Below are 72,089 nucleotides of genomic sequence, written 5' to 3'. Positions count from 1 at the left end.
CTTCAAGCCAAGTTAGCACCCAGGTAAGGGTGTTTGAACGAACACATGTGAGTGAGAACCGGCGATTTAAATAGCCATCTAGTCCGGCGCTGAGTGATGACAGTTTCAGTCTTAAAGGTGTATGCGCACCTTTCCAAAAGAGAATGGTGGGGCGCATACACTTGTGAAAAAGAGTAATTTAGGGTACCAAAGGTACCGGAACATTACACCCCCCCCTTCACCAACTCGTCCATGGAGTCCCCAAAAAGGCGATTTCCTGCATGAGGGATGTCAGACACCGTCTTCCTGGAAGTCTGGTCGCCGACCAGCTCTACAGCCACACAAGGCGACGGATTATCACTGTGACAGCAGATAAGCGCTAAGGCTAAAGGGGCCTCATCCAAGGCCGCATCACACAGGCATAAAACCGCCTGAACAATTTGGTCCACCATCCCCAAAGTAGCAGGAGGGGCGGAATCAGCCACAAGGGTGCATCTGAGCACCTTAGTCCACTCCACCACAGCCTGAGAAACCATTACTGAGGCGAACACGGCCTTCAGCAAGGAGCCTGCCACCACATAGGAGTGGCGGGCAAGAGATTCCACCCGCCTATCCGCCAGGTCTCTAAGCACCGGATAAGCCACCATGGGCATAAGAGTGGCCTTGTGCAATCTGGATACCGTGTGGTCCACCTTAGGGGCCAGAATCCAGTGCGAATCCGTTGGAGACGCAAAGGGACAACGGTACGGAAACCGCTTAGGTACCACAAAGGTGCGCTTTAAATTGCACCATTGTTCGGTCACCGTTTTGTGAAACTCAGTGGGGCAGGGAAATACCTGAGCCACTTTCTGGGTTCTGCGGGTTCCAAAAGATGACCGCTTACCCGGCTGATGGGGCTCATCCTCTAAGTGTAACGTATCCTTAACAGCACCAATAAGGGGCAGACATAGCAGCTCTTTCTTTGGCCGACCCAGCGGGGGAATCATCCCCCTCATCATCCTCCTCCACCTCCCCTTCTGAATGAGAGGACTGAGACCCTTCAGGGGGCACACAGTCCGTGGCAACCATATCTAGCTCAGAATCAGAAGACTGAGACAGTCTGGGCCGTGTTCTAGCGGTCCGCTCAGACATCAACAGATCCACTTAGACTCCAAAGTCGCAAGTGCACAGTAAAGGAGCCCATGGCAGAGGATTCAGGCGTACCTGAACCCTCCACCAGCACTGGGGGGAACATGCTGCCCTGGGACTCCAAAAACCTACTTAAAAGATTTTTTGGCGCTGGCCCTTTAAATCAGCATCAGCGGCGGATTCCGCCGCAAAGCGCCGCAAAGAGGACCAACATGTGCCACTAAATACAGAGTAATATAGCTGCCAGCAAGGCCTGACCCAGAAAAACAGCATACAAAGCCCCCCAGAAGTGAAGAAAGGAAGTGATGTCACGCCGCTAGAGGTCCAACAGTGGCCTGAGCTACCCAAAAATGGCCGCCAATAGAAAGTAATGGGGAGGCTTTGGGAAAATGGCCGCCGAGCCCTGTTTATAAAAACACACAGTGCCACACGCAAGATGGCGCCTGAAGGGCGCGATACTACACTTAGAAAATGGCTGCTGACTGCCCTTCACTGAAGCCAGAGCTGACTGCCCACATCCAAAATGGCGGCCCCATGAATCTTACATCGCGACAGCCCCCATTAACTAAGTCTGTACCCCAAAGTGACACACAGACTCCCAAGGGGCTCAGGGACCCCCCACAGTGCGGTATAACCGCAGATAGCGCCCCAGCAGGGACCGTGAGGGAGACACAGGGACCACACGGACAGAGATGAGGGGGATCACACAGACTCTACACAGACTGCCATCCCCAGGAGAGAAGGCCCCACACACACAGCCCCAGCATACAATGTCACAGACAGAAGGGTAGCATGGTACTCACCGATCCATGCAATTTTGTGGGTGCCACTCTGCGACGGGAAGCCTCCCACCCCGGGTGGTGGAGGTGCCGTCAGCCAAAACAGGATGTTTGCCACTCGCGGCGTATCCTAGCGAAGTGGCCACTTTGCGGGATTTGTCCCTGAGGACAGGGACAGGTCGTTTGCGAGGCCTGGGCGTACGCATAGCCTGCTAAACGCTCGATGGCGGGCTGGGATTCCACAAGGCTCTACTACAACCAATCCGACTCCCAGCTCCGCAAACGCTGTAGTCTTCCGAAGTCTGACTAACTAAGCGCAGGAACAAATAAAAAGCTATCAGTGCAAAGAAAAAACACTTAGCAGAAATAAAATGTAAGAAAAGGCTGAGACTGTAGCCCCAGCACAGGGAAGCCTATCTTACTCCTAACTAGGAAAAAAACAAACAGAATTGGGAATGAGGCTAGCCGGGGGTATTGGACCAGTGGGACAGCCCCCTGTAGGTGTGTCTATGCAAAGTTTTGTGTTTTTAGCAAAATCTTCTGCCTAGCTTACTCCTGTGGATAAGAGGTCAATACCCATAAGTGAAGACTGTATGAGTGGGCGGCGACTGTCAGAGGACGTAAGAGAAATAAAAAACACATCACGGTGTGAAACACAGTAAGAAACTAACTCATGCATGCTTCGTAAACTGAATGAAATATCTTTGGGAGTTTATACATTTACTTGTCACTTTCCAAAATCCCATACTAACTCCTTGTTCTGTGCTGGGTAGATACCCTCCATTGCTTATACATATCTTTATCTCTGCTCATTTGCAGCTCCAATGCAAACTGTTACTACCACAAAGGAACTAGCAATTATTGGTAATAACTAGAATTGTCAACAAACTTCTTAGTATTCTACTGGGGCACAGAAATTAGGCCTGGCAAATGACTACTCTTCTACTGAGCACTGTACTAAAGGAAGTCTAGTGGCATGCCATACCTGGAAGTACCAGGATTTATACAGATCAGTGGCATGGCGATAAATGTAAGTATAAATGCTGAGGGGTGTCTAACAAAAGGTGAAGGTTTGCTTTTGGAAATTTATTAAAGTGACTGATTTTTTTTAATCTAGTAAAGCATAGGCCTTTTTTTGTTTTGGGCGGAGTGTGGATCAGTTACAAAATTTGTCAGGTTTTTATTGCTGTTATGGAAAGTGGGAAAATAGCACTGGACCCATAGAGTTGTCTCTTTGGTGTTGCTATCTTAAAGTATTTATGGCTTGTAGTGTAAAGTAATAAAAATGGTAATTGAAGCACTACTTCAAGTTGCGTTTCAATTTAAATTGTTACATGTTTTATTTTTAATTTTATTTTTTTTTTTATTTAAAAATTTTCATTAAACAAAGAAAACATAAAACCGACATATATAACCATTATAGGCATGTAATTTTAGAATGTAAGGAAAGACACAATGGGGGAGGGACCAGAGGGGGGGTGAGGGATAGTGAGGTCAGAACTCGATGACCTCTTAGTGAGTGGGGGTCCTCAAAGTGGTGTCCTTCCTGGTTCCTGGAATAAGAATGTCGTAGCGTCAGTAGACTAGTCCGAGTCCTTCAAGATGGAGGAGAGAAAACTTGACCATTTTTATGGTAGAATAATGCTCAGGAGGAAAGTGATTTAAAGTCTGTGTTGATGCGGTCGATGGTTAGAAGAGTGGTAAGCTCTGTCCGTACTCGGGATACTGAGGGGGGAGTTGTAGAGATCCATTGAGCCAGGATTACTCCCCTCGCCACTAATAAACAGGTAAGGATCGAGGTGAAGGGAGTGCCTGAGCATTTTTGCTATCGTTTATCCCAATAACCAAAAATAAGAAGCAAAGGGTCTTTAGGTATATTGGAGTGTGTGATATCAGCGATGAAAGTTGATCCCAGAACAAGGAGATAAAGGGGCAGGACCAAAACTTATGACATAGAGAGGGTCTCTCAGCAGAGCAAAGAGGACATTTGCTAGCAGTAGAATTTGTTTTGTCGGAGAGAAACGGGATATGAGCTCGGTGAAAATTTTTTAGCTGAGTCTCTTTCCAGATCGCATTCGGAATGAGGCTAAGAGTGGTGCACAAACCTTGGATTATGTTAGGTAGGACGCTGTCTCCAGGGAAGTCTTTCAGCCAATTAGAGGTAGTAGACGTGAATAGTGCTGGAGGGCAGACAGCCAGCAGAGGTTTGTAGATGCTTGAGATGGTGAAGTTCCCCCGACTCCAGCAGGCTGTCAAATGAGGGATGTCCGAAATCTGGCCTCAGGGCTACTGGCTGTGGTTGCAATAAAGTGATAACCTTGAGCCAGGTAGAAATAGTCTGATCCCGGAAGGTCATATTTGGCCATAATGGTTTGATGAGGGTAGGGAGTTCCCTTCCATAGGTCACAAAGATCCGCAAAACCTATGAGACCCTTGTGTTCCCACATCTGAAATGCGGCGTTATCCAGCCCCAGTGGGAAATGAGGATTACCCCGGATCGGGAGAAATTTAGAAAACTGTGAAAGGAGTTTTAGAAGTTTGCACACTTCCCTCCATGCAATAACAGTACCTCTCAATAACAAGTTGTGACAAAGCTCTGGCCTCATCAGGGCCCATTTGGTATGGAGAAGAGCCGCCAGGGAGAAAGGGCTGGACATCTGGGACTCCAAAGCATAGCTGGAATAGTTTGAGGTCTGAGATATCCAGTCCAAGGCAACTCTAAGTAAACATGATAAATTGTACAATCTCAAATTCGGAAAATTAATGCCACCGTCGCGTCTGGGATGACTACGTTTCTTAATGGAAATGTGGGGTCTCTTCCCCTTCCAGAGAAATCGGGAGAAAGCACGGTAAATGGTTTGTGCATCCTTATGCTTAATCAGCAGGGGGAGGGTTTGCAGCAGGTACAGTAGTCGTGCAAAGCTGACCATTTTAATTTAGTGGCATCTTCCCAGAAGTGACAGCGGCAGTTCCATCCAGTTTTCCAGTTCCCGAGTTTTCTTGGAAAACAGAGGGGGGTAATTCAATGTGTATATGGTGGAGGGGGTCTTCCCTATTTTGATGCCGAGTCATGTGATATAGTTTTTTGCAATCATGAAGGGAGAATTGAGTTCCCACGGTCATTTTGTGTTTCCCCCCAATGGGAGTATCTCACTAGAGACAAGAGAAGTTAATCCACAAACCCGAACATTGTTTAAATTTATCTAAGGTAGAGACAATAACTGGTATATCAGCAGGGGGATTGGAGGTAAAAAGTAAGACATTTTCTGTGAATAGAGACACACGTAATTCTTGGGAGCCAATGCATATACCGTGAAGGGGGGCTTTTGTTAACAGGTATCGAGAAAGGGGTTCAATCGCTAGATTGAAGAGGAGTGGCGAGAGGGGGCAGCCTTGGCGAGTACCTTTTTTATAAAGGCGGAATTCTTCGGTAAGGGAACCCCCCACGCATAACCTAGCCGCCAGAGACGCATACATGGAGTTTACAAGGTTGACAAAAGGACCCTGAAAACCAAAAGTAGTCACAACTCTGCGAAGCCATGCAAAGTTCACGTTGTCGAAAGCCTTTTCGCCGTCTAAGGTCACTATGGCGGTGTCTTTTTCTGGGTGTAAGCGGACATGATCTAAGTCTAGAAGAACTTTCCTAATATTGACAGTGGCCGATCTACCTTTAGTGAAATCCGATTGAGCCGGATGGATTAAATGGGGCATGATAAGGGCTAGACGTGAGGCTGTTATTTTCAAGAGGATTTTTACGTCCAGATTTAGCAGCGAGATGGGATGGTACGAGCCCGGTTCGAGAGGGTCTTTACCCTTCTTCGCTAGTAATTTAATAATCGCTTGAATACCTGTAGGAAGATATGAACCACCTTCCCATATAGAGGTGTAGACATCGACCAGTGTATGAACTATACAAGGGGAAAGAGCCTTGTAGAACTCACCAGAGAGCCCATCGGGACCCAGGGCCTTATTGGAAGCCAAAGATTTGATGGTTGCAGAGACTTCCTCCGGCTATATGGGGGCGTTCAACATGTCTAGTTGTGTTTGGGAGAGTATGGGGAGTTCAGTATTAGGCAGGAAAATGTCCGCTATGGAGCTGTCTACAGTGTCGGGTTCGTACAATGATGAATAAAAGGCTTGCATAATGTGTTGGATACCCTGGGGGGTTGAATCAACCGACCCTGTGCAATCCTGCAAGGAGGTAATATGAGTCGAGGAAACTGGACCCTTGCATAGCCTCGCCAAAAGCTTGCCAGCCTTGTTCCCGAATCTGTGCAAAGTCGCAGAAAGATACGCCTTATTGATTAGTTCTAGCTTATCAGCCCAAGTGTCAAAATTAGTTTTGGCCTCCAACCAGTTTTCCCTACCCAAAGAGGTGTCAGTCAGTATAAGAGTACGCTGCGCCACCCGTAGTCACTCGCTGGCTATTTTGTAACTGCTATGGGCGTGTCGTTTAAAAGCCGCCGCGTACAAAATAATGCAAGCTCGCAAAAAGGCCTTACCAGCTTCCCAGAAGAGATGGGGGGAGGTACTATGAGCCGAGTTAGTCGATGAGTATTCCACTCTGGCACGTTCTAGGTATGAGATGAAGTTAGAATTATCTTTTAGATACGAGGGAAACCTCCAGATGAGGGGACAGGACGGGGCATCCAAAAGCTCTAAAGAGACAGATACTGGGGCGTGATCTGAGACTGCTATGTCGTGTATAGTGGCATCTTTTAGTCCTGGAAGGAGAGAATCAGTGCTAAATAGTCTATCATTGTAAAAAGTTTATGGGGATGGGAGTAGAATGAAAATTTTCTGTCGGTAGGGTGTGAGTGTCGCCATACATCAGTTAGGGACAGCGAATCGATTACCGACGCAAGGGGTGGGGCCAGGAGAATCACGGTGACGTAGGGTAGGTTTAGGAGAAGATTTGTCCAGGACAGGGTCCTTCATGGCATTAAAGTCGCCGTCGAGGAGGTGGGGAATGTGAGGATGGGCAAGGATGCGCGCCAAGATTGCCCGCGTAGAAAGAGTGCTCTGTGACGTTAGGGGCATAAACGTTAGAAACAATAAGTTCCTTGTTGTGAAGACGCAGATGAGCCGAGACAAAACTGCCATCGGTGTCCGCATCCGTGGAAAGGACTTCTACCGGAAGGTGTTTATGTAGCAGTATTAACACTCCAGCCTTGTGGCCTTCGGCCGCCGAGCCAATTACAGTTCCTTCCCATAATTTCTCCATACGTTTCATATCGTCCGCCTGAAGATGCGATTCCTGGATAAGAGCGATGTCTACCTTGAGACACTTGAGGTGTCGCAAAACTTTCATCCTCTTACCCGGGGATGGAAGACTCTTAATATTCCTTGTCACAACAGTCATTGGGGATGGAGTGTTGGTGTGTAGCAAGAGAAATGTGAAGAGAGCTTACCATTAAGGTCTAAACCGCTGGAAATAAAAGTGAGTACACCCCTAAGTGAAAATGTCCAAATTAGGCCCAATTAGCCATTTTTCCTCCCCGGTATCATGTGACTCGTTAGTGTTACAAGGTCTCAGGTGTGAATGGGGAGCAGGTGTGGGACATTTGATGTCATTGCTTTCTCATACTGGTCACTGGAAATTCAACATGGCACCTGATGGCAAAGACCTCTCTGAGGATCTGAAAAAAAGAATTGTTACTCTACATAAAGATGGCCTGGGCTGCAGCACGGTGGCCAAGACCATACAGCGGTTTAACAGGACAGGTTCCACTCAGAGCCCCAAAAGAGCACAACTCGACCAAAGAGGTTGAGTGCACGTGCTTAGCGACACATCCAGAGATTGTCTTTGGGAAATAGACGTATAAGTGCTACCAGCATTGCTGCAGAGGTTGAAGGGGTGGGGGGGTCAGCCTGTCAGTGCTCAGACCAAACGGTCTCAAATTGGTCTGCATCGCTGTCCTTCCAGAAGGAAGCCTCTTCCAAAGATAATGCACAAGAAAGCCCGCAAACAGTTTAAGCAGATTATGGACATGGATTACTGGACCCATGTCCTGTGATCTGATGAGACCAAGATAAACCTATTTGGTTCAGATGGTGTCAAACGTGTGTGGCAGCAACAAGGTGAGGAGTACAAAGACAAGTTTGTCTTGCCTACAGTCAAACATGGTGGTGGGAGTGTCATTGTCTGGAGCTGTATGAGTGCTGCCGGCTCTGGGGAGCTACAGTTCATTAAGGGAACAATGAATGGCAACATGTTCTGTGACATAGTGAAGCAGAACATGATCCCCCCCCCCCTCCCCTTCGGAGACTGGCTGCAGGGCAGTATTCCAACATGATAATGATTCCAAACACCTCTCCAAGACGACCACTGCCTTGCTAAAGAAGCTAAGGGTAAAGGTGATGGACTGGCCAAGCATGTCTCCAGACCTAAACCCTATTGAGCATCTGTGGGGCATCCTCAAACAAAAGGTGGAGGAGCGCAAGGTCTGTAACATCCACCAGCTCCGTGATGCCATCATGGAGGAGTGGAAGAGGACTCCAGTGGCAACCTGTGAAGTTCTGGTGAACTCCATGCCCAAGATGGTTAAGGCAGTGCTGGAAAATAATGGTAGCCACACAAAATATTGACACATTGGGCCCAATTTGGACATGTCCACTCAGGGGTGTACTCACTTTTGTTGCCAGCGGTTTAGACATTAATGGCTGAGTGTTGAGTTATTTTGAGGGGACAGCAAATTTACACTGTTATACAATCTGTACACTCACTACTTTACATTGTCGCAAAGTGTAATTTCTTCAGTGTTGTCACATGAAAAGATATAATAAAATATTTACAAAAAAGTGAGGGATGTACTTGCTTTTGTGAGATACTGTGTGTGTGTGCGTGTGTGTTTATATATATATATATATATATATATATATATATATATATAAATATAATTTTATTTTTATTTTTTTCTTAGCAGAGACCCTAGAGAATAAAATGGCGATCATTGCAATATTTTATGTCACACGGTATTTGTAAATGCAATTTTTTGGGGAAAAAATACACTTTTATGAATTAAAAAAACAAAACAGTAAAGTTAGCCCATTTTTTTGTATAATGTGAAAGATGATGTTACACCAAGTAACTAGATACCTAACATGTCATGCTTTAAAATTGTGCACACTCGTGGAATGGCGACATACATCGGTAATTAAAAATCTCCTTAGGCGATGCTTTAAAAATTTTAATAGGTCCCTGTTTAGAGTTACAGAGGAGGTCTTGTGCTAGAATTATTGCTCTCACTCTAACGATTGCGGTTCATGCATGGTTTGAACACTGTTTACATATGCGGGCGTGACTTGCATATGCATTCGCTTCTGCGCACAAGCGCAGGGGGACAGGGCGCCTTAAATGTATTTATTTTTTGTCCTTAATTATTTTATTTTGTTTTTTATATTTTTACACTATCCATTTAAAACTTTTTTAAGTCAAGTGTTGTGACGTAATGTGTAGGGCATCCCAGACCTGAAGTTAGGTCGGAGACTTGTATGTTGCTTAATGTTTTAAAATAACAAGACTTTTTTTTTATGGATTTCAATGTAAAAGTTACTATTTTTAATAAATATATTGATTTTAACTACTACACTATGGGAGGTCACTTTGCCTAAAGCTAACATGTGGATTATGCATGGTGGAAGGGGCTTTAAACAGACTACTACCAAGGATTATCTAAATACATCTGATAGACCTGGAACCAAGCTTTGATGATGATAGAGCCTCCAAAATCTCCAAGTTGTTCTAATCCTCAAGTCCAGCAGATATCTTATTTTCGGAAATTCACAGCTGAAGAACATTGATACTTGTGTTTTCAAATAGAGATGTCGCGAACATAAAATTTTCAGTTTGCAAAAAAGCGAACGCGAATTTCCGCAAATGTGCGGGAACGGGCGAACCGCCATAGACTTCAATAGGCAGACAAATTTTAAAACCCACAGGGACTCTTTCTGGCCACAATAGTGATGGAAAATTTGTTTCAAGGGGACTAACACTTGGACTGTGGCATGCCGGTGGGGGATCCATGGCAAAACTCCCATGGAAAATTACGTAGTTGAGGCAGAGTCAGGTTTTAATCTATAAAGGGCATAAATCACCTTACATTCCTAAATTGTTTGAAATAACATGCTTTAAAACATCCAGTGTGTGTATACAATCAGGTATGATGTTGTATCGATCAGGTAGTGTAAGGGTTACGCCCGCTTCACAGTGACAGACCAAACTCCCCGTTTAACGCACCGCAAACAACCGCAAACAACCGCAAACAGTCCATTTGCACAACTGCAAACTCCCCATTTGCACAAGGTTGGATACACATGTGCCATGCACGGCACATGTGTCAACTTGCCCAAATTCAATGCTGCCAACAAATTGCTTCTGTTGTCACACACCACTTTGCCGATCTCCAGTTGTTGCGGGGTCAGCCACTGATCCACCTGTACATTCAGGGTGGGCAGGAGTGCTGGTCCGGTGTGTGACTCTCTGCTTTCAGGCAAGTCAACCCCAATACGGCGTGACACTGTCGTATCTGGGATGTGGAATAGCCCCTGGGGTGCTGGGGGGGAGTGCAGTTGATGTGGAGCAAGACGCAGCAGCAGAAGAGGACTCGGCCGAGGAGGTTAGCGAAGAGGATGGAGTAGGAGGAGTAGAGGAGGTGGCAGCAGGCCTGCCTGCAAGTCGTGGCAGTGTCACCAACTCCTCTGCAGAGCCACACATTCCATGCTTGGCAGCCATCAGCAGGTGTACGTGATATACCTGCCTTGACCGTGCTTTGCAGACCATTTATTAGTGGTCAGATGGACCCTTGCCCAAACACTGTGTGCAAGACATGCCATGACTTCCTTTTCCACAATAGAGTACATTGGGATTGCCTTTTGTGAAAAAAAAATTTGGCCGGGTACCTTCCACTGCGGTGACCCAATAGCTACAAATTTTTTATGTTATCTACATCCTCTGGCAATAAGGGTTGCACATCACTCATTTCTTCCAACTGATGTGTAAATAACTCCTCTGACAGATCAAGTGAAGCGGCTGTGGTGCTAGTGTTGGTGGTGGCGGCGGGCGGGCGAGTGGTAACTTGAGAGGTGCCCGAAGCTGAGCTGGAGGAGGGTGGTGCTGAGTGGAAGCTGTAGAAGATTGGGTGTCCTGTGTAAGCCAGTCAACTATGTCCTCAGAATTTTTCGAGTTCAGGGTACGTGGCCTCTGAACACTGGGCATCATTCTAGGGCCAAAGGAAATCACCGCACCACGACCACGACGGCCCCTGCGGGGTGGCTTGCCTCTGTATGTAATTTTTTTTTTTAGATTAGTGGTACTATGCGTGCAAGGTACTGTGCCACCCTATATGAGTGGTGGGCAGTGGGCACAGTACAGTCTGTGGGCCTGACACTCACTGGCAGGCAACTGCAATTATTTAACAGAGAAAAAATGTAATTACTTTTTTTTATCTGCAAGGTGCTGTGCCGCCCTATATGAGTGGTGGGCAGTGGGAACAGTACAGTCTGTGGAGCTGACACTCACTGGCAGGCAACTGCAATTATATTACAGAGGAAAAATTAAATACATTTTTTATCTGCAAGGTGCTGTGCCACCCTATATGAGCGGTGGGCACAGTACAGTCTGTGGGCCTGACACTCATTGGCAGGCAACTGCAATTATATTACAGAGAAAAAAATAAATTACTTTTTTATCTGCAAGGTACTGTGCCACCCGATATGAGTGGGGTGCACACAGTATAGTCTGTGGGCCTGTGGCCTCTCACACACGGACAGGCAACTGCAATATATATATATATATATATATATATATATATATATATATATATATATATATATATATAAGAATAAAAGCAGACTGATGTACCAGCCCTAAAAAGGGCTTTTTGGGGTGCTGTCAGGATGCTGTCCTTACAGCAGATGAGTCTTTGAGGACTGGAGTGGACACAGAACACTGGCCTAGCTAACGATTTCCCTATTAATTCAGCAGCAGCAGCACTCTCCCTGCTCTAACTAACTCTGCAGCTTCAGAATGAATCTAAGATGGATGCTGTCCTTGCTTTTTTATAGGAGGTGGGAGGGTCTGGGAGGGAGGGTCTGCTGATTGGCTGGAATGTGTCTGCTGACTGTGAGGTACAGGGTCAAAGTTTGCTCAATGATGACGTATAGGGGGCAGACCAAACATCGCATACATTCGCCTGCCGCGGCAAACGCAAACAAGCGATGTTCACTGGGAACTGTTCGCAGGCGAATAGTTCGGGAGATCTCTATTTTCAAACCAGTTTATGAGTTGCTGTAGCACCTCATTCACAAAGCCTTGAAGCCTGGAGGATATTAAAGCAGCCCCAAGAGTATTATTGGTGAGACCCGATCTTAACGGCAAAAAACCTGATATACACAACACCAGATACAAGTTTGATTGACCCCTAGACTGAAAAGATGTGTGTCCATTCTCTCTGGTGAGTGGGGATATGAGAGGGGAGTGTGGCATACTTCAGCACCTTATTAATTGAATTTGGAGCACTTGAGCACTTTATATGGGAACTTTTGAAAGACTTTGTATATGTTTTTTAAATATACTTTTTTGAACACATTATGTTTATATGTTTTATTGGCAAGCGATGTATTCTTATAATTGTATTTTTTGATTTGTAGTAGCACTGGGTGGAGAGAAGCTGCAGATATTCTGGAATCACACATACTGTACATAGCGCAAGTATTTATATGCTTTCAAAAGTCATATTTGATTGTTCTTGAATCACAGAGCTGTCACAAGGAGGTGAAAGCACACCATTTTGTTTACACATACACAAGAAGCACTTAATTTAGAAACAAGTGATTATAGCTGTACTATTGACGTAAACACATGCACGCACCCTATAGGTTGGACTGGTGTTTTTTTTTGTTCAACCTCACCAACCATGTAAGTATGTAAGCCTTCACACCACTGCTGGAGAATGAACTGTTACTGCGGGGACCCTGCAAATCCACTGCGAGTTCCCCACATTGCACCCGACTCGCAGGCAGTTCACACTGCCATATGCGAACTGCTGGGAGTGTCAATACAAAGTTAATGACACCCCCAGATTAGTTTGCATATCGCAGTGCGAACTGTCAATTCGGACAGGAATCGGATCGCAAAGATGGGAATATCCATGCAATCCGATTCTGGTGCGGACCAAAAAAGGGTCCTGCACGACTTTGGTCCGAATGCGATGCAAATTCAGCCATACAATCTGTATGGCTGAATTCGCATCTCATAGATATTGCATGTGATTTGCACAGCAATGCAGTGCGAATCACATGCAATGTCTGACATCGCTATAATGTGAACCAGCACTTATACACTTTATTATACAGATGCACCTTTGAAATGGACTGCACTATTGTCATGCAATTTATATGTTATTTATGTTTATTATGATATATATCACAGGATATGAAATGGTGCACATATATATTCTAGAGTTTGAGCAACACCAGTCTTTGTAGACAAAATTGTCTATACTTGTGGGGACACAGTGTGTGGTTGCAGCAACACGTTCTCGTTCCTAATAATTGTATACTACTTTCGATTTGGCTTTAATTTCGTGTACACAATACTTCAATTATTACTTTGCACTTGGGTAGCGCAGAGGTACCCATTTGACCAATTTCACCAGATCTCTATCTATCTATCTATAATAATAAAAATAATAAAATATGTAATATAATAAAAAACAAATATCTGACTTTATAGATTGAAAGTTATAAACTGAATAGCAGAAGCAGATCAGGCACGCTGCTAAGAGTTTTTCTGTTGACTAGCTCATGTCTAGATAGATATATTTATTGGCATCAACAGAAGGCTTCTAGGTGTAACCAGCTTTGTGTTTTCATGCAGGTACAGCGTCAGTCAGATGACAAGATTAGAGGAATAAACTGGAGGCACTAGTGTTGACACTACATTGTTTGCAGAGTGCAAACAGACAGATGATTTGAGATTAAGAAAAATTGGGAAGCACCACCAGCTACCTGAGCACTGGTATTAATAAAGAAGAAACATGGTGGTTTATCAGAATAGATAATTGGCTGAATGATCAGACATAAAATAACTGTAACTTTAAGTTTACTAAACTGGTGAAAATTAGAGATACTGCTAAATAGGTTTAGGATAAAAAATTCATACATACGCAGAAAAATAATGAAAGCTGCACAAACACATGAAAGTAGCTGTGTGCTATTAGGCTCTGGTCTATCTGTCCGCGTGCCCATAAATACAGTACCAGCTGTCTGCCACTCATGAGACAAATCTCCACTTAGAAGAAATGTTTTAAAACAATCAGTTAATGATCCAGCACCCCCTGATGAAGCAGGTTCCACCATTGAAACATGTGGGGTTAAGGGAGTCTAATATTGATGTTATCTGACAGCAGAGACAAATAACCCTTTGATTACTGTGAATAGAAATCAGCCCCTAGTGAGTGACCAACAGTGGGAACTGTCCTAATACCGTGCTTGAGTAACTTGTTTTTATGTGTTATGATGATGATTTATGAGTGCCAACATCTTTGGTTTTGAACCAAACTTTTTTATACTGCACCAGCACAAGGAAGTGTTTTCTCTGCTTCCATTTTTATTAGAACGCATAGTGGAGCTATTCCACAGCCATCCTGTAGGTGTCTTCCAACACTTACTCAGGATCAGACCTGAAAGTGAGACATGATTAGGGAAGTGAATGTGGATAAAGACTGGTCTGCACAATCAGCTTCTTGCTGCAGGAAAAAGAACTGTGAGGATCTTGATTGTTCTTGGCTATATGGATTAGCAGTAGGGCATTACCCAATAAACTGTCTAAAGACTCCTGCTGAAATGCCAGAGGTATTGGGAAAGCTATACTTCCCAACAAGAATAAAAGTGCAAATTGTTAAGAACAGCCATTGATCTGGGAAGAGCATGAACCTCAAATATTTGTTACGCATCAGGATTTAAATAAACATATTTTTACTGTAGTTCTTCTTTAAGGAAGGAACCGTGGCTGCACTTTAGGGGCCAGCATTAGCAATTACTACAAGAAAACCTGAGCTATCTACTACCTATAGCTTAGTAGCAGATTTGTTTTTTTTTTTTTTACAAAAAGGTGACAGTTTCTATTTTCATTTTATATTTAAAGGGTAACTCCACTTTCGTGGGAAGAAAATCAGCAAATAAAGAAAAAATAATATAGCATATACAATTGCGACACAAATCACATTGTAATTGAATGTTATTAAAAATGACCTTTCCTTTTCAATCTGCAGCTGTTGTAATGTTCTGAAAATGAAATGCAATATGGCTACCTGGAGATATTCTGTAGAAAGGAAGACGCTGCTCCAGGTGTATAGTGTGTGGTAATTGCCAGGAGATAGGATATACCATAGAGCGCTTACCCCGGCCCGCCCCTGTGGGAACACTTGTAGAAAAAGAAATAGCCGCACATTAATCATTAGCAATGATTAAGCACAAGATTTATGTGTGAAACGCGTCTAAGAGACTTCATGTTGGTGTCTTTGGTGTCATCACTTGCAACATTTTGGAATTAAAGGTATTTGAAACTTATTAGAATCCCTGGATGTGTGGCTATTTCTTTTTCTACATGGAGATATTCTGTACACAGAATGTGTACTGGCCACACCCTGGAAACATCATTTCCTGCTTGTGTGATTGGCTCATCAATTTTCCCAAAACTCTGCCTTAGATACAAGTCAGATTTCTGGCATCCCCTGCAACAAAAATGTAATTTTGGTGAGATACGCCCAATAGGAACACAGCTAAAGGGATGCAGGCCCAGCAGCTTTCATCATTAGTGCTGATAGATAATTATGAAACCACACCTTTGCACAGAGGAACAAACAATGATGAATTCAGAATAACAAAAGGTAGGAATCTGCAACAGAGATTGTTAAAAATCCACTCAATGGGGAATGTTTTTTTCTCAACAAACGTGGAGTTACACTTTAAAGTGGAACTTAATACTTCCAATCAACATTGATTATTTTTAATCCTTATGCTGCTAGCATTCGTAAATAGAAAAGTATATCATATTTACTTGTTTTAAACTTTTTTTTTTTTTAGATTTCTTTAGTTACTTCTTGGTTTCTAGCCTAGGCAAATGATGTCATACATCCCAGGAGTCTTCAGAAGGAGAGGAGAGGAGGAGGGGTGTTCTCAGCTAAGCACACTCCCCTGCATGCATGTTTAAGCTAAGGGCAGTTGGATTCCAGGAAGTAAATGCTACATGAATCATTTGCTCTTACTCAAGATGGTCACAGCCAGTAAAGCTTTGGGATTGTTTTTTAACCACTTCCGAACTGCCTGCCGCATATATACTGCAGTAGGATTCTAATCCAGGGGGTGTCAGATTCGACTTAAAGGCCCTTTTCCTGTGATGGGACATGTGAAGTGATGTTCCGCTTTGACGTGGAGCATCTGTAACTCTCTATCCCATGGTTTTGTGAGTCATAAATTCCTTTTTGTTTCTCCTAAATTTGACTGGTGCCCATCTGTTCATATTTCTCTCTATTACTTATGAGATCTACACCCTGTCTGAGGTGAAATGTCAGCCAACCCTGTCTTTGCAGGTACCGCCACGCCTCCACAAGGCAGGGAGTGCTACAAATATATAACAATAGCATTAATAAAATATATAACATTAACACACATAAAAATTTTAAATGTATGGCATAAATTTAAAGGCACATAAAATAATAGTGTGGTGAAATAACTATAAAAATACATTTGTACCTTTTTTTTTTTTTTTTTTTTTAATTTATTGCATTTACAAAAATACAAGATGCAGTGCATCTGGAAAGTATTCACAGCGCTTCACTTTTTCCACATTTTGTTATGTCAAAGCCTTATTCCAAAATAGATTAAATTCATAATTTTCCTAAAAATTCTACAAACAATACATGTACATAAGTATTCAAATTCTTTGCACAATACTTTGTTGAAACACCTTTGGCACCAATTACAACCTTAAGTCTTTTTAAATATGCTGCTACAAGCTTGGCACACCTATTTTGGGCAGATTCTCCAATTCTTCTTTGCAGGACATCTCAAGCTCCATCAGGTTGGATGGGTGCATCTGTGCACAGCCATTTTCAGATCTCTCCAGAGATGTTCAATCAGGTTCAAGTCTGGGCTCTGGCTGGGCCACTCAAGGACATTCACAGAGTTGTCATGTAGCCACCTCTTTGTTATCTTGGCTGTGTGCTTAGGATCGTTGTCCTGGTGGAAGATGATCCTTTGCCCCAATCTGAGGTCCATAGCACTCTGGAGCAGGTTTTAATCAAGCATGTCTCTGTACATTGCTGCATTCATCTTTCCCTCCATCCTGACTAGTCTCTCAGTTCCTGCCACTAAAAAACATCCCCACAGCATGATGCTGCCACCACCATGCTTCACTATAGGGATGGTAATGGCCAGGTGATGACCAGTGCCTGGTTTTCTCCAGACATGTGGCTTGCCATTCAGGCCAAAGAGTTCAATCTTTGTTTTAGCAGACCAGAGAATTTTGTTTACCATGGTCTGAGAGTCCTTCAGGTGCCTTTTGGCAAACTCCATGGGGGCTGTCATGTGCCTTTTACTGAGGTGTGGCTTCCGCCTGGCCACTCTACCATACAGGCCTGATTGAAGGAGTGCTGCAGAGATGGTTGTTCTTCTGGAAGGTTCTCCTTCCGCCACAGAGAAATGCTGGAGCTCTGTCAGAGTGATCATCGTGTTCTTGGTCACCTCCCTGACTAAGGTCCTTCTCCCCTGATCGCTCAGTTTGGCCGGGCGGTCCGCTTTAGGAAGAGTTCTGGTGGTTCCAAATTTCTTCCATTTACAGATGATGGAGGCCACTGTGCTCATTGGGACTTTCAGTGCTGCAGAAATTGTTATGTACCCTTCCCCAGATCTGTGCCTCCATACAATCCTGTCTCGGAAGTCAACAGTCAATTCCTTGGACTTCCTGGCTTGATTTGTGCTCTGACATGCACTGTTAACTGCGGGACCTTATAAAGACAGGTCTGTGCCTTTCCAAATCATGTCAAATCAACTGAATTTACCACAGGCTGACTCCAATCAAGTTGTAGAAACATCGCAAGGATGATTAGTGGAAACAGGATGCACCTGAGCTCAATTTTGAGTGTCATGGCAAAGGCTGTTAATTCCCTATGCACATGTGATTTTTTTTTTTGTTTTGTTTTTTTCTTTTTAATACATTTTGAAAATATTTCAAGCAAACTTCTTTCATATTGTCATTGTGGGGTATTGTTTGTAGAATTTTTAGGAAAATAGTGAATGAAATCTGTTTTGGAATAAGGTTGTAACATTACAAAATGTAAAAAAATGTAAGACCCTGTGAATACTTTCCGGATGCACTCTATATGAACACATTTACATGACTATAGCACACAAGATACACAGAAATCGAATCATCCCAAATTACTCTAGGAAATATCAAACACAAATCTATAATCACGTATAGTAAAACAGTTCATACAGTCAAGTTGTTCAGAACATCTAATGGACTCATCATGTTCTTCCAACCACAAGTCACTGTAATCTTTGGCCTTCAGCCAACTAAAACATTTTTGGCGGTCACAGACTGCTTAAATTGAATATAGACTAATCTAGCCTTTTTACTGGTTTCCATATATTTAGTGAGAGCTTTTTTACATTGAGTAGAGATATATATGCCATAATTCTGTCATTATAGCCTTAGCCATCTCCCAGTAAAGAATCAGGTCATCTTTATGTTGACAATTGCTTTAATCATAGTCCGACCACCATGACTGGAGTTTTTCTTTAAATCTGTCATTATCATATAGATAGGAGTGAAACTTCCATAAAGGCTGGTACACATGGGCAGAATATCGGCTGGCATTGGCTGGTTCAACAGAAACCGGTTGACATGCGGCCCATGTGTACAGCAGCCTGTCCGACTGAAGTCTTCTTCAGCTGGGTTTTATTGAACGGGCATGCTGGAAAACCAGCATCCAATGGCTGTGAACGCTGATCCGTGTGTTCTGGTGGGGCGGTAGTCAGAACACAAAGCTCAGTGGGGGATATCATTGCACTAACATCATTTAATTAGTACAGCAACTTCTCAGTTCTTTCATTTAGCCTGCTGGGTTGAACAAAAAAAAAACTCCCCTTGTGTACTTAACATTAGACTTTACTAGTTTTAATCACATACAGCAATACATTTTCCCTGACCAGTATAATATCAAGCCTAGATAGTGACCTATGAGCCATGGAACATTGTGTATAATCCTTTTCCGTCAGGTCATATATCCCCAGGTGTCCATAAGTGCAGTTGATGACAAGAGGCCCCAAAACTGATGATCTCAGGAGAGCTTCCATAGACAAAATCTATAGGATTAATTACTGCATTGAAATCCCCACCCACTACAATTTTTGACTGTACATTTGACACCAATTTTTTGGGGAATTAATTCTCATCCTTTATTTTGAGCCATTCACTATAACTAATAATATAATTATTAGGTGTTTGAATGGTAGCATTTGCAGACCTCACCTCCATATCCATATTATCCATTCTTTCAATACCACCTGACAGCGGATATGTTTATGATGCAAAATAAGCGTGCCAGTTTTGTTGCCTTTAGCAGGGGTCCCCCATACCATGACCACCCAAGATTTCTGAAGAACAAGAAACTCATATTGACCTAGATGAGTCTCTAGTAATAAGGCAATATCCGCACGTAATTTCTTAAGGTGGAGTGTAATCATAGGACACATATTTGGAGACCGAAGTCCTTTAACATTCCATGAGATATTCATGGAAGGTCATACAAAGTATTTGTGCCATCTAGTGTGAATAAGCTAGCCTAGATAATGTGAATAATCAGTTGGGAGGTATCTCTAAACTGCTCTCTCCCAATCTCTCACTGCACCCCCGCTGACAACATCCCACCTATCGCAGTTCTCCGACAGCCTGCAACTCTCAGACGTTTGGAGGATATCACACCCAACTGAGAGGGAATACACTTTTTTCTCCCCACCACACAATTCCCTATCTAGGATCAACTATACCTTCTTAAATCCCCTTCTCCTGACCAAAGCCTCTGACTCCTGTATCCACGCCATGGCCATTTTGGACCATTCACCAATCTCAGTTACACTCCTGGGTCTAATGCCCCAGAATCCTATGAGGCCATGGCAGTTCTCTTCGTACTTAGCACAAGAAGAAATGCTCAGACTGAGTATCAAGGACACTTGGGACTTATACACGATCACAAACCTCGAACACATCAGCAACCCCAACCTCTTTTGGGAAACCGGGAAGGTGGTATTGAGGGGTAAAATTATCTCTTATGCCTCTAACCATAAAAAGAAAATCCAAAAAGAATATTTGGAGACGAGTAAAACTCTGCGCTGGCTCAGGCTTCTCTGGCCATACACAACTCACACACTAACAGGGAAGATTGGCGAAAAGCCAAAGAACGTTTCAACTTATGGGCAGAGGCACAGGAGAGAATTAACCGGTCTTTTTTAGACCTTAAATACCATAAATTTGGCAATAAACCAGGCAAATTACTGGTGTGCCTTTGCAAAGGACCACACACCCTTGCCCACATAACTAAATTGAGGGACAAGCAGGGTAACTCTGCCACTACCCCTAAAGAAATCAACTTAATTTTGGAACAATTCTATGCCACGCTATATGGGAAAGATCCGATTAACGAACCCCTCACTAAGAAATTCCTAGACAAAGTCTCACGCCCAGTTATCGACAACTCGCTATTATCAACCCTAAACGCCCCGTCCACAGATTAAATCTGCACAACAGTCAAAGCCTTGTCCTCAGGTAAAGCTCTGGGCCCCGACGGCTACACTCCTGACTTCTACAAATTAACTCTTGATAACCTTAGCCCCGACTCTTCAGTCTTTATTCCAAAACATTCTGGACAGTCACCCCTACCTACCTGCTGGTCTTCAAGCACACATTAAACTTATCCCCAAGAAGGGCAAAGACCCGTCAGACCCAGGGTCCTACCGACCTATCTCCCTTCTTAATTTAGATTCCAAACTGCGCTCCAAAATCATTGCAAACAGACTGGCACCCATCATGCCTTCTCTTATTCACCCAACTCAGGCAGGATTCACACAGGGCAGAGCTACATCTTCTAATATCAGAAAAGTGCTAATTGTATTTGAAATGGCTAGAACAAAGCCAAATAGGGACATGGCGATTATCTCATTAGATGCCGAAAAAACCTTCGATAACATAAGCTTTCAGTGGCTTGACCTGGTCTTCTCGAAGTTTGGCTTTTCGGGTCCTTTCATCCACCTTATCAAAACAATGTACTCTGCCCCTTCAGCTAAGATAGTGGCAGCCCGCTACGTCTCTAACATGATACGGTCGTACAAAGGTACTAGACAAGGCTGTCCCCTTTCCCCTTTGCTATTCAATCTGGCCACAGAACCCCTCTCCAGATTTTTACTCTCCCACCAGGACCCTCATGGTGTCAGTATGGGATCTCAGGAACTTCGCACTGCACTATTTGCAGATGACATATTGATTTTTACGTCTAATCCCTCGGAAGATATGTTACACATCCAAAATATTTTTGACACTTTTTGCTAACGCTCAGGTCTAAAAATCAATTATGCCATGAGCGAAATTATCCCGCTTTTTCGATCGCGTACCCCAGGTCGGGCTGCATCATTGGTCTTCTCTGTGGCCAAACAATATATAACATACCTGGGAATAAAAGTAGGAAAATCTCCCACCTCACTTTATCAACTTAACTTCCCTCCCATCATACACAAAATTACTTCCGAATTGGAAAAATGGTCAGAGCTCCCACTGTATCCATTCGGCAGGAATCCTCTTTAAAAGATGGTTGGTTTTTCAAAACTTTTGTATCCCCTTTAAACCATCCCCCTTCTGCTGAAACACAAAGACACACAAAAATTACACAAGGCTCTGTCGACCTTCTTGTGGAAAGGTTGCAAACCCCATATAGCCCTACAAAAAGTAGAACTACCCAAACACGCAGGGGGGCGGGGGGGGGGGGTCAATCTTCCCAACATTAGGCTTTACAATCTAGCGTGCCTTTTGAGAGTGGGGGTTGGACTGGATTAACAAAACCTCTAGACACGAAGCAAAAAAAGAATGATCCAATGTATTAAAAGCAAGAAGCTTTCATCCCTAAATACAGTACAGCAGAAAATACATAGGTCATAGGACTTTAGATGAGGCAACGCACAGGATAAATGTATGGATAACTTTTAATACATGATAGCAAAAACACATTTTAATGGTATAATCATTTGACAGGCATAAAAGGCATTGTATATAATGAGCTGATCCACATTTAATAAATAAATATAAAAATATATCATTTGATATTGATAACAATGTTGACATTCCTAATATAGCATGTAGAGAGAAAGATAAAAAATGTTGCATTGTATATTGACCGAATAGATTCGTGTCATCCTAACACTCTATGCGTTTTGTGGAGCTGGTCCACTCATCAGGAGTAGATGCAAGAGTTAAATCTAAAAAATAATTAAAAATGCAGTGGTAGTAAGGTCATATAATAAATGAACAAAAAAAGAGAAGAGAAAAAGAATGAGGACACGGGGATAATTGAATTAGGTGTGTAGCCTCAATACTTTCAGATCGGCTTGAAAAGGAAAAAAGCAAAAACAGAAGGAAAAATAAAAATAAAAACAGCAGCCATGGAGCAGATCATGGAAAAGCGCCTGTCCCAGGAACTGTGGCAGAATGACCCAACCAAACCCTCGGGCACATGGGTGAAGAGTATGAAAATGTACAATAGCGCTTCCAGGCAATATCAATCTGTAAAAGAATATATATATATATATATATATGTATGTATGTATCCGGATACACAAAGACACAAAGAAAATAAAAAGAGTGTAAAAAAGATTATAGAAAAGAATAGGGGTATCTGGTATATTGACCCTAAAAAGATAAATAAAATGAAAACACCTGAGGACTGAAAGATGTGAAAGTATCAAAAAAGAGAGTACTGATGGTGAAAGGAGCAACCAAAATGATAGTGAGTGAAGTCTATGGAAAAATGCTGGTGAAAAAAACCTGAAAAAAGCAAGTGATTAAAAACATCAAATGAAGTGTGTGTTGAGATTGGCTGAAATGTGAACTGAAAATAAAATGAAAAAGTGAGAGTAGAAATGGATAGAATACAACATGAACAAAGTGCTAAAAATGTGTAACCAACATGAGGTTGATCGTGCTGTGGGTGTAAATAAGGAAGCCATCCCCACAGGGAGGTCAATGGATGCCCCAATAACCTAGTAAGTCTCACCCAATGGTGCCGGGGGCTGTGGATGGGTAACCGCCAAACACCATGCGATAGCTGGATGAAGTGGAGCACAGAGTCAGCCATACCCTGCTGAGCAGAATCCAAAAAGCCAACTAGCCCCATGTGGCAGTGGAGGGTGGGGATCGTGCACATATAATAATGATGATAAATCGCGCACACCAAAATGAGTGAATATAAATGCAACTGAAAATATGTATACAGTAGCGACCCTGTATTCAATGATATAAAGTGCTGAATGTGCAGAAGTAAACACAATAAGATATAACTGTATAGAACCAAGTGAAAATATAGCGATTATGACTAAGCAGATATAAAAAATAATCCCTTAATAAAGTGCTGATGGCATTTTCCCGTTATCAGAGAAATATTGCACTCTCCAGAGATGCACTCTAACAAGTCCACTATGAGTGATCCAATGGTATCCTTTGTGGTGACAAGTGCCTTCACCTCTCCACCCTATGTGATTGGGTCCTCATCTCCATTCCTGCGAACTAGCGGCTATATATATACACCTACATATTCTTTTACAGATTGATATTGCCTGGAGGCGATATTGTTCATTTTCATACTCTTCACTCATGTCATATGGCCCGCCCCTTTTGTGCCCGAGGGTTCAGATGTGTCATTCCGCCAGAGTCCCCGGGACAGGCGTTTTTCCTTGATCCCCTGCTCCATGGCTGCTGTTTTTATTTGTATTTTTCCTTCTGTTTTTGCTTTTTTCTTTTTTGAACAAGTATTGAGGCTACACGTCTAATTCAATTATCCCCGTGTCATCATTCTTTTTCCCTTCTCTTTGATGGGTTAATTTATTATATGACCTTACTACCACGGCATTTTTATTTTTTTTTTTTATTTAACTCTTGCCTCTACTCCTGATGGGTGGACCAGCTCCACGCGTAGAGTGTTAGGATGACAAGAATCTATTCGGTTAATATACAATGCAACATTTTTTATCTTTCTCTCTATGTGCTATATTAGGAATGCCAACACTGTTATCAATATCAAATTATATATTTTTATATGTATTTATTGATTGTGGATCAGCTCATTATATACAATGTTTATGCCTGTCAATTGATTGTACCATTAAAATGTGTTTTTGCTATAATGTATTAAAAATCATCTATATGTTTACCCTGTGAGTTGCCTCATCTAAAGTCCCATGACCAATGTATTTTCTGCAAAACCTCTGGACACTCAAACTATGATATTGAATCCCAGTCTATTCCTCATGGGTTATGATCATTGCTGCATTGCAGGGTCAGAGATGTGCACGCACACTTAAAACATAACCTCCTTATTCGAGACACTATTTTAGCTTGGAGAGAGATTGCGAAAAAGTTGAGGATTTCCCCTCACTTGCCTAACCATCTTTTAATTTGTGCTCATCCTCTGTTTCCGCAAGCTCAACAATACCCATCTTTTGTCACATGGGCGCAACAGGGCCTTTCAAGATTCGGCTAGCTGTTTGATACTTCATCAGGGAGACCTTCCCCCCCCCCCCCCGCACACATTCTATCCACGTTTGGTCTACCTAGTTCACACCTATTCTACATTCTCCGAACAACGAGCTTCGCTTCAGCTATGTGCCCACCCAGAGACTCATGCTACAAATGCTCAATATTAGACACCTTCTTGCACAGGGGTCTCCATAAATTCTCAGTCCTCTTCAAATGCCTATCCAACACCTTTCTATCCGCCAGTGACTACACCTTCCTTTCTACTTGGATGAAGGACCTACAACTTCCAGATACCCACAAGTTGATCCTCTCAGGCTATAACGCCACCTGCGCTTTTTTATCCAAAGAATTCTGGCGAGAGCAGCATTTTAAAATCCTTCACCGAAGCTACATACCTTATTTGCGTTCTAAGAGTCCCCTGAATTTTCGCTTTGTCAGCTGTGTGAAACTTCCAAACCGTCCCTTCTACATAAACTCTGGTCTTGCTCACACATTCCAAAATATTGGAAACAAGTGGAGATTTTTGTCACGTCAGTCACTGGTTTCGAACCCCAAGGTGACCTATATTTTCTTCTGTTGTTGTGCTCCTTTGACACTGTGAAACATAACCTTCCGGCCCACAGTTCAGAACTGTCCATCACCATAAAGCATGGATTGTCACATGTTACATGACAGCCAGAAGGGCTATCCTCAAGAAATTGACCTCCCAGGACCCTCCCACCACACATGATTTAAAAATGGATGTCACAAACCTCCTCAGATTGGAGAAATTGGACTTGCTCTTCTCCGACAGGCGTAAGCGTTTCAGATTCCAGCATAAATGGTCTCCATTCTTGGGTAATTTCCCACTTGCAGCTATCCTACAAGCCACACCATAACATTTTAAGTGCTATGAAGGCTCAATGTTGGCAAAATTTGTCTGGGGTTTTTCTTCTTCCCCTCCTCCATATACATTTCCCTCCCTCCTCTCTTGTCTCCTCACCCTCCCTCTCTCCTTCCCTTCCTTCTCCCACTTCTTCCCTATTTCCATCTGCTCTTTCTCTTCCTCCTTCCCTCCTTCCCCTGGTTTCTTCCTTCTTTCCCTTCCCTCCCTATAATTTAAAATTTCATGTATTTGTTTTTTTTTTTTCGCTTGCACTTCAGGCATGTTTAACCATTTATTGTATTTACACCTGCAAAACCAAATAAAATGTATTGAAAAAAATAAAAATGGCAGTTTCGTGTTGAAATGGATACATGGAGCTGCAGCTCGGCTCAGGTGCCCCCATAGCCCCCATAGCTGTGAGGGCACTAAACAGGAGGGAGGGGCCAGGAGCTCAAACCAGGGACCCGAGAAGAGGAGGATCTTATTTATTTGGTATTTGTTCTTTTAATAGACAAAAAATGAGACTTTACAATCACTTTAACTGTAAAAGGACCCAACTAAGCCAGGGTCTCGTATCAAAATACATATGTTTTTAAACTCTTCAGCTTTCAACCAGTATATCTTAGCTGCAGAGTAAGTGATACTTTAATAAGACAATCTTAAATAAGCAATGCATTAAAACATATCCCCCTAACAACCAACCTCTGTTATTGAGAAAGAATGGAGGAGGAATAAAAACTCTTTCTCTCCTTATCTTTTCTATTGCTAATCGTTGGCTCAAAATATTCATCTTAGTTGATAAAGCGCTGCGCAAACTGTTGGCGCTATATAAATCCTGTATAATAATAAATCCTGTATAATTATAATGGACTAGAGAATTAGGCCAGCCATAGCCAGGGACAGGCTGAGATTCAAACCATGTATGGACAGGCTGATTGTACCTAAGTCAATCCAACAATCAACTTGGGTACAACCAGCATGTTGAATTATTATGATGTGATTATTGCCAGTGGCTATAGTTGCTAGTAATAATGGGGGAATCCCTCCCACGGAGCTATTGTGTTCTCCCGCAGGGGCAGGTTCCCGTGCCCTTCCCCCCTGCCAGGAGAACACAATAGCTCTGCGGGAGGGATTCCCCCATCAACATTGTCTGAGTTGATGGGGAAATCAAGCAATTTTCTTTCCTGCAACCTGTGGATGCAGGAAAGAAAATTATATTATCTATAGCCAGATTTAATCCTGATCAAGATTTCCATCCAAAGATTGACAGAATCATGTAACTTCATCCAGGTCCGTAAAAGATTTATATTCATTGTTAGAAAAATAAATCTTTAAATTAGCCAGAAACATTAAAACAAACTTGATTTTTCTGTCAACAAAAAAAAATTGTACAGCGATGTAAACTCTTTGTGGAGTTTTGAAACTTAAACTGAGAAATTAAAAAGCAGTATATTGCATCCATTAGTAAGAAGCTGCTTCTGAGATCTGTAAGCTCCATTAGACATGTACAATTTGTTTCAGTCCAAATCTAAATTGAATTGGTTATTCTGAGATTTGGATGTATCTGAATTTCCGAGTAACAATAGTAACAAATTTAGTTCAAATTCATTTTGTTTATTTGTTTTATTCCAAACTTTCTAACAAAGACTGCCCCTTTACAGCTGTACACAGAGACCTTTACCTATTGTTAATGCTAAGAGGAACCTCCTATTGGATATTGCACCATATCCTAGCCCTTAGAGTACATTCTAGACTAGTCAAAATAATATTATACATATTGCAGGTAATGCTTATATGCACTGTTTATTGCTGACTTTGCTGATTACTGACTTAATCCCGGTCTAGTGGTACAGAACTCTATTCTAAGTAACCTTGGCATAGTAGTAGTTATACTTTCTAGCGGACTGTGTCTGTACCTATCTTCTTAGTCATGCTCAAACTATCATTTCTTTTAAGCTGTACCAATACATTGAGTTAATTTACTACTAAACAGTCTTGTGTCTATTTCCTGGTGCTAATTCACAACCGAGTTAAAGGTATCTATACTCGTGTTCTTATAAGTGCTTGCTGCAACTTTCATTCAACCAGGTATGTCAGAAGAGTTGAGGTTGTTATTGGAGTCAAGGCGCAGAACAGAGAACCAAATTACGAAGTAGCTCTTTCGGGGGTAGTGCTATTGTAGGTAACGGGCCAGCACTGGATGAGGATTTCCATGATATTTTCAAGGGGAACCAATCCTAAGTGCTCACCAGAGGCGGCTCTAGACTTTTTGAGGCCTTAGGCGAAATTAAAATATGAGGCCCCCCTTTCGCGGCAAAACCCCAGGCGCCAGGTCGCTAATTCTAGTGGCCAGTGTGACCTGGCGCCCGGGGTTTGTCGAGCCCTATGTTAATATTAATATATTAACAATATATGAATATATATTATAATAATTAATATAATAATTAATATAATAAAAATAATATATCCACCATCCTAAAGTCTGTTTCTGATAGTTTAGTCAGACATTCACATCAGTGACCTGCTGGAGGACATTTTGTAGGGCTCTGGCAGTGCTCATCCTGTTCCTCCTTGCATAAAGGAGCAGATACCAGTCCTGCTGAAGGGTTAAGGACCTTCTATGGCTCTGTCAGCTTTTCTAAAATAACCACCTGTCTCCTGGTATCTCCTCCATGCTCTTGAGAAAACCAAAGGACTCACAGAACTTCTGCTGAAGATAAGACCGTGGCATAAACATGGCTCTCGAGTCCTTGGGTCACAATGCCTCTTACATAGCTCCCCCCATGGGTATAAAAAAGGAGATCTCCATAGTGAGGTACCTTCCAGTTATTTTATTCAAAGATCAGCTAGCTTCCCCTCTGCTCTAGCACATGGGTGCTTGCGCTCCTGCAAAGCGACATATGGGCACATCATTTTGCAGGAATCTGCCAACCTGCAGTTGTTTTGGATGGCTGGTCAGCAAGTGGTAAAAGATAGGGGGGGGGGGGAATATAGATACACCATTCATCTGGCACCTTATTAAGGCTGTGACAGGTGAGGTGTCATTCCCTTGAATTGTCCGGTGAGTGGGGGATTGAGAGGGGAGCACTGAGTGGATGCACTGCCTGGAAATAAAATAAATTGTGAGGAATCTATCTGAGCACAGAGCACTTATATAAGGAAACCATACCATTTGGTTGTCATAAGAAGCATGAAGCAGCTGCAGAAGCACTGAACACTTTATTATTTTTTCATCTCATTTTTTCAATTGAATAGAGCGTTTCCCCTCCCATATTAATTAACAGACTTTTCAAGGAATGGTATATTACATAAATATTCAGGACTCAGTCGTCACTGCTGGCGGCGGGCTGGCTGCCTCTTGGACAGGACAGGCCTTGGTGTTTTGTGGTCAGTCACTCGCTCTCCTCCAGCTCCAGTCCTGACTTACCTTTCTATCGTCTTCTTGGTCTGCTCTTCTCTTCTTCTCCTCATGGTACCGAAGCCGGGAGAATGCAGGGGAGGAGTTACGTGACATCGCGTTGTGACGTCAGCGCTATCCAGGACCATGATTGGTCGAATGCAGGAGCAAGAGGTGGTGACTGAGTGCAGCAGCAGCCAGCAGCGCAGAAGAAACTGATGTGAATGCTGTGCGGGGCCTGGCTGGAGTAATCATGCTATACAGTGAGTCTAGGTAGCACGTAGCGCCGCTGCGCCGGCAATGTTGTGGAGTCGGTCTTGCGGATGCGGCCGCCGCCGACCTGGCATAGTAATTCATGATCTCATCATTAAAAAATAAAAAATTATTGGGAAGGATGCGATGCCCCTTTAAGTGCGAGGCCTTCGGCGGCCGCCTTACCCGCCTAATTAGAGAACCGCCTCTGGTGCTCACTCTACCTTTGCTGGCCCTGGGATACTCAATGCTTCTGGGCATAGGCGTGTGCCTAGACACACCCTAATCAACCCATGGCTGACAACTGCAGAGTCCAAGTAGCGGAACATGCTCGATGTTGGAGAACTCGACTCCAGAAAAACACTGCTCATTCTCCTATTTTCTGGTCCAGTAGGCGGGGCTATGAGTAGCTGTAATTTAGCTCCACCTACAAGACCAGAAATTAAAAGAAGGGTGAGAAGAGCCGGAGCTGCATGACCCTGAGTACTATAAAGTGTCCAGGGAGAAGGAGAACACAGGTAAGCAGTGCAGAAATTAGAGAGAGAGAGGGTGACTTACTACTGCACTCTGTACTCTGTAGTAAGTGACGCAGAGCTCAGAAGTGACTTAGGGGTCAGTAGTAAGGGATGTTGAGTTCAGAGGTCAGAAGTAAGTGAACCAGAGTTCAGGTATCACTAGTATGTGATCCAGAGTTTAGGGGTCAGTAATAAGTGGGGAAGAATTCAGGGGTCAGTAGTAAGTGAGGCAGAGGTCAATAGTAAGTAAACCAGAGTTCAGAGATCAGTAGTAAGTGAATCAGAGTTCAGGGGTCAGTAGTAGGTGAGGTGGAGATCAGAGTTCAGTAGTAAGTGAACCAGAGTTCAGGGGTCAGTAGTAAGTGAGGAGGAGTTCAGGGTTCAGTAGTAAGTGAGGCAGAGTTCAGGGGTCAGTAGTAAATGAGGCAGAGTTCAGAAGTCAGTAGTAAGTAAGCAAGCCAGAGTTTAGGGGTCGGTATTAATTAACAGAGAGAGCAGTGGTCATTAATAATAAAGGATCAGCTTGGCTTTCAGACTAATGCTGTGCAGTTTTCCCACACTATGGGTGCAGCACAGTGTTCCCACAGTTTTTGTGTGGGTAAAGCAAAAGGCTGCACACACCTATGCCTGGGAGCAAACTTGTTTTTCTCTTTGTTCTCTCATCTTTACAATTTTTTGCTAAATTACTACTGTGTGTATTGGTCAACAACACAGACTTCTCACTCTGCGGTAAGATATCCTTGATTTATCCTTCAAGAATCCTTTAAGGTCCCTATCTTGTGTTAAGATGGGTCAATATTTCTGAAATATACCATAAATACTGCTTTATTGTGCCAAGTATTCTTTTATTACTCTAATAAATTTTTTGTTGGCCCCATCACTTGCATTCATCAATAGTTGTTTTTTGCTCTTTAATACCCTTTCTTAGATTTTTTTCTGGATTTCTTTCTTCTCAATCCTTATCTTAAATTAATGCTATAGTAGGTTGCATTCATCCTCAAAAAATGTTTTTGTTGAGCAGGTTTTTTTTACTGGAACAAACTGCCCAACTGGGATCCCACTTTTTAATGCAGTTGGATGATGACTGTTTCAATGCAAAAAAGTGTTGGTAGCAGCGAGTTTCCTAGAAATTTTTGTTTGCAAAGTATCATTACCATCCCTATTAAGTGCTAAAGCCAAAAAGTTAAATTTCTCTTTTTGATTCTCACTGAAGAAATACATCCTTATCTGGTTATTATTTAGGATCTTTACAAATTCCCTAGTGTTGGATGAACGGTTTCAGGCCGAATTTGCAGGGCGCTTGGCGGGGTGTTTGTCCACCGAGCACCCCACAATAAACTGCAGGCTTCAAAGTGAATTCTAGGGCCCTAATTGGATGAAGCCTTGCACTTAACTGCTGGTCAGGTGCAATGCTTCACCAATTACCTGCCTAGCTTTGTGGGTGTTGATTTTAAAATGAAGTCATTTTTTAGAATAGGTTTCATGGTCACAATCAACACCCAAGGACCAATTTTTCCACACTATTTGACAGGTGCATCAAATTTAATTTTTTTAAAGCATGGCCAATTCTTGCTTTTATCAGGAGTACCTCTAGTAGGTTTTGGGGTGAAGGCACCTCCAACACCCAAACACCAATTTTTCTTGCAGCTGTTTGACAGGGGCATCAAATATAACTTTTTTTACAGCAAGGTCAATTCTTGCTGTCATAAAGAGTACTTCTATAGTGTTACGGTATGAAGACACCACCAACACCCAAAGTCCAATTTTTCCACACCTACTACTTCTATCCAAAGTCTGCAAAAGAGACACCAGATTTATCTAAAAAAAAATGTTGATCTTAGCCTGTACTATTTTTTTGGTTTGTTCACATAAGGCTTGTTCACTGTGGTGCAAAACTTTATTTCCATCCAAATTCTGCAAAAGAGACACTAGAATTTATCCAAAATATCTCTAATCGTGTTCCAAGTGCACGTTGTTTACAAAATAAAGAAAGCTTGCAGGGAAAATCAATTTAAATGTCTTTTTTGTTTCTTTATAAATGTCAGTTTTGCTGCAGCAGGTTCTATACACGGTACAGATACACCACTTTACAGGCAGATTAAGGAGACCCACCAAGCACTATATATAAAATCATTTTTAATTTCTTTGTTTTACTTTAAGCATCAATAAAATCACTTCTCCTTTAAAACCTCTTTTTTTGCATTGGTACATGTCGCCCAGAGCAGTAGCTGACCCCCACACTCTTTTAATGGGCAATAACTTGCAAATAAGCCTTCAAAATGGGGACTGATTTTTCAAGTTCAGGTCCCATAAACTCGTTCAAGTCCAAATGTTTGCAAAGTTTGAGACTTCTGGCACAAACTGAACAGCGGGGGTGTTTGGCCCATCTCTAAAATTCACTAAATTTTGCATCTGGGCCCTGTCATAGTTTGAATAAATCATTTATTAATCAGACCCATAGGGATACATCAGATGTGAATGCCATTTTCTTTAAGAAGGAAGCACAGGCTTTGAGGCCCATACTATGATTAATATTAGTATTTAGAGCCTTCACTGGCCCAAAAGGGTATCCGTACTTATCAGAAAATCACTCTTCAAAGTCTCTTAGCAAAATCCCTTGTATCTTTCATATAGAACAGCAATGTTTTCACAAATGGTCTGAGGATTGTATCTACATACCTGCTCATATTATCTGTCAAATTCTAGTTTACTTTATGTAATTTTGGTAGCACATAAAATATTACTATTGTTGATTTTCTTTTAGACAAAAACTTAAATTCCACTTTTGATATCAATTTTATGTCAAATGCCCTTTTAAGAATACTTTCCATACTTCTCTGTGGGGTCCTTGCCCAAATGTCATAATTTATAGCATTCTGTAGAAGGGTTAGACACATGAACAGGTATTCATCCCTGTCTATTAATACCAAATTACCCCCATTATCCTCAGGTTTTATTATCAGGTGTTCATTTTGTTCATAATGCTTTCCTCTCTTTTCCTGTAAGGTTTAAATTTGTCCTTTTTTTAACACTCCTTGGCAAATTATGCAGTTGCATTTCAACCATTTCAACAAATAAATACAATTTAAAAAAAAAACCTGCACTTATCAACAAAAATCACAAACTATTTCTATAAAATAAATACAGAAAGCACAATATAAAAAGTAAAATATATAGGATCCCACAAAAGTGAGTACACCCCTCACATTTTTGTAAATAAAAAAATAAAAATATTATTTTATTATGGGACAACACAAAAAAATGACACTTTGCTGGAATGTAAAGTAGTGAGTGTACAGCTTGTATAACAGTGTAAATTTGCTGTCCCCTCAAAATAACTCAACACACTGCCATTAATGTCTAAACGTCTGGCAACAAAAGTGAATACACCCCTAAGTGGAAATGTCCAAATTGGGCCCAAAGTATCAATATTTTGTGTGGCCACCATTATTTTACAGCACTGCCTTAACCCTCTTGGGCATGGAGTTCACCAGAGCTTTACAGGTTGCCCCTGGAGGCATCTTCCACTCATCCATGATGACATCACAGAGCTGGTGGATGTTAGAGAGCTTGCGCTCCTCCACCTTTTGTTTGAGGATGCCCCACAGATGCTCAATAGGGTTTAGGTATGGAGACATGCTTGGCCAGTCCATTACCTTTACCCTCAGCTTCTTTAGCAAGGCCGTGGTTGTCTTTGAGGTGTGTTTGGGGTCATTATCATGTTGGAATACTTCCCTGCGACCCAGTCTCCAAAGGGAAGGGAACATGCTCTGCTTCAGTATGTCACAGTACAGGTTGGCATTCATGGTTCCCTCAAACTGTAGCACCCCAGTGCCGGGCCATGACACTCCCACCACTATGCTTGATTGTAGGCAAGACACACTTGTCTTTGTACTCCTCACTTGGTTGCCACCACACACGCTTGACACCATTTGAACCAATTAAGTTTATCTTGGTCTCATCAGACCACAGGACATGGTTCCAGTAATTCATGTCATTAGTCTGCTTGTCTTCAGTAAAACTTTTTGCGGGCTTTCTTGTGCATCATCTTTAGAAGAGGCTTCCTTCTGGGACATCAGCCATGCATACCAATTTGATGCAGTGTGCGGTGTATGGTCTGATCACTGACAGGCTGACCCCCCACCCCTTCAACCTCTGTAGCAATGCTAGCAGCACTCATACGTCTATTTCCCAAAGACAACCTCTGGATATGATGCTGAACACATGCACTTAACTTCTTTGGTCAACCATGGTGAGGCCTGTTCTGAGTGGAACCTGTTCTGTTAAACCACTGTATGCTCTTAGTCACCATGCTGCAGCTCAGTTTCAAGGTCTTGACAATCTTCTTATAGCCTAGGCCATTTTTCTGTAGAGCAATAAATCTTTTATTCAGATCCTCAGAGATCCTCAGAGTTCTTTGCCATTAAGTGCCATGTTGAACTTCCAGTGACCAGTATGAGAGAGCGAGAGCGAGAAAACCAAATTTAACACACCTGCTCCCCATTCACACCTGAGAACTTGTAACATTAACAAGCCACATGACACTGGGAGTGAAAATGGCTAATTGGGCCCAACTTAGACATGTTCATTTAGGGGTGTACTCACTTTTGTTGCCAGTGATTTAGACATAAATGGTTGTGTGTTGCGTTATTTTGAGGGGACAGCAAATTGACACTGTTATACAAGCTGTACACTCACTACTTTACATTGTAGCAAAGTGTAATTTCTTTGGTGTCGTCACATGAAAAGATATAATAAAATATTTACAAAAATGTGAGGGGTGTACTCACTTTTGTGAGATCCTGTATATTCATGATCCACAGATTTCTGGAAAAAAATCTAATAGCTTGTACAAGTCATTTACATTGTGGTTTTGATGTGTGACATTTTAGGTTGGGTGCTTTTCACAGTCATATGCAGAGACACTTAACTGTAAAAGGAAGATCCGTAAGGCTGTGCTCAAATTAAATACCATTAACAAAAGAGACTGGCTGGTGTCAGTAAGGGCTTAACTTTGTGTCCTTTAAATAAACATGTTTTCACAGAAAACCTCTACAAACTTCTTATTTATACTGTCAGTCTATTTAAAACCTCTTTTGAAACAGAAGAAACAGGTTCCTACATTTCCATGAACATGTATTTGTGTTACCAAGGTATTTGAAGATAATTTGCACTTGTCAAACACAAGGAACAGGTTCCTGTACTTCCCCGTTGTTCATTCCTGTGACTACAGATAAGAAAGGCAAGTTAAAGACCAACTCCGGGCACAATTAACTTACTTGTGTTATAAAAGCAGTTGAATGCTCTGCTTACTCAAAAGCTACAGTATACTTCTGGCCCATTTGGAGGCTAATTCTGCAGGTTCTCATAGACCTCACCACTATGGTCACATCTCCTGCTCCTCCTGGCCATTGACAAAACACACAGCACCAGGCTTCATTTTGTGAATGGGCAGAAAAAGGGGAATGGGGGGGGAGATGGAACCATAGCACTGAGGTCTATGAGACTTACATCTCCAGCATCTGGGAGCTCTACCTCCCTCCACATGTAAGCAAGAAGACCTCTCATCTGCAGCCTTCACCATCTGAACTTCTAGGCACTCGTGCCACCCCAGGTTTCTGTTTACTTTATCAGGGGTACCAGGCTGGAGGTGTAAGAGATCGTCTTCCTCTCCACATCAGGCTCCATCTCCAGGTATGTGACAACTGGGTTCTAGCAACCTTGTCTTATGTTAAACCTGTGAAAGGTCCAATGCCACACTAGGCCACCAGTCTTGAACAGCATCTCCCCAAGTGAAGGCTACGAGTGAACTACTTAAGATCCCACAAAGTCATATGGGCAGCAAATGCTGATCTAGGCCAAGATAAGCATGCATCACACATCCAGCGATAGCTTTAACAGGAAGAAAATAGACCTCCCGCTTAGCATCAAGGGATTCCTTGACTCCATTATACCCTGTCTCAGAATCTGAGCTTCAATCATCAAGCTGTCAAATGCAGCTTGAAGCTGGATGGCAAAACACATTCCTTGGGAACAGATAATCCTGACCCAGTAGATTACTCGGAGCAACTGTCCAGTGTTTAGGTTGGTGTACCACATCTGCCTGGAACAACGAGGAACACCTGAATGCTTTCCATTCTGAACATGCGAGACAAATAAGGGAAGGAGGTACTTACAGTCACAGGAGCATCCTACCAGAGGACCACTGCACCTGAGTCAAAATTGTCCAGCCTTTAGTTTGACCTCAGGGACCCGGTATTCGACCTCTGAAATTGCCTACCTGGGACACCCCTCCAGGAATAGCTCCAGGGGTAGAAATCACTCTCACAGGTTTAGGCGCTGCTGACAGATGCAGTCTACCTGCCACTGTGTACACCTGGAATGGTCATGCCTGAAATTTTGAAAAGGATACCAACCTATCTTTTGCTACTGCAAAACTCTGGATTCACCTAAAATTGAAGTATGATGTAAAGATATGTAACTGAAAATTACAATAGTGCGCTGATTACTAAATAATCAAACAGACAAAATTGTTCATAGATAACTAAATTGATTGAAGAGGAGTCTATTCCATCTGGAAAAAGGTGTTCCCAAACAAATATGTGCTGAACGAACTCTTGTGAAGTGATAGGTGAATTAACCTCTTACCAAACAAAAGTCCAATAAAGCATGGTATAGTGCAACAACTGTGAATGGAAGTGACACCCAGTGATATGAATGGACCCTTACCACATAGGAGAGAAAACGAAGCATATGCTGTGGAACAAGGGAATCCAAACAAACGGCCACACTAGATGAAAAATCCAGAGGGATGGATGGACGGACAGATGCAGCTTCCCAAGATCTCTATGGGCTTTCACGGGTAGAGGTGCCAGCAGAAGGACCACAATAGAAGAGAGGAAGGGACTGATGGTGCATTACCCACGATTTTTGCTCCCGCAAGCTGCGCTGCTATTGGTCCCGGATCGCACTGCAGGCGACCACGACTTTTTGGGCATATCGCTGTAAACACACAGGATGCTTATAAGTGTTTTCTTGTCATTTTTATAATAAAAATCGTGGGTAATGCACCATCAGTCCCTTCCTCTCTTCTATTGTGGTCCTCCTGCTGGCACCTCTACCCGTGGAAGCCCATAGAGATCTTGGGAAGCTGCATCCGTCCATCCATCCATCCCTCTGGATTTTTCATCTTGTGTGGCCGTTTGTTTGGATTCCCTTGTTCCACAGCATATGCTTCGTTTTCTCTCCTATGTGGTAAGGGTCCATTCATATCACTGGGTGTCACTTCCATTCACAGTTGTTGCACTATATCATGCTTTATTGGATTTTTGTTTGGTAAGAGGTTAATTCACCTATCACTTCACAAGAGTTCATTCAGCACGTATTTGTTTGGGAACACCTTTTTTCCAGATGGAATAGACTCCTCTTCAATCAATTTAGTTATCTATGGACAATTTTGTCTGTTTGATTATTTAGTAATTAGCGCACTATTGTAATTTTCATTTACATATCTTTACATCATTTATCTTTTTTTCACAGTGCTGCTTTTACGCGTTTGAATTGGTTCGCGCACCTTTTTCTCACTTTTAATATTGAAGTATGCCACCTTCATGGAATTATCTGCCTATATCCAGATTGTATAAAACAGCCCAGAACTTCTAGATGTTACCTTGGGAAACAAGACTCAAAGAAACCAGGCCAAAGGAATTGCTGAGGCTACCCTCAGTTCTAGGCCTCCAAGACAAAAGTGGAGATCCAGATTGTTCCTGGTCCAGACAGCTTGAATCTGAGACCAGAGAGTGTGAAAGTTATTATTAAGGAAAAGCACTCTGTCCTAAGGCCATCCAGACATTCCCAAGGTGAGTCAGTTCCAGCAACGATCTCTGAAGGCTCTGAACCTATCCAAGTTACTGAATTATCTGAAGGACAATGTTAGGTTGCTCCAATTGTTCCCTATCTAAGGATCTCTCCATGATAATATTTCAGGAAGGCAATAAGGCTAGTACTGGGTCAAGTATCCTAATAAAGGAGGTGCAGACCAATAGACGAGGAGCAGGATCACAGATTGGTAGTGCACGGGTCCGATAGCAAGGCACAGAAATTATCTTTTATGCCCACCAAAGCCGGAAAGTGTCCCAGGCGAAGGAAGTCAATGCAAATTTTGTATTTATCTATGGAAAACTTGCATCTGAACCCAGCCCCTTAAAGCTTCAAGATGTATAGCAGGTAATGCTGCCATGGGCGTATGGATAGTAAACTGTTTTCCACCACAACTAGGGCAGAAACACCTTGGCCCGGAAAACCTTCAGATGATATGCAGAGGCAACAAGTTGAGAAAAGATGCTTCTTTAACCAGTTCTGAACCGGAAGGATTTGCCCCCTTAACCGCTTGCCGACTGCCGCACGACTATTTACGGCGGCAGTCAGCCCCTCACAGGCAAAGGGCTACGTCGCTAGCCTGTGAGCCTCTAGGGGGTGAGCGCGCGCCGCCGAAGGCGCGCTCCCGCTTGCTCCCTAACATGTCCGCGCGTGTGACCGGTGGACCCGATGTTTGCCGGTCACTCGCGATCGTCCGGTACAGAGGGAGAAAGGCAGGCGGCTAATGTAAACAAAGCCGCCTGTCATTCTCCCTTGTGTAAGTGCAGAGATCATACGGTCCTGCTATGCAGGATCGTATATCTCTGTAGTTACACAAACAGCCACATCCCATTACAGTTAGAATCATGCCCCTAGGGACACACTTAACCCCTCCTTCTCCAATAAAGTTAACCCCTTCCCTGCCAGTGTCATTTTTACAGTAACCGTGCATATGTATAGCACTGATTACTGTAGTAATGTCACTGGTACCCCAAAAAGTGTCAAAAATGTCAGTCAGGGGTCCGATCTGTCCGCCGCAATGTCGCAGTCCCGCAAAAAAAAAAAAATCGCAGATCGCCGCCATTACTCGTTAAAAAAAAAAAAACAATAAAAATGACAAAAATCTTTCCCTTAGTTAGTAAACGCAATAACTTTTGCGCAAACCAATCAAAATACGCTTTTTGCGATTTTTTTTTTACCAATAATATGTAGCAGAAAACAAATTGGCCTAAAATGTTAAAAAATTTTGATTTTTGCATTTTTTTGGGGGAATTTCATATTAAAAAATGTGAAAAATATTGTTATTTTTGCAAAATTGTCGCTATTTTTTTGTTTATAGCGCATGATCAAAAAATCGCACAGGTGATCAAATACCACCAAAAGAAAGCTCTGTTTGTGGGAAAAAAGGACGTCCATTTCATTTGTGTACAGCGTCGCACGACCGCACAATTGTCCGTTAAAGTCACGCAGTGCCGAATTGCAAAATAGGCCCTGGTCAGGAAGGGGGTAAAATCTTCCGGGGCTAAAGTGGTTAATTACCAGGCCATTTTTTGCGATTCAGAACTGCATTATTTTAACTGACAATTGCGCGGTCGTGCGATTCTGTTCAGAGACAAAATTGATGTCCTTTTTTCCCCACAAATAGAGCTTTCTTTTGGTGGTATTTGATCACCTGTGCAATTTTTATTTTTTGCGCTATAAACAAAAAAAAAGAGAGAGACACTTCTGAAAAAAAAACAATATTTTTCACATTCTGCTATATAACATTCCAAAAAAAAAAAAATGTAAAAATCAAAATGTTTCAACCTTCTGGGCTAATTTGTATTCTGCTACATTTTTTGGTAAAAAAAAAAATAAAAAATAAGCGTATTTTGATTGGTTTGCGCAAAAAGTTATCGCATCTACAATTATTTATTTATTTATTTTTTTACTAGTAATGCAGCGATTTTTAGTGAGACTGCGACATTGCGGGGGACAAATCAGACCCCTAACTGAAATTCTTGACACTTTTGGGTGTGCTATGCACTGTTGCTGTAATAATGGCACTGGCAGGGAAGGTGTTAACCTAGGGGTGATCAAAGGATTAATTGTGAGCCTGGGGGAGTGTTTTCTAACTATGGGGGGAGGGACTTGTGAAATGACCATAGAGACCTGTGTTCCTTTATAGAAGGATCACAGGGGCTCTGTGATCATTTCAGAGAGAAGAACGGTCAGCTGTGTTTACATCAGCTGACCTTGCTTCTCTCTCAGCAGGAAGCGATTGCAGCCGACAGTCCCATGGATTGGCATCCCTGCTGCCTAGTGAGGGCAGGAGCGCGCCGGCAGCGGTGCGCGTTTGCCCCTCAGCTAACCTACGTACGTTGTGTGGGAGATTACCTCACAGGTATCCCCTTTTCCAGGAAAGTAAGGCCAGCATGCAGGTAATTTTTTAAAAGTCTGGTGGGTTGCCAGCTTTATTTTGCAGAGGTTTGCACAAATGAAAAAAAATAACAAAACAGTAAAATAAATCCTTGCCGTCTGGCGCTAAACTATACAGGAATTTTCCTCACTATACAGTGTGGGGCTGGTCCCCATCAGCCACAAAACACATGGTAAAGCAAACCTTTTTCTTTCAAAGTCCAAAAAGAGCTCCTCTCTGATTCCAATCTGAGTCTCAGGCCAGAGCATTTCTGTGCTCTCTTCCTGTTCATTTAACCACTTAAGCCCCGGAGGATTTGGCTGCTCAAAGACCAGGGCCTATTTTGCGATTCGGCACTGCGTGACTGTAACGGACAACTGCGCGGTCGAGCGATACTGTACCCAAATGAAACTGACATCCTTTTTTTCCCACAAACAGAGCTTTCTTTTGGTGCTATTTGAATACCTGTGCGATTTTTACTTTTTGCGCTATAAATAAAAAAAGAGCGTCAATTTTGAAAAAAAAACAATGTTTTTCAAATTTTTTTATATGAAATTCCCTCCCAAAAAAAAAAGTAAAACTCTAAATTTTTTTTAACATTTTAGACCAATTTGTTTTCTGCTACATATTTTTGGTAAAAAAAAAATCGCAATAAGCGTATTTTGATTGGTTTGCACAAAAGTTATTGCGTTTACTAACTACGGGAAAGATTTATGTCATTTTTATTGTTTTTTTTTTTTTAAACTAGTAATGACGGCGATCTGCGATTTTTTTTTTTTTTTTTTGCGGGACAGATCAGACCCTTGACTGACATTTTTGACACTTTTGGGGGTACCAGTGACATTACTACAGTAATCAGTGCTTTACATATGCACTGTTACTGTAAAAATGACACTGGCAGGGAAGGGGTTAACTTTATTGGTGATCAGTGGGTTAAATGTATCCTTAGGGGCATGATTCTAACTGTGGGGGGCGTGGCTTATGATGTAACCACAGAGACATACGATCCTACATAGCAGGATCTTATAGTCTCTGCAGTTACATCAGGGAGAATGACAGACGGCTGTGTTTACATCAGTCGTTTGGGTTCTCTCCCTCTTCAGCGGGAGATTGCGAGTGACCGGCGGACATCGGAGCCGCCGGTCACTCGCGTGGGGATGTCAGGGAACAAGCGAGGGCAGGAGCGCGCCTCCGGCAGCGCGGGCTCGCCCCCTACAGGATCGTGGGTGAGTGACGTACCGGTACGCCATTTTGCCCAGGAGGGGCTGACCGCTGCAGTATATAGTCATGTGGCAGTCGGCAAGTGGTTAAAGTCCACCTGAGCATGGACTCAGGTGACCCACAATCTCTGGACCAGAACCTAGCCTGTCACAGAGGCTGGAAAAACCTTGGCTGGATTACAGTTCAGTCTGTCACTACAGAACGTATGCGAGGTGAAACATAGCGATTATCTACTACCTCACCTCGCATACCATCACAGTTGATTCACGCAGCCAAGCTGCCCCTGCGGCTGTATATGCGACGTGCAGTCGGCAAGTGGTTAACAATTAGAAAGAAAAGGCCTTGCAATCTGTACTCTAACCTCGTAAGTGTTCAACTTCAGCCGCATCTCTAATGCTGTTGACCTGGATTGTCTCATTGAGAACCTGTCCCTGGAAAGCCATGCAGACTACTTCTTCTGACTGAGGAAATGCTGTAGCAAGTTTCTTACCCGGCTCCTCTGGTTCTTCTCCACTCATGGTAAACTTACCTACCTTAAGAAAAAATGGCCAGCAGGGGCAAAGCCTCAGGCTGAACAAAGTACCAACTTATCCTCTCTGTTTATCCTTGCCAGTAGTTGGCCTGCTCTCTGCTGAGGGAGGCTTTATGCAGATGGTAGCAACAGTATTGGAATGCAGCTGGAGTTATTCACAATAACTTGGATATGGTAACTTCACCCAGGCCCAAAGCAATCCTTTGCGGTTCTGAATAGTGAGCAGGAGAGCTTCTGTCTACTCCTTTAAGGCAATATTGACACATTATTTACTTTATAAAGGCAACTTCACCCAGGATTCACAGAAATTTCTTGCAGCTAAGAATAATGGGCTGGAGAACATCTGTCTGCCTCTTCAAGGCAGTCCTAACACTCTTCAGGCCACATTGTTAACGTTTGCACTGTGGAAGAGGAATTTCTATACCTCTGACTGGATTTGTGGTGCTCCTCTCACACATATTCCTGTCAGAGGGACAGGCTGGGATTCTTAGCCGAGGGAGAAGCCAGTTAGCACCTGAATGCACCCTTCTAGCAGCAAAATAAATACCTGGCACGATGACCCTTACCTATAGGAACTGTGTTGATCGTTGTTATGCATTGAACTTATAGTGCAGGGCAGATGGAACACTGACATTTAGTCAGATATAATAATAATGCTACACTGAGACATGAGGAAGGACATTCACTAAGCGACAGGAAATAGCCCTTGATGCAAGGTTTGCAGCTCTGGGTGTGCTGGCAGTTCTATCCTGTGAACGCCATATCTGTAAGCTGCTGGGTCTTTAACCACTTGCCGACCGCCGCCCGACTATATACGGCGGCGGTCAGCCCCTCACAGGCAGAGTGACGTATCGGTACGTCACTAGCCTGGGAGGGTCTGGGGAGCGAGCGCGCGCCCAGGTCACGCACCCCCCCCGCGCGTGTGACCAGCGGACCCGATGTCCGCCGGTCACTCTGCGATCGTCGGGGGAGAGGGAGAAAGGCAGGCAGCTTGTGTAAACAAGCTGCCTGTCAGTTCTCCCTGTGTAGAGACACTGATCATACGGATCTACTATGTAGAACCGTTGATCAGTGTAACTACACCTCAAGCCACAGCCAATCACAGTTAGAATCACGCCCCTAGGGACACACACAGCCCCTCCCTCTCAAATAAAGTTAACCCCTTCACTGCCAGTGTATTTTTACAGTAACAGTGCATATATATAGCACTGATTACTGTAGAAATGTCACTGGTAACCCCAAAAGTGTCAAAAATATCAGTCAAGGGTCCGATCTGTCCGCCGCAATGTCGCAGTACCGAAAAAAAAATCGCAGATCACCGCCATTACGCGTTAAAAAAAAAAAATGACAAAACATGACAAAAATCTTTCCCTTTGTTAGTAAACGCGATAACTTTTGCGCAAACCAATCAAAATGCGCTTTTTGCGATTTTATTTTACCAAACATATGTAGCATAAAACAAATTGGCCGAAAATGTTAAAAAATTTTGATTTTTCCTTTTTTTTTTTTTTTGGAATTTCATATAAAAAAATGTGAAAAATATTGTTATTTTTGCAAAATTGACGCTCTTTTTTTGTTTATAGCGCGTGATCAAAAAATCGCACAGGTGATCAAATACCACCAAAAGAAAGCTCTGTTTGTGGGAAAAAAAAGGACGTCAAATTTGTTTAGGTACAGCGTCGCACGACCGCGCAATTGTCCGTTAAAATCACGCAGTGCCGAATCGCAAAATACCCCCTGGTCAGGAAGGGGGTAAAATCTTCCGGGGCTTAAGTGGTTAAACCCATGTTCCTCAACTCTTCTGCCCGCCTCCCTTCTCACCTTGCCCACTTCCAAGATGGCTTCCAGGCAGTTTGGCCCAACTCCAAGATGGCCACTGGGGTAGTACTTGCTCAAACCAAAGATAGCCCCCCATGTGAGCTCTATCCACTTCACATGTTCTGCATAATGCATCATTCCCTTGAATGTAGACACTTCCCTTTCTCTTCCACAGTTTCCACTAGAATGCATACTGGAACGTAGCACAGCTACAGCCCACCCAAGAGGAGATGTAACACACAACTTATGAGGCCATTTACCGAAAAAAATCCCAAAAATGAGAAAACATACTTATCTTAGAAATGCACTGTCACGGTTCAGTGGATCCACTCACTTCTGGGAGGCAGGCTACAGCCATGGACAGCTCTTCTGAGGAACATAGCCCTGGCTGCACTGCTGTATGTGGAGCTAGTTAGTAAGCAATTTTTCACCCCAAAAGATCCACAGAAGGGGCTCCCTGCCTTATCAGAGCATTTTGCATCCCAAGGTCAAGGACTGCACAACAGGAGAAGCTGAACCTGTGCAGAAAACCACCAAGGTTGGCAGGTAAGGGGGGCGTGATTGGATGTGAGGAAGAGCGGAAGCCTTGGAGAGAGCTCTGGCTCCCATGCTGCAGAATCCTCCCTAATCCTCCGGCATTAAGCGTCATCCTGCTGAGCAACAAAGGCTGTGCCATAGAAATGTGCGGTGAGTGGGTCTTCCGGAGGGCTCAGAAGGTTCAAACCCCACTAGCTTAGTGGAATAATTATTTAAAGATGTCCTTAAATGAATGCAGGTCTCTTCTGCATGCATCGTGGAGTGTGCCCATAGGGTGCTGAGAGACCCAAGACCGAAAGGATCGCTGCCCAGGCCGTTCCTGGTCTGTTTCCTAAACTATCGTGACCTTGACCTCATCCTTGCTGAAGCAAGGAAACAACCTCAGCTACGATTTTAAAATACTACCCTTCACTTCTTCCCTGATTTTTCCCTGGAGTTGCGGAGGTATTGGCGCTCCTTCGTGGAGGTGAGAAAGCGACTACGTTAAAAAGGGCTCACCTATGGCATGCTGTATCCCAGCAAGCTACGAGTGGAATATTCGGGGTCGGTGAAAGTCTTTGAAGCCCTGTCGGATGTTTTAGAATGGTTGGATACCCTGGCTTAACTTTCTTCTTGCCAAAGTACTAGTTCCAGTGCTGGAATGGCTCTGTATATCAATACCAACCTGTTTGTGGGGGTATGTGATTCCCCAAGTGATCCTATGAGCATTGTCGGTCTACCTTTCCTGCTAATAGAGGTTAAGTGTCCTGGCCCTTTTGCCTCATTATCTTGGCCTCATGTTATAGATTCAAATGTATGGTCCATTATCATACCATATCCTGACTTATATATGGGACTCTGAGTTCTCTCTAGGATTGTTTTTTTCGTTCAAGGACTGGATTCTAAGACTTGAACTTTCTCCTCTGTGGAGTTTTTGGAGTAACCTTTCCAAGAAGTTTAATACAGTTCTGGTCTTTTTTGGGTTTTCGGGATTAAAATCCTCCAGCTTGGTTGCCATTGTTTCTATTGTTTGTGGTTCCCTATGCTGGCGAGGCAGGGACAGATTTTTTTTTTTTGGTGGGGGGGGGGGGTATTTTTGAGTTACTGCAATGTTTTGCTGTTTTCTGTTTCCTTGTTTTTTTTTTCTGTCATTCTCACTCAAGTGAACTTTTTGCGCTACCACGATACCCTCTCGGATTGTGGGAGTGATGGACTCAAGAAACGAGAAGTATCTCAATGGTATGTGCTATTTTGGTGTTTAAATATGTTTCAACACTTTCTGTGGCTCTGTATGGCTCAAGACTTCTAGTTCTAGTACTAGGCCTCCATCTTGTGGTCATTTTAGGAATTACAGTCATGTCATCAAATATTAAGATTGTCTCCTGGAATGTCAGGGGATTGAATTACAAATTTAAAAAGGGCCCTAATGTTGAAATATCTACAGGCTCGACACCCCCACATTATGTTTTTGCAAGAAACACACCCGCTAGGTAGCAAAATTCTAGCTATGAAACGCCCCTGGATTCATAGAGCCATACACGTCACATTTTCTTCCTAGGCTTGGTGAGTGTTAATCCTACTGCATAAATCTTTTCCATGTTCAATAGATGTGGTAATTACTGATCAAGGTGGACGTTATATAGTGGTATTGATTGAAATATATTCACATCGCTTAGTTGTGGTGAATATGTATTTACCTCCTCCATTTTCTGGTGACATCCTTTATGAAAGTTTTATGGAAAAACTAGCACCCCATTCCCCGTTCAAGCTGCTGATAGCAGGGGATTTTAATAATATTTTAGATTATTCACTGGATACATCTATTCTACATCAGGCGCCTAACCATGATTACACTGGGCAGATGCTGCTGGTTTTACGAAATTATGGAGGTGGAAACATCCTACTGATAGATGTGATTCATATTTATCTCCAGTATTTGCTTCCTTCTCCAGTATATGGCTTTCGCCAATGCTGCCTGTATAAGTTGTGGATATTTTTTTTTTTTTAACTGATTCATGACAAATGTTTCCATACATGTTGTGACGGGAGTCACTCAGGGCCCGTGGAACACAGCTTACCTTAGAGAGGTTGGGAAATCCCTCTCTCGGCCCCCTAGGCCATTCTTATGTGTTTATTAGGGACACAGGTTGACCAAGGAAATGATGGACAGCTACATAATGGACACTGAGAATATGGTTTGGATTACTCAAATGGGACAGTAATATTTGTCAACAATATAGTTCAAGGAATGTATGAAGACTCTGGGACTCTAGGCCTAGGATCCAAGGTAAAGGCCTAGCTGCCAATAAGAGACTGCTTCACACAGTGGGACTCATAGCAGATGCTAATATCTTCAGCTCAACCACCTGTGTCTTCCACACATTGTTGATTATGCTGATTTACTCACCTATTGTCTACTGTGGATTCTGTGTTGATACGTAGGATAATGTGTAATGTATTTTGTTTTAGCCTTGTTGTAGTGCTGAGTTAATTAACATGTTAATTATAAAATTGTCTAGATGTGGATTCCCATTCACCTATTGTTTCTGTCCAGGTGGCTAGGTAATTAGTTCAGGTTAATTATATTTCTGTACACAATTTCATCTGCATATGATAATGTAATTAGGCACCTGACCTGGTGGGGTAATCTGATCAGGAGGGGAATGTCCTCCTGTGTGGTATATATTGTGTGTGAGTTTGTTCAATAAAGGTTCCAGATCTATACAAGCTAAGTTCTCGGCTAGTTTTGTATGGGGCGCTGTAATATCTGATATCTATGTTCAGACTGGAGGAAGCGGTATACTGACGGAAGCACACAAGCACATTGTGGGGTCACGGTTCCGTTACACATGTGCAATAATATCTCTCACCCACAGGTGGTGTAGTGAGCTTTGACGTCCTGTGTAAAGATGGCTACTGCATATCCAATTAACCATATGGTTTTGGGGGAAGTACAACCAGGTCTTGCTGACATCACTCACAAAAAGATCTGTGAGTGGTCAAAAGGAATGGCCACATCCTGTGGGTGGTCTCTGGTATAGAGGACTATAAACAGAGTTCCTAGGATGGGGGAGAGAGGTTCATTTTTGGAGCTGTGGAAGGAAAGCATGCAGCAAAAAACCTCCTCACTGTCTTGTTTCAGATATTGAGTGCAAGCTGTTGCCAGAGTTAAGTATTATTTGACTTTTCTTTGGGATATTGGGAATAGGAGTGTATGTTTGAGTCTTGTTAATGTTCATGGTAACTTTTATCTGTAAGAAGCTGTATGTATTTTGATGTCAAGTAAACTTTTCTTTTATGCTTTTTATCAAAACTGCTCTTGGTGTGTCTGTTCGTTTTAAATATTCACTAGATATTTCAGTGGCTGTCCAGTATACCTTCATATTATATTTTGTTGTTCCCACATTCGATACACTGGCCTTCTACTCATGGTCTCCGAGGTTTCATACCTACCCGGAGGTGTATTGGATCACACTCCGTAACAGATTATCCTACAGCTCGGGTCCCATGGGTCTAAGGGGGCTTGGCGCCTGACCCCTAGTTGGGTGGGAGAGCCCTCAGTGGAGGAGGTGGTAAAACCCCATATGGACTCTTACTGGCAGATTAACCACTTTAGGTCCGCTCACATTGCTGCTACTGCAGCAATGTGGCTCGTTATCGTCCAGCGATGTAGACCTACGTCGCTGGACTCCGCCCCTAGTGGGCGGCGCGCGCGCGCCGGAGGCTCGCTCCCGCTGTTTTCAGTCACAGCGGGAGTCGGGCCAGGGGAGGAGCGGCGGCGATCGCCGCTGCTCTTAGCCGATCGTCGGGGAATCTAGTTTGGAGATCCGCCCGCTTGTGTAAACAGAGCGGGCAGATCTCCTCAGTGACAAGGAGTGACAGATTGCAGGGTTCAGCATAGCTGAACATGCGACCTGTCCTTGTGTCACTCAGTCACCTCCCCCCCCCACACGTTAGTAAGCACCAGGCATACATTAGCCCCTCCCTCTCCAATAACATTAACCCCTTCCCTGCCAGTGTTATTTTTACAGTAACAGTGCATATATATAGCACTGATTACTGCAGTAATGTCACTGGTACCCCCAAAAGTGTCAAAAATGTCAGTCAAGGGTCCGATCTGTCTGCCGCAATGTCGCAGTCCTGCAAAAAAAATCGCAGATCGCCGCCATTATGCGTTAAAAAAAAAAACACCAAAAATTACAGAAATCTTTCCCTTAGTTAGTAAACGCAATAACTTTTGCGCAAACCAATCAAAATACGCTTATTGTGATTTTTTTTTACCAAACATAGGTAGCAGAAAACAAATTGGCCAAAAATTTTAAAAAATTTAGATTTTTACATTTTTTTTGGGGGGGGGGGGAATTTCATATAAAAAAAATTTTAAAAATATTGTTATTTTTTCAAAATAAACGCTCTTTTTTTGTTTATAGCGCAAAAAGTAAAAATCACACAGGTGATCAAATACCACCAAAAGAAAGCTCTGTTTGTGGGAAAAAAAGGACGTACATTTCGTTTGGGTGCAATTGTCAGTTAAAGTCGCACAGCGCCGAATCGCAAAAAGTGGCCTGGACGTAAGACAGCAAAATCCTCCGGTGGTAAAGTGGTTAATGAGGGTTCGGTCACGATGCAAATTGATTGGGATGCCTTTAAAGATACTACAAGAGGGATGTATATTTCAGCCATTAAAGTTATTAGGACGGAGTGTAAAAGTGTGGTAACAAATTTACAGGTTAAAGAGCAGGAGAGTGCGAAGGCCCATGCTGATGCACCTTCCCTGGACACCTTAGCTAAGTTGAAATTTGCTAGGAGGGACTTGTATTTTCATTATGAAGACATAACATCTTGCACATTGCAACATAAAGCGACAAGCTTTTTTGAGAAGGGGACAAAAATGGTAAACAATCGGCCCTACTGACTGCAGTGGATAAACTTCTGATGGTTGTCCCATGCATCTCTTCTTTATCTAGTAAGCTATTAACTGACTTTTTATAAAACATTATTTTCGCCCATAACGCCTTATAATGTTGAGGAGCTTTTCACTACTCTTGAGTCCCTACACTTGCCTACTCTGTCAGATGATTCTAGGGAATTTCTGGATACCGCTCTTAGGGAGGAGGTTGTCTCAGCAATTGGATTATTTCCCACTGGTAATGCGCCTGGTCCATTTGTACTCTGATTATTTTCAGAAGGGTGCCCTCCCATCCTCCTTTTATGAGGCACATATTGTATTATTGGCCAAACCAGACAAAGATCCCCTTCAGTGCTCTTTATATAGAGCTAATTCGTTGCTCAATGTGGACCTCAAGATACTTACCAAACTGCTAGCTATCAGACTTATGTCTGTCTTGCAACATCTTATTTCCCCTGATCAGACAGTTTTTATGCCTAAAAAAGCCACAGACATTATTTACAAAGGGTTTTTACACATACCCAGTTAGGCCTGGATATTTCCAGTGGGGGGGGGGGGGGGGGATACTAGTCTTTCTCGATTTAGAGAAGGCTTTTGAGTCTTTTGGAAACATATGGCAACAGTGTTGGAGGGATATGGGTTTGGTCCTCAATTCAGACGGTGGATCAGCATTCTTTACCAAAACCCAAATGCTGCCATTAAATTGAATGATTTGCTGTCAGACTATTTTCCTGTGGGTAGGGGCACTCGCTAGGGTTGTCCTTTGTCTCCTGGGCTCTCTGCATTACTGATTGAACCCTTGGCTGCTGCATTGAGAGCCTCCACAGAAGTGCAGGGGATACAAGTGGGCAGTCTGACAGAAAAAATACTACACTTTATGCTGCCATTGTCTTTTTTTTTTTTTTTTTGCATGATTCAGATCACTAACTATCAGCAGCACTAGCTATCTGGAATTCTTTTACCCATTTTTCATGATTAAAGATCAACTGGGGTAAATTCCAGATCCTCCCCCTCAGGACACCATCTCCTAATTGTAGGGTTCCTGCTCATTGTCCCTAAAACAAGTGGACAAGGTTAAATATCTGGGCTTCTATATCTCCAGTTCATTGTCTGACTTTATTGCACTGAATGTCACTCCACTATTACTGCAGTTATGTAATTGGTAACAAGCTTGGCAGAAGCTACCTATAACGCTCATAGAGTTTATTTGTTTAAGATTTTTACCCCTGTACCTGTATATATTTCAGAATTTGCCAGTTTGGATACCGAAATACATATTTAAGAGTATAGAACCATTAGCCACAACCTTATTATGGCAGGGGCGAAACCCTAGAATTAAGATGCAGGTGTTGCAACAGCCATGGAAACAGAGGGGGTTAGCGGTTCTGTATTTCTATCAATATTTTCTGTCTGGCTGTTAATCTTTGCTCATAGGTGGCTTAATGTTCCGGATGATGATGCTGCCATTGCCTTAGAGGCAGCCATTGTTGGCTCCTATGAAGCACTGTCACATTTGCTGTTGCGGGGAAGCAGGGCATCTACCCTGTTACCATTTCCATGCATGCAACCAGTAGAGCATGGGCGGTGACCAGTAGGACTACACCGTTATGGAGGAATCCTCATTTGCCACCATTATTTGTTTCACCCTGACCCAGTCATTTGGACAAAGTATGGTAATAAGAACATTGGAGATATTGTGGGTAATGGAAAGCTCCTCTATTTTGACGCTTTGATAGCCAAATTACATCTCCCCAAATCTCATTTATTTCGTTATTTGTAACTTAGACACGTGTTTAACACCCAATTTGGTACCGCCACTCTTCAAATCCAAATGAGTGATTTGGAGTCTCTGCTAAGGGATGACTCGCTAGTTAAGGCTCTGTCTACTATTTACAAACAATTGTTTACTGATGTTGCTGGGCTTCTTGCACGCTGTAGAATGGCCAGGGAGGCAGTGTTCCCCCAGTTGGACGGGGGATGATCTCTGGGAAATTAACTTCTCCAGACTAGTGTCGACTAGGGATCACCTTATTCAATACAAATTTTTACACTGCATCTACCTTACTCCAGCCAGATTGGCAAAAATATTTCCTACCCAGTTGCCCTGTTGCTGGTGGTGCACTTCATCTAATGCAGATTTCCTACATAGTCTGGGACTGTGCGGCTGTCCAAACCTTCTAGCAGGAGGCCGCTGAGTGTGTGGAGGAGGTTACAGCAATAAATGGTGGAAGTGTGTCTCCTAGGTCTTGTTGATGCCCTGGCTCCCAAGAGAGTGACACGTACCCTTTTCATGCTATAGCCACTCAGTTTTGTAACAAGCAGTGTCAGGAGAATAATAACTCCACAGAGGAGTTAGTGCTGTGTCCTTCAATGAACATCAGAAATGGATTTTAGGGTAAGTCAAAAATCCCATTTTCTCTTTCGTTCATTGACGGACTCAACTCCTGGTATTCATAACCATTGGGACGTCCCAAAGCAGTGTCAAACATGAGGAGTGGGAACAACCAAAAAATTCCCAAGGCTAAACATTAGCCAACCAGGCAACAGGGGCTCAAAGAAATTAACGGAGCCCACCTGAAAAAAACAATACACCCTCAAAGAGGATCAGGTCCTCTTAAAAAGCAGGTGGTCGCCTTGCAAACCTGCATCACTGATGCCTGATGATGGAAGGCCCAGGAGGCACTAAGTGCCCTAGTAGATAGCACCTTGAGAGGGAAAGGAGGAACCTGACCCCTGATGGAATAGGCCTGAACCATCGTCTGTTTGAGTCATCTGGAAAAGGTCACAGAGGAAGCAGACAACTGTTTTTGAGGTCCATCCATGAGCACAAATAGAGAGTCTGACTTCCTAAAAGACTACGTCGCTGCCAGGTACACCCTAATTGCCCGGACCACATCCAAAGCATGCAAGGCCATTTCCTTTGAATGCTTAGGCCTGGGACACAGGGAAGGCGACACAATGTCTTCATTCAAATGAAAGTCAGAGACAACCTTAGGAAGGAACGACGGACAGGGGTGAAGACCCACCTTATCCCTGTGAATCACCAGGTAAGGTGAATGACAGGATAATGCCACCAGTTCCAACACCATGCGCGCAGACGTGATGGCCACTAAAAAGGCCACCTTCTGGGACAACGTAAGCAGGGGACGTCCCCGAATATTTTCAAAAGGAGGCTTCTGCAGAGCTGAAAGCACCAAACTAAGATCCCAAGGTGGCTACGGAGCAAGCACTGGAGGAACCAAATGTCAGACACCCTGAATAAAAGTACGCATCATCGAGTGATTGGCCAAAGGTCCTTGGAAGACCGCCAATGCTGACACATGGCCCTTGATAGTACTCAAGGCCAATTTTTGTTCAACCCCCCCATTGAAGGAAGGTTAAGATCCAAGCCACCGAGAAGGAGCAAGGAGAAACCCCAAGAGACTCACACCACACAATGTACGTCTTCTGCGTACGATGGTAGATCTTCCTAGAAGTAGATTTCCTAGCTTTCAACAGGGTAGGAATCACCAGATAAACCCCTAGCCTTCAGTACCTGGTGTTCAACAGCCAAGCTGTCAAAGCCCACGACTGTAAAGCAGGATGGAAGATTGGCCTTTGGGACAGAAGATCCTCCCTGAGAGGAAGCTTCCAAGGAATGTCGGTGACTAGCCGCACAAGATCTGCGTACCAAGCCCGACTAGGCCAGTCCAGAGCCACTAAGATGACTGTAATCCATTCTGCCTTGATCCTGCATAAAGTCTGGGCAGAAGCTGGAGAGGAGCTGATACTTACCCCACGGGGCCACCAGCGCGTCTGTGGCGTCCGCCAGAGGATCCTTTGACCGAGCTACAAACCTCTGCACCTTTCTGTTGAGTCCAGAGGCCCACCTCGGGGGGTGCCCCACCGGAGACGCAGCAGATGAAACACCTTCAGATGAAGGGACCACTCCCTGTGGTCCAACACCTGCCGACTGAGATACACTGTCTGCCAATTTACCACCCCAGGAATGTTTACGGCGGAGAGGGCTGGAAAGAACCGTTCTGCCCACCTTAGAATGCCTGCTACCTCCAGAGCCGCCAGGACACTTCTTGTGCCCCCTTGATGATTTACATAAGCCATGGCATTGTCCGATTGAATGCGCACTGGACAACCCTGAAGACAATCTGTCCAATGATCCAGACACAGACTGATCACTCGGAGTTCCAAGGAATTGATCAGTAGGTCTTGACAATCTTCTTATAGCCTAGGCCATTTTTCTGTAGAGCAACAATTATTTTTTCAGATCCTCAGAGAGTTCTTTGCCATGAGGTGCCATGTTGAACTTCCAGTGACCAGTATGAAAGAGTGAGAGGGATAACACCAAATTTAACACAGCTGCTTCCCATTCACACCTGAGAACTTGTAACACTAACAAGTCACATGACACCGGGAGGGAAAATGGCTAATTAGGCCCAACATGAATTACTGCACTTTGTCTTGACTATAATAATGTAAGTATTTACTAGATGATATTCCAATTTAGTCCTATGTTACCCTAGCCTTCTTTGTCTAACAAACTATTGTCGGACTATTTGTCTGTGTTCCTTTTAAAAATATTTTGCATCTAATACATTTTGTATGATTTTATAAAACCCTCTTGTTATGAGATTTCTGAACCAAAGGTACGGAGAAAGTCCAACCACCCTTCTTGGTTTTCCCTATCCTCTTTTGAGACTGTTTTCTTGGGGACAACAGTCTATGTCCTTCATCTTTTCCAGTTTTGATGCCAATATGGATGTGGGTACCTATTACCTTTTTTGTTTATTACAGGCTCACTGTTCAAAAGAATTTGCATCAGATTCTGTGTGCACCAGTTTTATTAACTCTCCCCCGGAATATCAGAGAACCAGACTTCTGCCTTCATTCTAGAAGCCTTGGGATTCATCCAGTATCATATATTTAGCTTTAGAGGGTCTCATTACCTCCAGGTACAGCTTGTAATGACGGGCAAGTGATGTGCCCCATCATACGCCAATCTGTACTTGGGAACATGGGAGTGAAATGTTTCCTTGTCAATGTACCTGTGCCTCTTAATATTATGGCACAAGTAGATTGATGTTTTATCATATGGCATGGTATTATATCTCACCTTGACTTCCTAAAATGTTTGAATTTGAACTTCAAGTTTTACTATGATCTGTAACTAGCTAAATATCTCTTTCTTAGAAACTGAAATAATTGTTAAACAAGATGGTATTCTAGTGGGTGATCCCTATTGTACAAAAATGACAGAGAACACTATTTCTCTTTAGTACATCACGGGACACAGAGCCATATTCATTACCATATGGGTTATAAGCCACCTTCAGGTGAATGGACACTGGCAACCAATCAAACAGGAAGTCCCCCTATATAACCTCTCCTACACAGAAAGTACCTCAGTTTTTTCGCCAGTGTCTAAAAGGTGATGGTCATGGTGGAGAGACTCTCCACACTTTTTAAGTTTTCTCAAAGGAGAAGAAAGATCATGCTACATACCCCAATCAAAGATCTCTGAATCTAAGGGGTCAGCTATCGAATCTATCCAAAAAAGTCAAAGACTAAAAGGATGGTACCTGAGCCTCGGAAAAAGCAGATATGAGGTTTTGCCTGTAACCTTGTCCTTCTTAGGCACTGGACCCTGGGATCCGGACCCTTGGTAAAACCAATCCCAAAGGCGCTCCGGCAGGGTGCTCTACAGGTCCAAGGGAGTTTACCATCAATAAACAAGAGGACCTAGTTCTTGAAGATCGGCAAGTGACAAAGCTCACTGTGAAGGGTGAAGACTGGATTCTTATTACAAGACTGAATCCTGCAGCTGGACTGGTGAATCCACTTTAAAATATATTTTTATGCACTTTTCCCTTTTAAAGACAACAGATACTGTGTGCCATGTGTGTCTCTGCAAGAGAAAATGGGTGTATAAGTTATGTTAAAGCACACCTTATTTTTTTAAACATAATTTGCTTTTATGTGCAAAGTAGTGGGTGGCAGTAGTGTCATACTACACCTTGTTTGTTTAAACATATGTTTGCTCTCCATGTACAAAACAGTAGGCGCATCAGCTATGTTAAAGTACCTTGTGGTTTAAACATTCCTCTTTGCCTATGCAAAACAGCAGGGGTATCAGCTATGTTAAAGCATACCTTGTTTGTTTAACCACTTGCCTACTAGGCCTATTGTTGACATTTGGTGTTTACAAGCTAAAATCTGTTGTTTTTGCTAGAAAACTACTTAGAACCCCCAAACATTATTTTTTTTTTTTTAGCAGAGACCCTAGAGAATAAAATGGAGATTATTGTAATATTTTTTATCACACCGTATTTGCACAGCGGTCTTCCAAACGCAATTGTTTTGGAAAAAATTCACTTTTTTAAATTAAAAAATAAGAATCCAGTAAAGTTAGCCCAATTTTTTTCCATAATGTGAAAGATAATGTTACGCCGAGTAAATAGATACCCAACATGTCATGCTTCAAAATTGCGCACGCTCACGGAATGGCGACGAACTTTGGTACTTAAAAATCCCCATAGGTGACACTTTAAAAATGTCTACAGGTTGCCATCTTAGAGTTACAGAGGAGATCTTGGGCTCAAATTATTGCTCTCGCTCTAACGATCGCGGCGATACCTCACATGTGTGGTTTGAACACCGTTTACATATGTGGGCGGGGTTTCCATATGTGTTCGCTTCTGCGCGAGAGCTAACGGGGACAGGGCGCTTTAATTTTTTTTTTTTTTTTACTATTTATTTTATTTATTATTTTTTATTCTTACACCGTTTTAAAAAAAAAAAAAAATTGATCATTTTTATTTCTAATACAAGGAATGTAAACATTCCTTGTAATAGAAATAGGCACGACAGGACCTCTTTTTTGTGAGATCTGGGGTCAAAAAGTCCTCAGATCTCACAAGTACACTAATAAAGATAGAAAGGAAAAAAAAAAAAAAGGGACCTTTAAGCCGGTTGCTCGGCAACGACGTTTGCCGTTGCTCCGGTCCTCCAAGACAATAGAGTCGAGTGAGGGCAAGCATGCCCTCACTCGACATCCTGTCTGTGAGGATCCGGGACCTGATCGTTTTCCCCGCTGCCGGCGGGTCTGGTAAGCTGGGAAAAGGACCGGGACGCGGCAGGCACCCCTTCCGCCATCCCGGAGGGTGATCTCGCGGCGAATCTGCCGCTGGGACCACCCTTATCGGAAAGCCGATTGCCTGCAGTTTAAAAAAATACCAGGGTTATGGCAGCTATCTGCTGCCATAACACCGATATTTAGCTTTAAGCTTTTAGCCCACGCATCCGTCTCCTCGGAAAGCTCTGGTTAAGCAACATCTTCAGTGGTGTGTGTGTAGTGAGGGATCGTTCTTTGCCATTTATTCTGGATGCGATTGGCATGCATGTGGACGCCACGTAGCACGCCGTGCATGTGCAGTACAATCGGCGCAATTCCTAAATAGGAGTTTTAGCGCACAAGCATCTGTCAGAGGCTGGAGGGATCGCAGAGCAACAGCAGCTGGGTTGTGTGAGTCACTTTGTCTGTTTACTGGCAAAGACAGGTTCTGTATCTTTGGGATAATCAGAGCTGTGTGAGATAAGCTATATAGTTTGGCACACGCCTCGAATACACTAAAGTTAGTACCTCAAGTTTGTCTTGCCTAAGAGCAATGTCTGCCCGAAAAAAAGGCTGGGGGAGGGGCACAGCTGAAAGGGCACTGTGATGCCACCGTTGGCCTTGAAGGTCCTAGCTGTGCTTCCTGTGTCTACTCCCCCTAAAGATCCAGAGGCGATTAGCCAATCTGAGCCATTATGGTTGTCAGGCATAGTAGCTACTCCTAGTGCTTCTGTCGCAACCTACGTCACTAAGAACGATTTGGCATCGGCTTTAGCCAGCCTTGAGGGTAAGATTGCCGGCATGATTGCAGCATCGCAAGGAGGGAGGAAAAGTGTTAGATCCCCCCCCCCCCCCACCACCTGAATCAGTTCAGATTTGGGCAGAGGATGTGGAAGAAGCAGCTGTGGAGGACCCTATAAAAGTCAAGCTGAGTCCACTTATGGGGAGTCAGGATCTGAGGAGTCATACTGGGCCTCTCAAACCCAGAAATTGATTAAAATGTGTAGTGCGCTAATTCTATGAAACTTATAAACACAAATATGTAAACAATAGTGACACCAATATCATAAATAAATAAGATGAGATCTAAAACATAAAAGTCCATAAAATTCATAAAAGGTCCAATTATGCAACAGTTCACATAAGTCCTTGAATGAAGAGATCCCAATACCAAACAAGGGATTTCAATGAAAACAAATGAGGGAAAGGTGTTTCAAGGTTCTCGTTTAAAGTGCAGGTATTCCTCTTACCAGACGGGTGAAAAATAAGGTGCAATATATCTCCAAACGAAAAGATGAGTGCAGTGATATAGACAGCCCAGCTCTGCCCATCTCGTGGCCGGTTTGAGAGTAGATAAGACTCTTACCAGATGACATAAAAGTTAAGGTGTATGGATAACTTCTGGATATCTTTCAGCCCAATTGTAATGACCGTCCCCCCAAGCTTGCGGCTCCCTGTTGTCCCTTGGAAGTGAAACTTCATCCAGGTGTTCACAGGTGATTTCCCAAAAATAAACAAGGGGGGACTAACAGTACATTATCCTTATAACTTTTATTGCTGATACTCAAAGATGCACTTACAGTTAAGACGATATAATAAGCTTGCTGGAACCCTGTAGATCCGTGGCCGCCTGCAGTGCGGACCGCGGATGTAGTTAGTGACGGCGCGCCTCCTCTCTGACGCGTTTCCTCTGAGCGGACTTCTACTGAGACAGGAGGGATGTCCGCACCGTCACTTCCGCCTTTTAAATACACATCTATTGTAGGAACCACTCAGATCCGTTGATTTGGAAAACAAGAGGAATTCGTTTATTTACATGCGCATGGAGATATATTCAGAGTTCAGTCAGCAGCCTGTCTCGTGCATAGAAATCTACCCAGACAATGGGGTTTGCACTTTTTATAGTGATGAATATTTATGAGGTATAGGTATGTTCTGGGCTGATCTAAAGTGTAATAGCATATTTCATCCAATCAATGTCCATTTTTCCATCTGGCAATGTAACGGTTACTTCAATTGTCCCATCCTTTAGCTGTTATCTCTCCGGTCAGAGCTAGTTCTGGAAGTTGGTCTTCAGAATGTAAGCATCCCGATTCCTTATCTCTCAAGGTTCTTTCTGTAGGAGCAAGAGACATAGACTCCCTTTGTATTACAGGAGAGGGGGAAGGGAGGATGGAAACCTTCAACATGAGTACACATAGAATTAAGTTATCCTAAAGCATCACTCTAACTGTAATTTACATAAAGTATAACTTCTATCTACATTTATAGGTTCATATATACATTACTTCAGCTACATTTATGAAAGATTCCTGACTCAGCCAATTCTTCCAACATTCTCCCTCCTGTTGAACCTACAAATGTAGATTCTTACTCGAGCTCCCACCCCAGAAGTCCGTCTGTTTTAGTGGGGGCCTTCATAAAAACAGCATCACTCGCTCATACAGGCAAAGAGGCTGACCTTGATCTATCATGTAAGTCAGGGTCCTGCATGGACAGAACTGTATACATTACATCGCTCGCAGCTCTATCCACCACTCTTGAGATGAGTCCCTTCATGCATGGTACCAGACAGCAGCCTGCGCATAATAATACTGATAGCACTACTGCAACTGCAGTGGCTAAGGTGGTGGAATACTTGCCCCATTTGCCGAACCAACATTCCATTCATCTGGTGAAGGGGTCCTTGATCCCACTATTTTCCGCCAACTCTTGGGACAGCATCTCCAAGCCCTTCAATGCTCGGCTGACGCTGCCATCTGGGGCGGTATTATTGGGGATAAACGTACAGCACGTGGCACCGAACATTACACAGACCCCTCCCCTCTCGGCCAGGAGCATATCCAAGGAGATTCTGTTCTGCCAGGCTGTCAGTGAGGTGGCATCAAGCTGCTCGGCAAGGCCCTTGACTGCATCCCGTGTGTAGTTGACAAAGCGCTGCTGACTGCAATATATACAGTTTATCCAATCAGTGTTTTTATTTACAGATATAAACAGAAAAATTGATTCAAAACCCGCAGCTATTTTGGTTTCTTGCTTTAAATTCATCTGGGACTCCCCTTGGTACTCCTATAGCATCTATGTATACTGATCTATAAAAACTTCCCCCTGGGATGTCTCTCTTGGTTAGCCCATTTAATTTCCAGCTTAGGGCCTTATCCCATATAGGAACACCTCCTAGTCTGGCGGGGAAGATTAAAAAGGGTTGAACTACTTTCACCAGCGTGCATGTCCCATCCCAGTTTGAGCTCAATAAAGGCCTTAGTTTATTTTAGTCACAGGAAAGTTATCAACTTCTGTTTTGCAAATCTCACTGTCTGCTTTTCCTTGCATAATCAATAAGATACACGTCATATTAAAAATCGAGGGAATTGGAACAGTCGATAGCCTTGGTCTTCCACTAGCGCACACTACACAGTCAGAGGCATCAGTTGAATTGGCTGTAAACTTCATCCATTCCAACCATTCATTATTGTCAAAGTAGCCGGTCTCTCTGCTCAATCTGTCCTCTGGATGTATCACTACCCCAACTACCTCACCGTCCTGTCTATTCTCAACCTTAGGGAGTGAGCTATCTGTTGCATCGGCAGGGACACTTTGGGAAGGGTTAACCTGGAGTTTGACTTCAGCCCATGGATCTGTTCCTGACTTAGTTATTCCCAGCCTGTATACCCCGCTATCTCTGACCTCTGGGTTTCTTATTGTAATGATAATGCTTCATTAACTTCCTTTGCTAAAGAGATCCTTTGATAGGTAGGTATGTCATCTGAGGACTCCTAACTGAACTGGTTTCCTACTTGCGGGGGTCTGTTGTCCACCATACATCCTCCCAGTCACCACATCTCTTAATCCTTCCCACACACATATATATATATGGTACAAACAATATTTAGAAATTTACCTTGAGGGGTTTTATGGGACAGCAGAGAAATCATGGTCACCCCCTATCTACCTATTCCCATGTGTTGAGTTCACAGTGTTACTTTCACCTCTTGTAGAAGGGAGGTGGTCTCTCCTTCCAGGATGTGAATCCCTTTATTTAGAGGAAGAGATGTGCCCCCATTCACAACACTCACTCACATAGATTTGTTCACTTACTCTAATTGCTTTGGGGATTCTCTGCTGTCTTTAGAACTGTCAGAGTCAATATTGTCACACATTGTCACTTTACTGTCAGGCCTAAGGCCTTCCTATACCGTGTGATGTGTATCCAAGCGCACACTGTGCACAAAAATTTTCATTTTGAAGTAGTTCGAGAATCCAAACACCGCAAATGTCTTAAATGTCTTCTCCACTTCTAGGGATACATCCCTCCTGTGGAGACATGGTTTACCCCATGGCTCAAAAGAGCCACATACCAGAACAAACCGCTATACAAGAGTGGTCCAGAAAACCCACCTTTAGCTGTTTTTCCTTTCTAATCTGATAGTTGTGTATACTTTTCATCAGTTCTATTCCCCACCCAGCTTACCTTAAATGAAAAATGGGGGATCTGAAATATATCTAATCTAATGTGTAGATACCTACTTTCCTTTTCTCTTGCTGATTTACCAACTCAGACAATCTTATTCGGCTATGTTAGGTCTGAAAATATAAAAATATCAAAACCGGTGTCAGCCAAACATTCCATAACTAGTAATAATGCCCATATAGCCTTTCATAGATTTCTGAACAGTTAAATCCACGTTCCCTAGTGACCTGGCCTAACACTAAAAGAAAAATCAGCTTTCCTATTTAGGGTAAAATATTGATACAAAAACATCATCTCCCAACTAAACTTCTTCAGAACTTTGTATCTAAACTAAACAATATTCAACCATAGGCCTAACTGCTCACCACTTAATGTGTCCATTTCCTCCATATATATATTCCGGGCTCCTCTCACAAACTAAAGACATTCTGGAAACAAATTTGACCCCTGCTTCTGTGGACATATTACCCATACATATATGTGTGTCATCGTGTTCTGCATGCCTTACCCAAACCTAGATAATCAAAGAGAATTGGAGAAACCCATATATGGGTACCTATCCAATTTCACAATCAATTATCTAAAAAATGTAATCAAATGTGGTCAAAAGATTGCTAAGTGTCAGATGTAACCATATACAATTATCAAGACTTACAGTATCCTATTTTATAGGACTTGCTGTAAAAATTTCAATTGTTTGCAGTAATCATGATTATCTCTAACAGAACCCAATAATTATAAGCAAACAAGAATTTACCGTATCCATAAATAATGACACAAGTTGCATGAATTTAAACCGTCAATCATAAAGAAAAATATACTTAAAAACAGATATCAGTTATGTGTGAAACCCAAGTTGGAATCTCTAACTCAGTGTAACCCTTTCTGTTTCTGTACTGTGCACATCCTGTGGATTCTGTTTTCCAAAACGTTTGCGCACTCCAATAGTGCTTCTGCCTTACAGACCACTGCAATGATTATGACAGAATATACAAAAGTAGATGCTGTCATTATTAAACAAAACACACACACAGGAAAGGACAATACAGAAAAATATAAAATCTAAATTAATTAGTCACTCTATATACAATCAGTTGTAAAAAAACTATTATTGTATTCATATAAACAAAGATGATGCAAGTTGTCAATGGATTCTGTAATCTTCTTTAGTTTTTGGACATTAAACCTTAACCGACAGGCGGATTGAGACTGTTCAGTACCATCTAGAAACTTAAGCAAAATGAAAGGTCATAATAGATTACCATTACATTTCTCACCTAGAAATAATCAAATAGTTAGTAACAAACATATATCAATCACATGTCATATGGCCATATTGTTTAATGAGAGTGCACTCTATTCTTTAGTCACTCTATATATAATGAGCTCATAACAATTAATAATTTTAATTTTCACCACGTGGATTTTCATAAAAGGACGTCCATTAAAAGTTGTCAATAATTTACCTTGGTTAAAACTCATTCACAATAACCTTCATAGTGTGTTCATTACATTATATATCGATTATATATCACCAATCATACTGAGTAACGATCACCATCTCTCACTCAAACCCAACTATACATTTTCAGTGAGCATTCATTATTGTCCTATCTTTTCCTTGAAACTTGGTCACATCAGCGTTATACAGAACCTGTCTGGTCAACTTACTTTGTTTAACCACTTAAGCCCCGGAGGATTTTCCTGCTAAAAGACCAGGGGGTATTTTGCGATTCGGCACTGCGTGACTTTAATGGACAATTGCGCGGTCGTGCGACGCTGTACCTAAACGAATTTGATGTCCTTTTTTTCCCATAAACAGAGCTTTCTTTTGGTGGTATTTGATCACCTGTGCGATTTTTTGATCACGCGCTATAAACAAAAAAAGCGACAATTTTGCAAAAATAGCAATATTTTTCACATTTTTTTATATGAAATTCCCCCAAAAAAATGTAAAAATCAAAATTTTTTAACATTTTCAGCCAATTTGTTTTATCCTACCTATGTTTGGTAAAAAAAATCGCAAAAAGCGTATTTTTATTGGTTTGCGCAAAAGTTATCGCGTTTACTAACAAAGGGAAAGATTTTTGTCATTTTTGTTGTTTTTTTTTTAACGCGTAATGGCGGCGATCTGCGATTTTTTTGCGGTACTGCGACATTGTGGCGGACAGATCGGACCCTTGACTGACATTTTTGACACTTTTGGGGTTACCAGTGACATTTCTACAGTAATCAGTGCTATACATATGCACTGTTACTGTAAAAATACACTGGTAGTGAAGGGGTTAACTTTATTTGGGAGGGAGGGGCTGTGTGTGTACCTAGGGGCGTGCTTTCTACTGTGATTGGCTGTGGCTTGAGCTGTAAGGACACTGATCAACGGATCTACATAGTAGATCCGTGTGATCAGTGTCTTTACAGCGAGGAGAATGACAGGTGGCTTGTTTACACAAGCTGCCTGACATTCTCCCTCTCCCCCGACGATCGCCGAGTGACCGGCGGACATCGGGTCCGCTGGTCACACGCGCGGGGGGGTCCGTGACCGCGCGGGAGCGCGCCTCAGCGGGCGCGCGCTCGCTCCCCAGACCCTCCCAGGCTAGTGACGTTAATTAACGTCACTCTGCCTGGCAGGGGCTGACCGCCACAGTAAATCTACTTGCGGCGGTCGGCAAGCGGTTAAACAACTTCCAATTCAAAAGAATGCACAGTTTTTATCAGTGGGTGGGGCTGTCTCGCTTTCCACGCCCAGTGGGCTGGAATGGAAAGACTAAAGGTTTTAAATAATTATAATAGTAATGGCTGCTTTTTGAAATCTAAAGGGCGTTAGCTTCAGTCAATTATTTTGTCTCTTTGTTTCCAATTAATCTTAAAGTTACACAAGACAAAAAAACTAATTTAACTAGGAACTTATATCTGTCAATACTTAAAACTTCCCTTACTTTTCAAAGCATTTGAACATCACATATTACATTATATTACTCATTTCTCATGTTCAAAACTCTCCTACTTTCACAATCAGACATCTAAAAGAGTGGAATTTCTTCGTCCTGCATCTTTCCCTCCCTCCCTCCTTTTCCAAAGGGAGGGGGAGGATTCTGCAGATGCGCTGTCTCCTAACATTACACTCTCACACACAAGTAGTAAAGCTTGATTCCAACCAATCAGTAATGCTTACACATATACCATACACACTCTCTGTCTGAATTCAGATAACATTGTCACATTTACAACAGAAACCTCAAAATGCATTCCATCATCTGCAACAAACAACATTTTCTCATCAGGGACCCATATATTTACCATGCTCCCTCTTAATAAAAGACTAACTTAACTGTATTACTTTCAAAAATAACCTTCCGCATCCTTCTCTAAAACAACCGTTCCAAATCCTCCCACTGTCATGGTTAGACAGAAATCACCTGCTTGACCATTAATTCACATTCCACCTGCAGATTTGTCATAAAGGTTTGGATAAAAAGTGATTTCATAGCATCATTAGTATCCAACCCTGCTGCCTTCTAGACCTTCACGAATCCCCTTGTTGTAGAAATTCAGCTACCTCTTTTAGCTTGTCTGCTACATACATTTACCATGGGGAGAAAAGACTTGTCTATAAACACTCTACTCATCTCTGTCCCTAGTTCCGCTCACATGTGTTTTCATCATTGCATTCAGGATCCTTGCTTAGACAACAATTTATATTTCCCATTCCTAAACTTTCAAATATTTAACGTGCATGGAAAGGATTTATTATACGGTCAGTCCTTACCCTGACCGGTCACTACATACCTCTTGGTCACAAACCACCTACCAAGATTCCGTATGCAAGACTAAATAGCCAGTCACAAAAACATGTCTCCTGGTCACTTTGTCCTACCAATATACCTCTTGGTCACACAACCTACCAAGATTACGGGTATTTGGTCACCTATTCCTACCAGAATACAACATATTCTTGTCACTGAACTATCCCAATGGGAAATATAAATTTAGTCACTTACCGAATTCCCTTGTTCTTCCTCACCGGGCTTCCTTGAAACCGACTCTGGACGATTTCTGTCCCTTTGGAGACGACTGGCCTCTTTTAACAGTCAACACAGGACTGGAGGTCTTGTAAGACGATCCTTGGCATCTCACCTCAGATCTTTTGCAGTCGTCCCAGCAGAACTTCTATCGTCCAGCAGTGGTTAACCGGGCGGAAACACCAAAATGTAGGAACCACTCAGATCCGGTGATTTGAAAAAACAAGAGGAATTTGTTTATTTACATGCGCATGGAGATAAATACAGAGTTCAGTCAGCAGCCTGTCTCGTGCATAGATTCCCCATCATATAGGGTATGAGGCCGTTAGTACCAGGATTTTGGGATTCCTTTAAAGCAAAAAAAGTTTATTCTGGAGTTGCTTACCTTTGGTATGGAACACAACTATTTTTTCTATGGGAATAAATTTTATTTGCAACGGACAGGCGAGGCTATGGGAGCTAAATTTGCTCCCAGCCTCGCCAATTTGTTCATGGCCCTATGGTAGGACAAGAATATTTTTTCCAATAGGGCCAAAGAGCTAGTTTGGTGGAGAAGATACATTGATAATACCCTATTCATTTGGAAAGGGGACATCAATTCCTTACAAGAATTTATGGAGGATCTTAATTGCAATGGATGGAGTATACGATTCACGTACGAATATAGCCCCACTGCTGTAAATTTTTTGAATCTGGTCATTACCAGGAAAGGTTTTGGGTTTTCTACGATGACCTATTTTAAACCCACTGACAGAAATGGCTTCATTGCATTGGACAGTTGCCACCATCCAACATGGCTGAGATCCATTCCGAAAGGGCAGTTTCGGAGGATTCGAAGAAACTGCACAGATGATTCCGATTTTGAAAAACAAGCTCTTGTTCTAAAGCAAAGGTTTCTAGAAAAGGGATACAGCCCCCAGAATCTGGATAAAGATATTGAAGAAGTAAGACCATTAAAACAAGGTGAATTGGTGGTACATAAAGAAAAAAAGAACCCTTTTAAGGCTAAACAACCATTTGATTATGCGTTTGTCACCCAATTCTCTAGCAACTATAAGTGGCTGAATCACACCTTTAAAAAATATTGGGGAGCGCTAAAGGGAGATAAGGTCCTAGGGCCATTGCTTCCCGAAAGACCTAAAAAGATATATAAAAGAGCTCCCAATCTGAAAAATCTTGTAGCACCAAATCCTATTGAGAAGCCCTCCATCCCAAGGATGTTTCCGGATTTGAAGGGTTTCTTTCCTTGCAAGAATTGTAGGATCTGCAAAGATTCCAACACAATTAAAACCAACAAATTTTCCTCATCCGTTACTGGCAAAAGTTATGAGATCCAACACTTCATCTCCTGCCACAATAAGGTGTGATTTACCTCCTACAGTGCAGTTGTGGTCAACAATATGTGGGTAGGACCATACGCACCGGCTGTATACGGATAGGAGAACATTTGGCAAATATTGCCAAGGGATTTACAGGACATAATTTGCCCCAACATTTTGCCATTTGCCATCAAAAGAAACACAAAAATCTCCAAGTGATTGTGATAGAGAAATACATACCACATTGGAGGGGTAGCAATTTGAAAAGAACGATTTCCAGAAGGGAAACCTTCTGGATCTATGAGCTCAAAAGCTATCGTCCGTGGGGACACAACATAGAGTGGGATATTAATTCCCACATCAACAATAGTTGATCAACTCTTTTATTTCATTTTATAAAATTTCATCAAATTTTATCAAATTAAATTTCTACAATGTGATTGTAACCTAATTCTGATAACCCGTTTAGGTAAAAGTTTTAAGGGATTTTAGTGTCATTTTCATAAATTGTTTTAATTTATATGTGTAATTTTACCATCACCAAGTTTAATATGTTTTTAATATGTTTTTAATCTTAATTTTAAGTTAATATATACAAAATGTGAGAATTTTAGACTCGCAGCTATGTTCACCGTCCTGTCAGAGTGACCCGGTGAAGAGGAAGTAGAAAAACATTCCTTCCGGTGTCAACAGGAAGTGACCTTGGTTTGCAACAGGAAGTGATCTTGGTTTGTACTAACATCACTTCCTGTTTGTGCCCAAACATTGAACTTGTGAAAAAAACAGCATAAACATCGGATATTTTAGTATTTTTATGTTCGTAATGCAGATGGTAATACATTTTTGTAATAAGAGAAGGTCTTATAGCGATTTACACAAAAGACAATCCACTTCCGGTTTTTCATTGCGGACACCGGAAGAACTGTGTTGGATAGATGTGTATTAAAAAGGCGGAAGTGACGGTGCGGACATCCCTCCTGTCTCAGTATAAGTCCGCTTGGAGGAAACGCATCAGAGAGGAGGCGCGCCGTCACTAACTACATCCGCGGTCCGCACTGCTGGCGGCCACGGATCTACAGGGCTCCAGCAAGCTTATTATATCGTCTTAACTGTAAGTGCATCTTTGAGTATCAGCAATAAAAGTTATAAGGATAATGCACTATTAGTCCCCCCTTGTTTATTTTTGGGAAATCACCTGTGAACACCTGGATGAAGTTTCACTTCCAAGGGACAACAGGCAGCCGCAAGCTTGAGGGACGGTCATTACAATTGGGCTGAAAGATATCCAGAAGTTATCCATACACCTTAACTTTTATGTCATCTGGTAAGAGTCTTATCTACTCTCAAACCGGCCACGAGGTTGGCAGAGCTGGGCTATCTATATCACTGCACGCATCTTTTCGTTTGGAGATATATTGCACCTTATTTTTCACCCGTCTGGTAAGGGGAATACCTGCACTTTAAACAAGCACCTTGAAACACCTTTACCTCATTTCTTTTCATTGAAATCACTTGTTTGGTATTGGGATCTCTTCATTCAAGGACTTATGTGAACTATTGCATATATGGACCTTTTATGAATTTTATGGACTTTTATGTTTTAGATCTCATCTTGTTTATGATATTGGTGTCACTATTGTTTACATATTTATGTTTATAAGTTTCACAGAATTAGCACACTACACATTTTAATCATTTGTACACTTAATTATCCTCACTGGGTAATCGAATTTTAGTTGCAGCTTTTTTAATTGATTCATTTATCAGAGCTCCCTTTACACATACCATGACAAAACCAGAGATTGTAAATTCAGTCTCTCACTGAAAGGGTCCGGTTTGGATACAAATTACCTCCCTTAGAGATGTCTGAAGTCTCTTTTTCCTCTCTAGGCTCATTGCGCTCTCCTCATAGTCCACAGGCTTTTCCCTTACATCTGCTCTTGGATCAGGTAATGCATGTTGCTTGGGATCATCCTGATCCTGGATTTTTGTTCCTCCTAAAAGGTTTTCACTATTGTATCCTTTGGAGGAAAAATTCACTAAAAAATGGAGTACACCTACTGTGGATGCTGCTATTTCTTCAGTTAACAAAAGTTTAACTTGTCCTGTGGATAATGCCCAGGTTTTTAAAGATCCAGCCTATAAGAAGTTGGAATCTTTACTGAAAGCCTCCTTTGCTGTTGCAGGGTCTGCGATACAACCAGCATTGGCAGCTATAGGAGTTTGTCAGTCTTTAAAAGACCGTATTAAGCGAGTGTCCAGGACAGTTCCTTCTCAAGGAGAGTCTGTTGAAGATTTGACAGTACTCGCACTTTGTTTTGCAGTGGATGCTCTTAAAGACTCCATACAGCAGATGTCACAGTTTGCTCTTTTAACAGTGCATATGCGCAGAATCCTTTGGCTAAAAAGCTGGTCTGCGGAATTACCGTGTAAAAAGTTGCTGGCTGGCTTTCCCTTTCATGGAGAATGCCTATTTGGTGATGATCTGGATAAGTATATCCAAAGGATTTTGGGGGAGGGGGGGGGGGTGGGAGTGCGTTGCTACCTTTTAAGAGAAAAGCAAATGTCCTTCTTTTAAAATTCCCAGCACTCACACTCCTGGTGCTTCTAATCCCAGGCAGTTGTGATGACCCCAGCCGTCTGGTAGAACCAAGCCTTCAGGGCAAGGGCAAAACAAACCCTGGGCCCAGAGATCTACCAAGTCTACCTCCAAGCCTACCTTGTAAAGAGGCATCCCTACTCAGTCGGGTGGGAGGAAGGCTGCTACGGTTCTCAAAGGTCTTGGTAGAAATAATTCAGGACAACTGGGCTATTTCCACCATCTCGCAGAACACAAACTGGAATTAAGGGTGTTCCTGCATCCTCAGTTTTTTCTGGCTCTGGACCAGTTAAGGTCTCAAAGAATGATTACAGAGGTTCCATAGGACAAAAGATTCAGGGGTTTTTACTCAAACCTTTTCATAGTCCCCAAGCCGAACGGAGATGTGAGACCTATTCTGGATCTCAAAACTCTGAACCAGTTTCTAAAAATTCGTACTTTGCATATGGAGTCAATTCCTTCAGTCATGGCCTCCCTACAGGGAGAAGAAATTTTAGCATCCATAGAAATCAAGGATGCATATTTTCACGTGCCTATATTTCAGGCCCATCAAAGGTTTTTATGCTTTACAGTAGAAAACCGTCATTTTCAGTTTGTGGCCCTGCCCTTTGGGTTAGCCACGGCTCCAAGAGTGTTCACAAAGATCCTAGCTCCAGTATTGGCCACTCTAAGGTCTCAAGGGATATCAGTGAAAGAATATTTAGACGATCTAATACTAATAGATCGATCGGCTTCGGCTCTAAGCCAAAAAAATTTCCAAACAGTACTGTGGCTTGTATCAACCATCAAGGAGGCACCAAAAGTCAGTCAGCCCAGAAAGAGGTAGATATCCTGGGCAGAGAAGTTTGTTCCATGCCTGTCAGCGGTTTTCATTCCAGGAATGAAAAAATGGCAGGCAGACATTCTGAGTCGTCAAAGATGTTTCCGGGGGAATGGTCCTTATACTCTGAGATCTTTGCATTGATCAGCGAATGCTGGGGGGTCCCAGATGCAGATCTGTTGGCATCCAGGTTTAACAATAAGTTGAAGAGATTGGTGTCCAGGACCAGGGATCCACTCGCAGTCAGAGTGGATGCTTTGGTGACTCCTTGGTAGGAGTTTTCCCTGATCTATGCCTTTCCTCCGGGTCAGCCGCTACAGCGCCTGTTACGCAGAATCCAGCTAGAGGGGAATACCGGTAATCCTGGTAGCTCCAGCATGGCCGAGGAGGGTTTGGTATGCACACATTCAAAAATTGGCAGTGACAAGGCCTTGGGTTCTTCCACTGCGTCCGGACCATCTCTCTCAAGGTCCGATATTCCACCCTGCTTTACCGTCTCTAAATTTGATGGCTTGGCTATTGAAGCCTTAATTTTGAAGGAGCGGGGTATATCTGGCCCTGCAGTTTCTACCCTGATAAATGCTAGAAAATCAGTCTCTAGAAGCATTTATTACAGAGCCTGGAAATTTTACATTACTTGGTGTAAAGCCAGGAAATGGCATCCCCGCAAGTATATTATCATGAGAATTCTAGCCTTCTTGCAAATAGGGGTAGATATGAAATTAGCTTTGAGCACTACTAAGGGTCAAATTTCAGCCTTGTCGTTTTATTTCCAGAAACTGATCGCTTCGCATTCCTTGGTTCAAACCTTTGTCCAAGGGATGTTGCGTATGCTTCCACCAGTGCAGCCACCATTGTGTCCTTGGGATCTAAATTTTGTGCTGGCAGTTTTACAGAAACAGCCTTTTAAGCACATGGGGCATATTCCCCTGGTTCTTCTGAGCAGAAAACTGATCTTTCTGATTGCGATAACTTCAGCCAGAAGAGTATTGGAACTAGGAGCTCTTTCTTGTAAAGAGCCATTCTTGATTTTACATCAAGATAGGGTGATTTTACGTCCACACCCAGGTTTTGTCCAAGGTGGTGTCTGCTTTTCATTTGAATCAAGACAATATACTTCCTTCCTTTTTTCCAGATCCTCAAACAGAGGAGGAAAGGTTATTACATTCTCTTGATGTAGTACAGGCACTTAAGATTTATTTGGAAAGGTTGGATCAAGTTCATAAGACCGATCTTTTGTTTGTGCTGCCAGAAGGGCCTAGGAAATTGCAGGCAGCACCTAAGCCTACGATTTCTCATTGGATTCACCATGTTATTATCCAGGCGTATGGTTTGAAAGGGAAGGTTCCACCTTTTACTGTAAAGGCAAAATCTACCAGAAGAGTAGGTGCCTTTTGGGCAGTTCTCCATCAAGCTTCTATAGCCCCGATTTGCAAAGCCGCGACTTGGTCATCAGTGCATATGTTCACTCGTTTATATCGAGTGGATATTAGGACCCAGGAGGAATATGCATTTGGCCGCAGTGTTCTGCAGGCAGCTTTGTAGATCTTTTGTGGTCTGATGGCGTTATATATGGTGTCCCCCTCCCCTCAGATGCATTGCTATGGGACGTCCTATATAGTAATGAATATGATTCTGTGTTGTGTATGAAAAAAAAAAATGGATTTTTTTACTTTCGCTTACCTGAAAAAAATATTTTCTTGGAGTACGTCACGGGACACAGAGGTCCCTCCTCTCTTGCATGGTGCCTTTTTATTGCTTGCTACAAAACTGGGGTACTTCCTGTGTAGGAGGGATTATATAGGGGGATTTTCTGTCTGATTGGTTGCCAGTGTCCATTCACCTGGAGGTGGCGTATAACCCATATGGTAATGAATATGGCTCTGTGTCCCGTGATGTACTCCAAGAAATGGATTTTACAGGTAAGCTGTAGTAAAAAATCCATATATTACACTCAACCAACTCACATCCAAGTTCATTAGTTCAATCCATTCCCTGCAGTCAATACAGTGCAACCGTAAAGTATTCACAGCGCTTCAGTTTTTCCACATTTTGTTATATTACAGCATTAATCTAAATTGGGTTAAATTCATTATTTTCCTCAAAATTCTACAAACAATACCCCATTCTGACAATATGGAAGAAGTTTGTTTGAAATCTTTGCAAATCCATTAAAAATAAAAAAACAAAACATCCCATGTACATAAGTATTCACAGCCTTTGCTCAATACTTTGTTGAAGCACATTTGGCACCAATTAAAGCCTCAAGTCTTTTTGAGTATGATGCTACAAGCTTGACACACCTATTTTTGGGCAGTTTCTCTGATTCTTCTTTGCAGGACCTCTCAAGCTTCATCAGGTTGGATAGGGAGCATCAATGCACAAACCTTTTCAGATCTCTCTAGAGAAGTTCAATCCGGTTCAAGTCTGGGCTCTGGCTGGGACTCAAGGACATTCACAGAGTTGTCCCATAGCCACTCCTTTGTTACCTTGGCTGTGGGCTTAGGGTCGGATCTCTCTGTACATTGCTGCATTCATCTTTCCCTCAATCCTGACTGGTCTCCCAGTTCTTGCTGCTGAAAAACATCCCCACAGCATGATGCTGCCATCACCACGCTTCAATGTAGGGATGGTATTGGCCAGGTGATGAGCGGTGCCTGGTTCTCTTCAGACATGACCCTTGCCATTCAGGAAAAGAGTTTCATTTTTGTTTCATCAGACCAGAGAATTTTGTTTCTCATGGTCTGAGAATCCTTCAGGTGCCTTTTGGCAAGCTCCAA

Source organism: Pelophylax lessonae, assembly GCF_965119305.1.
Source record: "Pelophylax lessonae genome assembly, chromosome: 3".
In the NCBI taxonomy this organism is placed as follows: Eukaryota; Metazoa; Chordata; class Amphibia; order Anura; family Ranidae; genus Pelophylax; species Pelophylax lessonae.
Note: the sequence above shows the minus strand (reverse complement) of the source record.